The 72,089-nt window shown below is 43.9% G+C and overlaps 4 protein-coding genes and 1 long non-coding RNA gene across 7 annotated transcripts in view; 3 read left to right on the top strand and 2 right to left on the bottom strand.

Annotated features, from left to right (window-relative positions):
* Nucleotides 1-5,776, bottom strand: part of rxrba (retinoid x receptor, beta a) — a 20,001-nt gene extending 14,225 nt beyond the window's left edge. Inside the window, exons 1-5 of one of the 3 annotated variants that reach the window (XM_030346619.1) lie at nt 5,658-5,776; nt 4,869-5,017; nt 4,094-4,329; nt 3,051-3,201; nt 302-481 (exon numbers count right to left, since the gene is read on the bottom strand). In XM_030346619.1, the coding sequence (XP_030202479.1) occupies nt 302-481; nt 3,051-3,201; nt 4,094-4,329; nt 4,869-4,884 (583 nt within the window). In that variant the 5' untranslated portion in view covers nt 4,885-5,017; nt 5,658-5,776. Of the gene's footprint in view, nt 1-301; nt 482-3,050; nt 3,202-4,093; nt 4,330-4,868; nt 5,619-5,657 lie in introns of those variants that run through there. The other 2 variants (XM_030346620.1, XM_030346621.1) reach the window with 2 other exon arrangements.
* On the top strand, nt 5,303-9,089 carry LOC115536032 (transcobalamin-1). Its single transcript, XM_030347687.1, has 4 exons — nt 5,303-5,411; nt 7,734-7,878; nt 8,590-8,726; nt 8,807-9,089. The coding sequence occupies exons 1-4, from the start codon at nt 5,303-5,305 to the stop codon at nt 8,866-8,868; spliced, it is 453 nt and encodes a 150-aa protein (XP_030203547.1). The 3' UTR covers nt 8,869-9,089.
* Nucleotides 9,090-10,408: 1,319 nt separating this feature from the next.
* On the bottom strand, nt 10,409-12,138 carry LOC115535482 (uncharacterized). Its single transcript, XM_030346745.1, has 4 exons — nt 11,957-12,138; nt 11,448-11,589; nt 10,941-11,077; nt 10,409-10,707 (listed from the first exon to the last, which is right to left on the bottom strand). Exons 1-4 carry the CDS (start codon nt 12,018-12,020, stop codon nt 10,646-10,648), a joined length of 405 nt encoding a protein of 134 aa, XP_030202605.1. The 5' UTR covers nt 12,021-12,138; the 3' UTR covers nt 10,409-10,645.
* Nucleotides 12,139-25,366: 13,228 nt separating this feature from the next.
* Nucleotides 25,367-40,797, top strand: LOC115535484 (uncharacterized). Its single transcript, XM_030346746.1, has 4 exons — nt 25,367-25,486; nt 39,849-39,975; nt 40,219-40,352; nt 40,553-40,797. The coding sequence occupies exons 1-4, from the start codon at nt 25,477-25,479 to the stop codon at nt 40,612-40,614; spliced, it is 333 nt and encodes a 110-aa protein (XP_030202606.1). The 5' UTR covers nt 25,367-25,476; the 3' UTR covers nt 40,615-40,797.
* A 10,853-nt stretch (nt 40,798-51,650) lies between these two features.
* On the top strand, nt 51,651-52,932 carry LOC115535502 (uncharacterized). The gene is made up of 3 exons (XR_003974509.1): nt 51,651-52,105; nt 52,321-52,454; nt 52,689-52,932. It is a non-coding gene; the product is annotated as an uncharacterized LOC115535502 (long non-coding RNA).
* Nucleotides 52,933-72,089: the final 19,157 nt, after the last annotated feature.

The raw sequence follows: 72,089 nt of genomic DNA, 5'->3' as shown, positions 1-72,089 counted from the left end.
ATGCCCATGGCCAGGCCCTCTGTGTGTCCCCCTACCCTCTCTCTTCATGCCCATGGCCAGGCCCTCTGTGCGCCCCTACCCTCTCTCTTCATGCCCATGGCCAGGCCCTCTGTGTGTCCCTACCCTCTCTCTTCATGCCCATGGCCAGGCCCTCTGTGTGTCCCTACCCTCTCTCTTCATGCCCATGGCCAGGCCCTCTGTGCGTCCCCCTACCCTCTCTCTTCATGCCCATGGCCAGGCCCTCTGTGTGTCCCTACCCTCTCTCTTCATGCCCATGGCCAGGCCCTCTGTGTGTCCCTACCCTCTCTCTTCATGCCCATGGCCAGGCACTTCTGGTAGCGGCAGTACTGGCAGCGGTTCCTCTGCCTCTTGTCCACCAGACACTCCTTGTTGTCCCTGCAGGTGTAGCTCAGGTCCTTCCTCACCGTGCGCTTGAAGAAGCCCTTGCAGCCCTCGCAGCTGTACACGCCGTAGTGCTTCCCTGGGGGGGGGAGGAAGAGGAGGAGGAGGAGGAGGAGGAGGAGGAGGAGGAGGATGAGGAGGAGGAGGAGGAGGAGGAGGAGGAGGACGAGGACGAGGAGGAAGAGGAGGAGGAGGAGGAGGAAGACGAGGAGGAGGAGGAGGAGGAGGAGGAAGACGAGGACGACGAGGAGGACGAGGAGGAGGAGGAGGAGGAGGAGGAGGAGGAGGAAGACGAGGAGGAGGATGAGGAGGAGGAGGAGGAGGAGGATGAGGACGAGGAGGAGGAGGAGGATGAGGAGGAGGAGGAGGAGGAGGAGGAGCAGCAGGAGGAGGAGGAGGAGGACGAGGACGAGGAGGAAGACGAGGAGGAGGAGGAGGAGGAGGAGGAGGAGGACGACGAGGACGAGGACGACGAGGAGGAGGAGGACGAGGAGGAGCAGCAGGATGAGGACGAGGAGGAGGAGGAGGATGAGGAGGAAGACGAGGAGGAAGACGAGGAGGAGGAGGAGGAGGAGGAGGAGGAGGAGGAGGACGACGAGGACGAGGACGACGAGGAGGAGGAGGACGAGGAGGAGGAGGAGCAGCAGGATGAGGACGAGGAGGAGGAGGAGGATGAGGAGGAGGACGAGGAGGAGGAGGAGGAGGAGGATGAGGAGGAGGAGGAGGAGGAGGAGGAGGACGAGGAGGAGGAGGAGCAGCAGGATGAGGACGAGGAGGAGGAGGAGGAGGAGGAGGAGGAGGAGGAGGAGGAGGAGGAGGAGGAGGAGGACATTAACGTTTACATTAAGAGCATTTAGCTGACGCTTTTATCCAAAAGCGTACATTTGTCAGAAGAAAGAGAAACAACAATATATCTCTGTCGGTGCAGTAAGGATGTTCATAGAACCAAGTGCCAAGCACTAACCATCACTAGGTTAACCCATTCCTCTCGTACAACAGAGATAGCTAGGAAAAGATGCTACACAATGCTAAGTACTAATTTTTAGTGCCCAGACGTACAACATACAATAAGTGCGTACATTAAGTGCCAGGACGTATCGTACAACATACAATAAGGTCACCTTAAGGAGGAGGTGGCGAGGAGAGACGAGGGTAAGATACGACGAACACCTTCAGATCTGCCCTCATAACAAACAGACCACAGCTACCGAACGCTCTAACAGAACAGAGGGGGTACCCTAACAGAAGAGAGGGGGGTACCCTAACAGAACAGAGGGGGTACCCTAACGGAACAGAGGGGGTACCCTAACAGAACAGAGGGGGTACCCTAACGGAACAGAGGGGGTACCCTAACAGAACAGAGGGGGTACCCTAACAGAACAGAGGGGGTACCCTAACGGAACAGAGGGGGGTACCCTAACGGAACAGAGGGTACCCCAACAGAACAGAGGGGGTACCCTAACAGAACAGAGAGGGTACCCTAACAGAACAGAGAGGGTACCCTAACAGAACAGAGGGGGTACCCTAACAGAACAGAGGGGGTACCCTAACAGAACAGAGGGGGTACCCTAACAGAACAGAGGGTACCCTAATGCCGCGTTTCCACTGCAGGGTGCGGAACGGATCGGATCGCAAAGGGGCGGTAGGGAGGGGGCGGTATAGCCCAGCTCAGTTCCGAGGTCGCGTTTCCACCGCCGACAGTACCCTTTGTGGTAGGCCGGATGTCGATCGCCGCGGCAGCTACGTAAACATCGTAAACAACGTCTTCCTCCGCAAGAATGCAGACGAACGTCTCCACCTCCTTGTTCGCCCAAGCAAGCTTTTTACGCGACATGTTAATTGTAAAGAATAATACCTCGAGGCTACTGTTTGTTTGTTTTTATCCCCGCGTCACCCGGAAGTGACGATTCTGTCGACCAATCAACGGAGGGGGGGTGTAGCTAGAATTCCAGGTTACCCTTTCAGGCGTCTGGTCTCGTTTTGGGTACCGCAACGGAGGAGTCCCTAAAATGGGGTCGGAACGGGTACGGCAAAGTCCGGGTCACGCCCACTTTTGGCGGTGGAAACGCGATCCGACCCGCACCTTTGCGATCCGATCCGTTCCGCACCCTGCAGTGGAAATGCGCCATAACAGAACAGAGGGGGTACCCTAACAGAACAGAGGGGGTACCCTAACGGAACAGAGGGGGTACCCTAACGGAACAGAGGGGGTACTCTAACAGAACAGAGAGGGTACCCTAACAGAACAGAGGGGGTACCCTAACAGAACAGAGGGGGTACCCTAACAGAACAGAGGGGGTACTCTAACAGAACAGAGAGGGTACCCTAACGGAACAGAGGGGGTACCCTAACGGAACAGAGGGGGTACCCTAACAGAACAGAGAGGGTACCCTAACAGAACAGAGGGGGTACCCTAACAGAACAGAGGGGGTACCCTAACGGAACAGAGGGGGTACCCTAACAGAACAGAGGGGGTACCCTAACAGAACAGAGGGGGTACCCTAACAGAACAGAGGGGGTACCCTAACAGAACAGAGGGGGTACCCTAACAGAACAGAGGGTACCCTAACGGAGCAGAGGTTCAGGGTCGGTCCCCCGGTAGGGACAGAGGGGGGGTCCCTGGTAGGGACAGAGGGGGGGGGCCTCACCGGAGGAGCGGTCTCCACAGATGGCGCAGAGGCGCTTCTGGGCCAGCATGGGGCCGGGGCTGTGGGGGGACAGCTTCACGCCAAAGGGCGGCTTCACGTCGTCAGAGCTGCTCACCGCGTGAAGCCCGGACAGGGTCACCGTCGAGTTGATCTGAGGGCGAGAGACACAGAGGGAGAGGGAGAGGGAGAGGGAGGGAGGGAGGGAGGGAGGGAGGGAGGGAGGGAGGGAGAGAGAGAGAGAGAGAGAGAGAGAGGGTTTTGAATACCCAGTGTTTTCCACAGCCTTTTACAGCTGAGGCGATCGCCTAAAGCAACACAAGCATGCAAAAAAGACAAAACATATATATATATATATAATACATATACATCTTAAGATCAATTTTCTTTTTTTATATAAATAATTTTAAAGTAAAAAAAAATCACATATTACTTCACTTTATTAATTATCGATTATAATTATTTAATATACTGTCTGTAAAATATATATAGATATCTTAAAAATATATATATTTTTTTCTTTTAAGATAAAAAAAATATTTATATATATTTTTAAGATATATATATATTTTTTTATATAAATATATATATATATATATATCTATATATATATATATATAATATTTTAAAGGTAAAAGGAAAACATCACAGATTAATTCACTTTATTAATGATCGATTATTATTATTATTTAATATACAGAGTCTGTAGTCCCGCCCTGGCCCTTAATGTACGCACTTATTGTACGTCGTACGTCCTGGCACTTAAAAATAGTATTCATCATGGTGTAGCATCTTATTCCAGCTGTCTCTGTTGTGTACGGGGAACGGGTCAACCTAGTGATGGTTAGTGCTTGGCACTTGGTTCTATGAACATCCTTACTGTACCCTCAGAGATATATGAGAGACATGTTTCTCTTTCTTCTGACCAATGTACCTATTGTAAGACGCTTTGGATCACAGCGTCTGCTAAACGCCCTGAGTGTAAATGTGAATTTGTTACCCTCTCCGCGTTGAGAGGGGGCAAGGCCCCCAGGGACCTGGCTCACCTGGGGGCTGCTGATGGGCCCGTAGCCCACCGAGGGCGTGCCGGGCAGGCAGGGCGAGCCCAGGGAGGAGCTGATGACGGAGAAGGGGGAGCCCATGCTGCTGATGGGGCTGTTGACCCCAGGGGAGGGGACCGGGGGCGGGGAGGTCATGGAGGCGGCCGCGGACGGGCCCTGGGGCGGCGACCGGTGGCCCGGCGGGGGGGAGGAGACGGACGAACTGTCGGGGCTTCGGGAATCTGAGAGACACACACAGACACAGAGAGACACACAGAAAGAGAGAGAGAGAGAGAGAGAGAGAGAGAGAGAGAGAGAGAGAGAGAGAGAGAGAGAGAGAGAGAGAGAGAGAGAGAGAGAGAGACGCACACACACACACAAAAAGACACAGACAGAAAGAGGGAGAGGAAGAAGGAGATAGAAAGATAGAGAGACAGACCCACAGAGAGACAGACAGACCACAGAGAGACAGACAGACCCACAGAGAGACAGACAAACCCACAGAGAGAGAGACAGATAGACAGACAGAGAAACACACAGAGTGAGAGACAGACAGAGAGACTGTGATTCTATGGAGACCTAGTGGCCGTTAGCTGCCCACAGTTTGCTGTTTGGCTCATAAACAAAACAACACGTTTGGCAGCTCAGTCAACGTCCAGTAAAATATACATATTAATATCCGGCAGACTAACATGTGGTTTCCTTACATGCATATCAGTAGCATTAAGGCTTATTGGGGGGATTTCGTGAAATGCACTGAAGGGTTACGGGTGCTGCTCACCTCTGCTGTCTCCCATGGTGGACACACTGTTGCCTCACGGCCAGACCAAGCTACCCGTCCGACGTCACTCTTCGGCGGCCCGCCACCAAACTCTAGACCGCGGACTGAGGCCCGGGCCGGGGGAGTTTTGGCTAACCAAAGACGGGGGGCTAAAACGGCAGACACAACGGAGGTGGCGGTGGGGGACAAAGTACACAACAGTCAACAACCGAAACACAAACACACCACTTTCGCTAAACGTGCCACTTACGTAACGCTAGGCACGGCTTGTAAACACCGTTCCGACAACGACCGAGCCTAGCGGACCTACTGCGCGTCTCCACGGCGCAGACCCACGGCGGTCCGCGTCCAGCTTGAGCGCAGACACATGTCTCACGCGCGGACGCACGTCCGCGCTCGAGACATTTGACTTCGCTCGAGCGGGACGCGGACACATGTCTCGAGCGCGGGCAAGACATGTCCGTGATGCGTTCGAGCTGGACACCGACATGTGTCCGCGCTCGAGACATATCCGCGTCCCGCTCGAGCTGGACGCGGACATGTGTCCGGGCTCGAGACATGTCCGCGTCCCGCTCGAACCATCCGCACGTCGCTTTAACTCAACGTCCAGGCTGCTAAGGCTAATACGGGCAGCGATCAGCTCGCATGCATCTCAAAGCAAAAGTAACCCAACGTATGTTGTCTATAACGCCGTTGTTACTGCCGAGCCGCGCTGGCGACGCACCGTTAGACGGACGCGGCTAGAAGTTCGTACACGGATGTATAGGCATGTAAACACTGACTACTAACGTTTTGACGGCCACGATTCTTCGCATGAAATTATGTGGTGACTAGGCCCCGTGTGCGCTTGCGTGTGTGTGTGTGTGTGTGTGTGTGTGTGTGTGTGTGTGTGTGTGTGTGTGTGTGTGTGTGTGTGTGTGTGTGTGTGTGTGTGTGTGTGTGTGTGTGTGTGTGTGTGTGTGTGTGTGTGTGTGAGTGCGTGTGTGTGCGTGTGTGTGTGTGTGTGTGCGTGTGTGTGGCCCCCTCCCTTCCATGCAACTATGAAAACATAATGTGTCTCGGGATTTTTCTGCAATTGCAACATGGGTCTGAGAATGACTTGCCGAGTCGCTGAGAAACAAGGAGGTCAAGGGGTCGCCCCATGTGAGTCACCTCATGTGAATCATCCATTCAAATTCAGGGCATTTAGCAGAAGCTTTTATCCAAAGTGACTTACAATAAGTACACATGTCAGATTAAAGAGGGACAACAATATATCGCTGTCGTAGCATTAAGGATGTTCATAGAAACAAGTGCCAATCATCGCATTAACTTCCTCTATTTAATAATAATTTATCTGACCTATTTATCCAAATTGTCGACAATAACCATAAACACCTGTCTTTAATGCGCGAGAAAGGTTTGAGGGCTAAGCGGACAAAGGCATCGAGAGGGCTTTCCTGACAAGACTCTGTGACTCTGAGTGTTTCTGTAACAGGGGTTGGGTGTGTACCTAGTGTTTGGTTGCATAATATATTTGATTATTTTATATCCTTCTCCTCAGCCCGGTCCCTAATGGTTCATTCCAGTCCCGGTATCAGTGGTTCTCCAATGAGGGGTACGCCTACCCCTAAGGGGTACCTCAGTACTGCAGGGGTAACAAAATAACCTGAGCAAGTTTAAAATCTGAAAGCTAGACAATAGAAAAATCGAAAAAACAGACAATAGGTTGGAACGTAAATCTGTAAACATGGAGAAAGGTCAGTCTGCGAAAAAGTAGTCATAATTTTCCGGAAGAATATATTTGAATGGGATCCACCTCTATCTGCTCTGACCCGCCCCTGGAGGGAGTCACCTCTAACTGCTCTGACCCTCCCCAGGAGGGGATCCCCTCTATCTGCTCTGACCCTCCCCTGGAGGGGGTCACCTCTACCTGCTCTGACCCTCCCCAGGAGGGGGTCACCTCTACCTGCTCTGACCCAGGAGGGGGTCCCCTCTATCTGCTCTCACCCTCCCCTGGCGATGTGATCCTTTTGATGAAGCACAGGCCCATGTTTCTCACTAAATTGTGTGTATTTGCACCCTTTTAATGTTCAGGTTTACGCTGCCAACTAAAATAAACATAAAGTATATAAAAAAAGTATTCATGTAAATGTTTTGGTTTTTTTGTGCCGTTGAAGGCGGTACTCCGTTGAAATTATATCGTAGAGGGGCCATGATATTGAGGAGAGGTTTGAGAATCACAGCCCTGACGGCCCTGACTGAAGAAGCCTACAAGGAGAAAGCTGGAGCTCACATCCCGTCGAGCGATGGTTAAGTCGGTTAACTGTTAAACCTGCAATCATATTACTCTGAATACAAATATTATTATCCGTCTGACCTTGAAGTCTGATGTGTGTTGCTGATAGTCACATGACCTAAAGAACAGTATCAGGGGCGGGGGGAGTGTGGTACACTGTGTGGTACCTGGCTCAGGTGGGTATTACGGAGATTGGCGCAGGTGTAGAAGTCGTCCCTCAGAATGGCCTCCTCAGCTCTGCTCTCGTTTCTCCTGCTGCTCTCTCTCTCAGGGATCCTCGCCCAAAGTAAGCCCGGAAACGACTCCACACACATTCAGACCTCACTCCCCACACCCGTTGGGTTCAATGTGACGATAGGTCATACATGTTTTGTCTTTACCTGTCTTTGTCTTAAGTACCTGAATATTGACTGTGACACACTGTTTAGGACTTGAAGATGTAAAGTACTGTTTTCTAAAGGGTTGCCATGTTTTGAGTTGAGTAGAGAATAATGGTACTTTGTTTGCAAACAAAGTAGCCACTCATTGTCCACAACATGGCGCCCTTCTGTGAGTTTGGTCTTTAAAGAACCACCAATTGTGACCAGATGGAGGCCAGCTGCCCTTCAACCTGGTGGTGGTGAACAACCAACCCAACAGCAAACCAATGATGTACTCCGCACATGCCCCGCCCGGAGGTGTTCTGATCGGGGCCATGACCAAGCTCGCCAAGGCAACCAACTCACACTTTAGGTAAGTCACGATTGATTGGTTGAACATGTTTGTGTTCGTATTGAGCATCACTCCAAAGTCTAAGCCAGAGAAATTCAGGATGGATTAATTAATGCCCAATAACAAACTCCCTGAGGGGATCAGTCGAGCTTGATTGATTGATGGATTTAGTTTGACCATTCTTGACACAAAAATATGAAACAACAACCTGTGCCATACATTATATCAATAAAGATAGTCAGGGATGACACAGTAAAGCCGTAAGGCTTATTTCCAATGTGGTCCTTATAGGGCAGGAGACAGGGACAAGTGGCAGCATATCATACATACATCAGACATGTATCATTCATACATGCATACATACATACATCATTCATAAGACACATAAAAACATAAATTACTGTTTCAAATACACATGACAAATACAAATTGCCAACAGTCTAAGATTGGTGTCCAAACCATTTTTTAGACACCAACACATCTCCACATCACCTGTGTCCCACATCCTTTTAACAGACAAGTGGTTTGGTTTAATGAAAGCAGGCTGGTTTTTCTCCCCTGTGGTATGTTTGTTCAGAGCAAAGATATTGAGTGAAAGGTTTACATAAAGTCTTTGTGACGGACAACGCAAATGAGCCTGACTGCAGTGGTTTGGAAGGTGTTTCATGAAAGCAGTCCCCTGCTTTTAGCCCCGCCTGTCCTATGTAATTCACTAAGTGTGTTTCCTTGCAGCTTCACCTCCTCAAAGAACGTTGACTACGGAGCGTTCCTGGTGAGCGTCAACGGTTTGTCTGGGAACGACCAAGACCGGACATACTGGGAGCTGCTGATTAAGGGAGCAAACAAAGTCCTTATCACAGCTGATGTTGGTAGGTGTGTGCGTGTGTGTATAAGGTTTATCTTTTATCTTGCCATGAAACATAAACCTTGAATCATGTGTGTGTTGCAGGCATCAGCTGTTACATTCCTCAAGCCAATGAGACGGTTATACTGAATTATACAAAGTGGTAGACAGAGATCACCTCTCTGGATTACTAGCAGCCTATTCCATGCAGAAAACAGGATCCTGGAAACAATAATCAATAATCAGTTGATTCACTTGATGCCTATTATCAAGACAACTGGCCTCTGGCACAAATCGTGCCTTAGTTTGGATTAACAAAGACTACTGCAGAGGGAAGCACCTGAAAGATTCTCTCAAAGTCATCATGAATAAAACAAATTTTCCTCCACGCCTTTGCAGATTATTTTGAATGTTATTTGCTTGTGTTGTGTTACGTTATTTGTCTGTTCCATGGAAAGCTGCCACATGTAAATACTACCAACAAAAAATTAATCAATCAAATCCATCAACCAAAATGGTCAGAGGTATAACGAAGTACGAAGGTAAAACTTTAAGATACAAATGAATGACCTGTGGCTGCTTGATTGAGACAAGGTCGACTTTGTTAATGTCTCTCTCTCCCTCCCTCCCTCCCTCCCTCCCTCCCCCTCCCCTCTCTCTCTCTACCTCCCTCCCTCCCCCCTCCCTCTCTCCATGTCGGACATCGCCGCCCTGTGTCATTTTGTGCTCTTTGCTGATTGGCCGTTCTCCTACCTGGAGACGATAACAGACTGTTGTGAGCAGAAGTATCAAGGGGGTTCAATCAAAACGGTGACGGCAAGCGGGAGGGTGAGTGCCCAACGTAATGTCCTCCTGGTCTGGGGTCAGTTTCCTGCAGTGTTGCAAGATTGGACCGGAAGTCTGGCCAAATCTGACAACACTGGTCTCCTGTGAGGCCTTCTGGGGTGAACTGGAGGCTGGGAGGACGACCAAAGGAACAGATGTGAGACACGGTGGGCAGCACACACAGCAGCTCGCCCTCTCCCAGTGTCTCCACCCTCATACTGGGTTCCTCCTCAGGGCTACTGGCCGCTTACCGTACTAGGGGGAATTGGCCACCATCCTTCCTCGAGGGGGGAGGTTCTCTCTGCCTCTCTCTCTCTGGTTGCCTCACGGCCGGCAGGGGGGTTCCCATTGGTTCCATCGGTAACCAGGTAGAGGCTGTGCTTAATAACACAGGTTGTCAACAACTTGTCCCAGTGTCTTTTTTGGAGGGCCGTTGTCCAAGGTACTGATCTCCAGTCCCCCCTGTGGAGGACCTTCAGTGAAGACGTGGGGAACCTCAGGGTTTCATGCCTTGAATCACACGTCATTAAGGCTACTGGAACAGCATTCTATCCCCTTCGAGGTATCAATGCTACCTCAATGTAGCTTCCTGCTGTGTGGCTCGATGATATCATCTATTGCTGGTGTTTTGAAACACTATAATGCAGCAGGTCAGTTCTGTTGTGTGTTATAAGTATAACTTCAATGAGTAATACTTTGCTTATCTAACAAGTATCACTCAGTATAGGATTTCAGGAGGTGTATATTGTGTTTGATATGTTTTTATTCATATTACGATGAATGTATTGTACCCCTCTTGACATTCAGTGTTATAAATGTATTTGTTGTATTTATTTGATCGTATTATAATTGTTCAGAGGCAGGATGTAGACCAGAGGCAGGTTGAGGTTTATACACTAGAAGTTTTTAATCCAAAAACTTATTATGGAACAAAAAAACAAGCAACGCCATTTTGAGATGTGAATTGTCCGGGTTCCAAAGCCTGGGCCTTATTTACAAAGCTGCCATCTTGGTTCCAAACAGGAGCATGAATACTGCTGAAGTTAGAACCAAGATGGCCGCCAGGGGCATAAGGTCCATACTCTCCCAGTGAGAGCGATCCAAAGAAGGGACCTCTGTCTAATAAGTGGTGTAGTTCAGCATCACCTTCTCCTTGGCCTGAGGAATGTAACAGCTGATCCCTGCAACACACACAACATTCAAGTCTTATAATTCATAGGAAGTTGGAAGATCCTATATCATAGATGCACACTCTCACACACACACACACACACACACACACACACACACACACACACACACACACACACACACACACACACACACACACACACACACACACACACACACACACACACACACACACACAGACACACACACACACACACACACACCAACACACACACAAACCTACCAACATCAGGTCTGATAATGGTGTTGGTGTCTTTCTGAACCAGCAGCTCCCAGTATGTCCGGTCTTGGTCGTTCCCAAACAAACCGTTGACGCTCACCAGGAACGCTCCGTAGTCGACGTTCTTTGAGGAGGTGAAGCTGCAAGGAAACAAATTTAGTGGACAACATAGGACAGATGGGGCTAAAGGTAGGGGACTGAAGCACCTTCCAAACCACTGCAGTCAGGGAAGAGTTTGGCTTATTTGCATTGTCTCTCACAATCCTTGACTTGAACTGGACCCAAAGCATGCTCAACTTCTTTGCGGAAAAAACACCAAAAAATGTGCATAAGTGTGCTTTAATATCATCTCTAAGTTAGATCCTTTTTTTTTATGGATTTCCAAAGATAGTGTGTTGCAAGTCTGACCAGACGAAAGCCGTTATTGGGCATTCCTCCATCCTCTTAGTCTCTGGTGAGGACTTGGACTGACTCTAAAGCATACAAAGAGAACAGAGAAACATGACTTACTTGAAGTCTGGGTTGGAGTTGTTGAGTCTGTCCATAGCCCCAAACAGAACCCCTCTGAAGGGAGTTTGGGCAGAGAACACCTGACTGTTTCTGTCCGGTTGGTTGTATTTCACCTCCAGGTGGAAGTACACCTGATCTGCAGCTGGTCACAGTGGGTGGTTCTTAAAGACTAAATTCACCAAAGAAAGGTGCCATGTTGTGGACAAAGAATGGCTACTTTGTTTTGTGTTCAGTGTGGTTTTAAAACCACGTACCACGATATTCTACTCAACTCAAAACATGTCGCCCCTTTAGAAAGCAGTACTCGACTGGTCAAATCCTAAACATTGTATCGCAGTCAATATTCTGGTACTTTAGACTATCACACTTAAGGACAAAAGTTAGTATAGTTATTAAAACTAAAAATTGGTTTGCTCTCGCTAATAGCAAACTAAAATGACCTATTGTCACATTGAACCCAACGGATGTGGGATGAGAGAGGTGTGTATGTGTGTGGAGGTCGTTCTTACTTTGGGCGAGGAACCCTGAGAGAGAAAGCAGCAGGAGAGACGAGAGCAGAGCTGAGGAGACCATTCTGACGGATGACTTCAAATACCACTCTCAGACCCACCTGTACCAATCTTATACCCGACTGTGACCAATAACCCGCCCCTCCCTGCAGCTTGCACCACTTCCTTATAATGTTCTGTAGGTCATGTGTCTATTATCAATTTGCAACACACATCAAGCTTCCCCCCGCGTAGCTTGCCACACCTCAGAGACTGTTCGGAAGCCAAGTGATATCCTCTGACATCCGAGCCCCGCAACAGATACACCGACCTGCACAACCAGAAATATGCCATGAACGTCTTCTTACTGAAACACCTCTTGTTCAGCTTTTCCTGGACTTCCTCATCTTCTTAAAAGTATGGTTGAAAAGGTAGTATTTCGATGTTAGGGATGTTTTGCGAAGAGTAAAAACCAAAATATCCCTGCAGTACTGATGTACCCCTAGGGGTAGGCGTACCCCTACCCCTAGGGGTAGTGGTACCCCGTTGGAGTACCACTGATACCGGGACTGGAAGGAACCATTTGGGACATGGCGGAGGAGAGTGATATAAAATAATAAAATGTCTTATGCAAACAAAACACTAGGTACACTCCCAACTTCTGAGTGTTGTCAGGAAAGCCCTCTCCTGTCAGTCCGTTGACTGACGGTGCAGTGGGCACGAGGCGTGGCTACATGCCCACTGCACCATCAGTCAACGGACGTGGGAAGGCGTGGCTGACTGATGGGGGAGTAGTCTTTGCAGAGGCATCCGTCAGCCAATCAAATCGCTTCACCGGGTTCTTCCCGCTTCTTCCTGCTTGTTGCGAGGCAAGATTGCCGATTTCCCGCTTTCCAGTATCGTCTGAGCCCGAGTCGCGTCACAGTGCTTAAATTTGCATACGTGATCTGATTGGATGACAGATCCGTCGCTGCCGAAAAAGTTGAACATTTTTCAACTTCTTGACGGAGCCGAAGGCTCCAACGGTACGGACGGATCCACAATGCATTGCCCGTCCGTCCCCATTCAAACGCCCCGTGCCCACTACCTCCTTCAGTCAACGGAGGTGGGAAGGCGTTGCTGACTGATGGGGGAGTAGTCTTTGCAGAGGCATCCGTCAGCCAATCAAATCGCTTCGCCGGGTTCTTCCCGCTACTTCCTGCTTGTTGCGATGCAAGATGACCCGCTTTCCCGCTTTCCAGTATCGTCAGAGCCCGAGTCGCGTCACAGTGCTTAAATTTGCAGACGCGATCTGATTGGATGACGGATCCGTCGCTGCCGAAAAAGTTGAACATTTTTCAACTTCTTGACTGAGCCGAAGGCTCCAACGGAACGGACGGATCCACAATGCATTGCGCGTCCGTCCCCATTAAAGTCAATGGGGATCACGCAACGGACGGAGGTAGTGGGCACGGGGCGTTTCTGGGGATCAGTCAACGGACGGAGGTAGTGGGCACGGGGCGAAGGCTAGCCTACTTATCGCTTGAAAATGTATCATTAAGACCAAGGTTTCAGTATCGATCAATTGTTTTTTAAAAACGCATCTGAAGTATAATGTCACAGTATACATCCATTAATTAAACAAAACTAGTTTGAGATTGATATCCCCTTGTCTGTAATTGTCGCGCCGCGTCCTGCTACGCGGTCCACTACCTCCATCTAGTGGCTACTTGACGTCAGTGGTCCTTCTCCTGACACACCAGCCTACAATCACCAATCACCATTCCCTACTTCAGCCGGGGATCTCCTACCAGCCGGCGCCAGTTCGTCGTTACGTCTACCTAGTTAGTATCGGTCCTACAAGCATTCTTGAACATCTGTCTCTAGCCTGACCCCTTGGTAACCATCTCTCCTCCTCTCTAGTACTCCCCCTGCCACCGAACCCCTGCCTGCCTGACTACCCGCCTGTCGTCGAGTCCTTGCCTGCCTGACTGCCTGCCCGTTACCGGATGCCTACCAATAAATCCCGTTCCCTTTACCCCGTCTCTGCCTTCCTGTGTCCAGCACTTGGGTCCCCACGTTCTGTTCCATAACACTTAATCATCAAAATCATATAAACATTTGTTTTGTACAAGCGTGCAAGAGAGGTAGGGCCATAAAAAATAAAAAATGCAGTACAGGGAACAAAATACGGTGAGTGAATGTGAAAAAGAAATCTCCAGGGTGCAACTAAGTACAAAACAATTTGCCATTTCCTATTTATTTTATCAGTTTCATTGTGGAGAAACTGTGTTCCCAAGCGGCTTTGCTTACAGCAGGCATCTCCAAACAGCGGACGCGGACCGGGTCCCGACCAAGTGACGGTCCTATACGGACCCATGACCCATTTAAATAATGCAGGTTTTTTTGTGTAGTTTTTTTATAATGTTTTTAATGTTTTTTTTATATTTCACTATGCAAAGCATGCTTATGTTAATAAACACATTCCTCACTGAAATACAAATTGAAAGGCAGAATAGTCCGTAGTGCAGCATAAAAACAGCAAAAAGTAAAGATCTTCACATAGCAAAGATCATGCACTCACCGAACTCCCCCCCCCCCCTCCCTCCGTCTGTCATGGCATGTGCGTAATAGCGTCACTCAAAAAATAATAATCAAATCGTTTGTTTACCGTAAGAACAATTTGGAATGAGAAAATGGCTTGCTAGAAAATTAGGATGGTTGACCACGAAAACAGACATTTTAAAGATGCCTGCATTGACCGATACATGTTCATTCTCCCGCAAGGCAGGACTAAACCTTTGTTGTGTCTTTTATGTGTTGAAACTTATATTTATTTAAACTTATATAGGAATATTAGGCGGCATTACGAATCCAAACACAGATCATTCGAGGAAAAGGAGCAAGGTACGTTTTATTACTCTGTTTTCTGGGAATAATTGACATAAGCAGAAACCAAAAACCAGCCGTTTTTTCGTTTTTTCGTTTTGTCCAAAAAAACGAAAATCAAAATTTAAGTTTGTTTATTCGTTTTTTGGTTCTTCTTAACAAAACGAATTTACCACTCAATATCTGGTTTCCGCCGGTGGGCGGGTCCTCTTATTGGCTAGTGTGCTTCGTTGCCCTGTGCTCTTCAAAATAAAAGTTCTTCTGTTTGATAATGTCGACAAAAATATTACTGTATTATAGACACTAGCAGACACAGAGGACCAAACCACCCACAGTCAAGACTGACAAGAAGTCACTGCACTGAAGTCAAGATGACTTCAGTGCAGTTGATGTTTAGCCACAGTTAATACATGCAGAGTAGACCTGAGGGCTTTACTACGACATCATTGTCCGGCTCTGAACTCTGCGCTCTGTGCGCGTTCACATCAAAGGAGCTGCGATCGCGGGCTGCTGATTTCCTCACAGCCAGCAGCTCACGTGTTTTCTGCGTTTGTGTTATTAAACAGTTACTTTATGTAACTTTTAATGATATTGTCATAACCACAGGCGAGGTAGTGAGCGAAGTAAGCTTGATAGCAGGTTTATTGGATTCCACAATCGGACAGGCAGGCACAGCTCCATCGGAAAACTACAACAACCAAAACTCCCGCCCGGAAGGAAACCCCCTGAACCCCCTCTCAGAAGGCCCGCCCCCTCCTCCCGAACCCTGTGATGCTACAATATCATCTTGTTAGAAACACGTTTTTCTGAGAGCCAGCCCAGTCGCCAAAAGCATACGTTGACAGTGTACGTTTTAGTGAACACTGGATTACGTCGCATTTCAACATAAAATAGCGTGTTAAGCACACACACACACACGCACACACACACACACACACAATGCATTTCGCTGCTAAAACAACAACTTGGGCTGCTTCTGGGTGGATTTTGAACAGGATGTGGGCAGGACGCAGGGTTGCCAGGTCCTGCCTGCAAAAAACGTCCTGCCCACATCCCGTTCAAAATGTTGAACGATGTTGATTTAACAAGGCAGGGTTATTTGAAACAATTTATTAAATAAATATTTGCGAGAGGTCATTCCATCTCCTGAGTTTGCTTCCCAATTATGTCTAGTGTAGCCTACACCCCTACTGTCCACAAGTACCCCCCCCCCCCCCCCTTCCCCATATGGATTTGGATCATTGTTGCCACGTCCCAGTGGTGGTGGTGGTATCATATATATGAAAGAGGGCATTCAATTATGATCAATTAGGAGGCCAAAGCCCTAAAGGAAGTGATGCAATAGGTGACAACATTTAAGCAAGCTGTACCTTGGCGTCTCTTATATATCAAAGGGGGTCTCAAAGGATGCATAGACGCTTTAACCTGTGGCTCCAGCCATACAGGAAGTGACTCAGCAAGTGCTCCATCTCGTTGCACCTCACCCAGCGGCTCGCTCGCTCGCTGAAGTTCTTCCCAGACCTACACCCTAGCCATCCAACATGCATATCTGAGAATCAGGCCTCTCTTTAATAATAACAAAAAGTTATGAGAGAAATACACATTAACTTTTTGTTATCTCATAAGCGGCGTGGTGCCGGCTCCTTTTGACCTTTTGACCCCAGACTTCAAAAACTTGGCCACAGGCCAGCTGTGTCTACACACCTTAAGCCACAAATGTACAGCTCCATCACACAAAAAATGGGGACTAGAAACTAACCTCTGTCTTATGTACATTTACTGTACTGTTGGAGGTCACGCCCCTTCTCCGGCCTTTTCGAGATAGCTAGAGATGCTAAAATGTTTACACACATTTCCCGGGGCCCCGAGAACGACATATCCGAGATTTGGAGTTCTAGCCCTTAGAGAAAAAAAGTTTTCCCAAATGGATTTTGGGAAAACATTTGGACAAAGCCCCTCAGAAGTGTTGCTTGCAAGAATGGTTCAGAATGTGGTGGAAATGAGTGAGATAAGAAGGTCCTACCCCCCTGAAATTTGAATACCTTATTCTAGGGCCTACCTGGGACCCCACACCGAAACTTGACCCGGTCGGACCCCGAGTGCAGGAAGGGGGGGCCTGCCCTCGGGGTCCGACCGAGGGCAGGACTTTCATAATCTTCGCTCGGTGAATGTGAAGGATGTTTGGTTGGATAGTTATGACGAAGAATCATAATGTGAATGGGAATATTCTATAAATGTCTTGATATCATCTTTCTTCTCAACACTTCTGCTGCAGCCGCTTAAAGTCTCACTGCGAGAACCTTAAAATATGAATCAATCCATTAGAAGTATGAAAATATCTTCCCGGTGGCGTAACGGGGCAAACAAGGTGTCCTTTGACATCTACGTTTCGAGGCGATTGCAACAGTGCCACACATGATCATATTTGAATATGTTTCGGGGCAGTAATTAGCTGTCGATTTTGGAGGCCTTTATCAATAATGACTAGCTATAGATTTGCTTCCCGATGGGGATTTTTGACAAATTACATGTTATTTAGCATCTACACGTTAAGCTGAGTCCAATGAGATCAAGCTCGCCCTCTTGCCACACCGAGATCATGCCCCAGACCATAGGTGTACCATGTCAAATACATGTTACCATTTGCTAGAGTGTCATGCTTGGTGTCATTGGACTCAGCTCAACGTGTTAATTGAATAAGGCCTCCAATTTCGACAGCTAATTACTACCATTAAACATGTTCGAATATGCTCATGTGTGGCACCGTTGCAATCGCCTGGAAGCGTAGATGCTGACGGACACCTTGTTCGCCCTCTTACGCCACCGGGAAGATATTTACATACTTCTGATTGACTAATGAATTGATTCAGCTATTCCCCCAGAAGTCTGGGGTCAAAAGGAGCCGGCACCACGCCGCTTATGAGATAACAAAAAGTTAATGTGTATTTCTCTCATAACTTTTTGTTATTGTTAAAGAGAGGCCTCATTCTCAGATATGCATGTTGGATGGCTAGGGTGTGGGTCTGGGAAGAACTTCAGCGAGCGAGCGAGCCGCTGGGACGTGGCAACAATGATCCAAATCCATATGGGGAAGGGGGGGGGGGGGGGGGGGTACTTGTGGACAGTAGGGGTGTAGGCTACACTAGACATAATGGGAAGCAAACTCAGGAGATGGAATGACCTCTCGCAAATATTTATTGAATAAATTGTTTCAAATAACCCTGCCTCGTTAAATCAACATCGTTCAACATTTTGAACGGGATGTGGGCAGGACGTTTTTTGCAGGCAGGACCTGGCAACCCTGCGTCCTGCCCTCATCCTGTTCAAAATCCACCCAGAAGCAGCCCAAGTTGTTGTTTTAGCAGCGAAATTCATTGTGTGTGTGTGTGTGCGTGTGTGTGTGTGCTTAACACGCTATTTTATGTTGAAATGCGACGTAATCCAGTGTTCACTAAAACGTACACTGTCAACGTATGCTTTTGGCGACTGGGCTGGCTCTCAGAAAAACGTGTTTCTAACAAGATGATATTGTAGCATCACAGGGTTCGGGAGGAGGGGGCGGGCCTTCTGAGAGGGGGTTCCGGGGGTTTCCTTCCGGGCGGGAGTTTTGGTTGTTGTAGTTTTCCGGTGGAGCTGTGCCTGCCTGTCCGATTGTGGAATCCAATAAACCTGCTATCAAGCTTACTTCGCTCACTACCTCGCCTGTGGTTATGATAACACAAACGCAGAAAACACGTGAGCTGCTGGCTGTGAGGAAATCAGCAGCCCGCGATCGCAGCTCCTTTGATGTGAACGCGCACAGAGCGCAGAGTTCAGAGCCGGACAATGATGTCGTAGTAAAGCCCTCAGGTCTACTCTGCATGTATTAACTGTGGCTAAACATCAACTGCACTGAAGTCATCATAACTTCAGAAGTTCTAATTTTCAAATGATTATGAATACTATTATTGTTATTTGAAGCCGTGTCAGTCTTGACTGTGGGTGGTTTGGTCCTCTGTGTCTGCTAGTGTCTATAATACAGTAATATTTTTGTCGACATTATCAAACGGAAGAACTTTTATTTTGAAGAGCACAGGGCAACGAAGCACACTAGCCAATAAGAGGACCCGCCCACCGGCGGAAACCAGGGGCCGTATTCACAAAGCATTTTATCTTACCGCTAGGAGTGCTCCTAACTCGCGCTAAAAGGAGTTTTTTCTTAAAAGTTATTCACAAAGCCGCTGAGACCTACTCTTACTAAGGATAAATCACAAAGAGTGAACTAAGAGTGACGCGCCGTTGCTATGGATTACGTCAATTCTCGTGCACGAGTTTTGTGATTGGTTGTTCAGACGAGCCCACTGAATCACCGAAAAACAAGGAAATAGCCTAGGCTAGAAATGAATTCCTATTAAGTAGTTATAGTGCGGTTAGCAGAATACACGCATGATGACAATTTTGTGCAGACCACGATAATGACGTTGTAGCCTGCACGTTCAAGAGAGAGAGAAAGCAAACAATAAAAATACGTAAAATCTATAAGAAAATAAATGTTACGAACTACCCAAGTGTTGACTGATTTGTGCCAAGGTGTTTACCTAAAATGTGTTTTCAAAGTGATCCCTAAATGCCTGTCCACTCGGTTCCACACGGCCAAATTCCTTGTAATGTTGATCGCCATCATCATCATCATCATCATCATCATCTGGCTGTGGAATGTTCCTCCGCTTGCAGAGGTTGTGTAGAATGGCACATACAGTGATTACTGTGCTTGCCCTCTCTGGGGTGAGGCGTATTTCGCCGTGGAGGACATGAAACCGACGTTTCATCTGCCCAATTCCTCTCTCCACAACATTTCGTGTATGTTTGTGTGCTCTAGCAAAGAGCCAATACGATGTGTTTTACGCATAGGACTAAGCGTAATCTGCGTAATCACTTACATGTTACACTTTAACTGTGCTCCCGGTTGTGGATTGAGGTAGGGTGTCTAGAGCCAAGTCTTGCATGGATAGTCACTGTCACCCAGCAAGTGACACCCAACTGGTAGGCCTACATCTCAAAAAGCTGCCTCAGACCGCTCACCATTAAAATGCGCGAATCATGGGTAGCTGAAGATCCAGGCCACTTTGCAACAACATCCAGTAGGCTATGTTAAAATTTGCATCAAAAACAACCTGCGTGTTGATGGAATGCACTTTCTTCCTATTGACGAACACGTTCTCGTCTTTTGATGGTGCAATTATTTTTATTTTTTATAAATTATATAGGCCTATATTTTTTTATAATTTATAATTTTTATAACATTTTATTTCGGGACTAATCGGATTATTCCTGTTAGTCGGGGATGTTATTGCATCGCGCATTAACTCCACAATAAGTTGAATACCCTAACATTTCGTCTCGCAGGCATTTTAAGATTCTTTGTGAATAGGTCTTACTGAGTTAGGAGTCCTCTTGAGGACTTTTAAGCTCTCCTAGACTTGGGTGCTACTTTTAGTCCTAAAATACTTTGTGAATTGCTCTTAGTGAAAAAAGTTAGGAGTCCTAAATTTAAGAGCGACACGCCCATTATTTTTAGGAGTTACTCCTAAATTCGCCAGTTAGGACCTACTTTTAGCCCTAAGATCCTTTGTGAATACGGCCCCAGATATTGAGTGGTAAATTCGTTTTGTTAAGAAGAACCAAAAAACGAATAAACAAACTTAAATTTTGATTTTCGTTTTTTTGGACAAAACGAAAAAACGAAAAAACGGCTGGTTTTTGGTTTCTGCTTATGTCAATTATTCCCAGAAAACAGAGTAATAAAACGTACCTTGCTCCTTTTCCTCGAATGATCTGTGTTTGGATTCGTAATGCCGCCTAATATTCCTATATAAGTTTAAATAAATATAAGTTTCAACACATAAAAGACACAACAAAGGTTTAGTTCTGCCTTGCGGGAGAATGAACATGTATCGGTCAGTGCAGGCATCTTTAAAATGTCTGTTTTCGTGGTCAACCATCCTAATTTTCTAGCAAGCCATTTTCTCATTCCAAATTGCTCTTACGGTAAACAAACGATTTGATTATTATTTTTTGAGTGACGCTATTACGCACATGCCGTGACAGACGGAGGGAGGGGGGGGGGAGTAGTCTTTGCAGAGGCATCCGTCAGCCAATCAAATCGCTTTGCCGGGTTCTTCCCGCTACTTCCTGCTTGTTGCGATGCAAGATGACCCGCTTTCCCGCTTTCCAGTATCGTCAGAGCCCGAGTCGCGTCACAGTGCTTAAATTTGCAGACGCGATCTGATTGGATGACGGATCCGTCGCTGCCGAAAAAGTTGAAGATTTTTTAAACTTCTTGACTGAGCCGAAGGCTCCAACGGAACGGACGGATCCACAATGCATTGCGCGTCCGTCCCCATTAAAGTCAATGGGGATCACGCAACGGACGGAGGTAGTGGGCACGGGGCGTTTCTGGGGATCAGTCAACGGACGGAGGTAGTGGGCACGGGGCGAAGGCTAGCCTACTTATCGCTTGAAAATGTATCATTAAGACCAAGGTTTCAGTATCGATCAATTGTTTTTTAAAAACGCATCTAAAGTATAATGTCACAGTATACATCCATTAATTAAACAAAACTAGTTTGAGATTGATATCCCCTTGTCTGTAATTGTCGCGCCGCGTCCTGCTACGCGGTCCACTACCTCCATCTAGTGGCTACTTGACGTCAGTGGTCCTTCTCCTGACACACCAGCCTACAATCACCAATCACCATTCCCTACTTGAGCCGGGGATCTCCTACCAGCCGGCGCCAGTTCGTCGTTACGTCTACCTAGTTAGTATCGGTCCTACAAGCATTCTTGAACATCTGTCTCTAGCCTGACCCCTTGATAACCATCTCTCCTCCTCTCGAGTACTCCCCCTGCCACCGAACCCCTGCCTGCCTGACTACCCGCCTGTCGTCGAGTCCTTGCCTGCCTGACTGCCTGCCCGTTACCGGATGCCTACCAATAAATCCCGTTCCCTTTACCCCGTCTCTGCCTTCCTGTGTCCAGCACTTGGGTCCCCACGTTCTGTTCCATAACACTTAATCATCAAAATCATATAAACATTTGTTTTGTACAAGCGTGCAAGAGAGGTAGGGCCATGAAAAATAAAAAATGCAGTACAGGGAACAAAATACGGTGAGTGAATGTGAAAAAGAAATCTCCAGGGTGCAACTAAGTACAAAACAATGTGCCATTTCCTATTTATTTTATCAGTTTCATTGTGGAGAAACTGTGTTCCCAAGCGGCTTTGCTTACAGCAGGCATCTCCAAACAGCGGACGCGGACCGGGTCCCGACCAAGTGACGGTCCTATACGGACCCATGACCCATTTAAATAATGCAGGTTTTTTTGTGTAGTTTTTTTCTAATGTTTTTAATGTTTTTTTTATATTTCACTATGCAAAGCATGCTTATGTTAATAAAGACATTTCTCACTGAAATACAAATTGAAAGGCAGAATAGTCCGCAGTGCAGCATAAAAACAGCAAAAAGTAAAGATCTTCACATAGCAAAGATCATGCACTCACCGAACTCCCCCCCCCCTCCCTCCGTCTGTCACGGCATGTGCGTAATAGCGTCACTCAAAAAATAATAATCAAATCGTTTGTTTACCGTAAGAGCAATTTGGAATGGGAAAATGGCTTGCTAGAAAATTAGGATGGTTGACCACGAAAACAGACATTTCAAAGATGCCTGCACTGACCGATACATGTTCATTCTCCCGCAAGGCAGAACTAAACCTTTGTTGTGTCTTTTATGTGTTGAAACTTATATTTATTTAAACTTATATAGGAATATTAGGCGGCATTACGAATCCAAACACAGATCATTCGAGGAAAAGTATCCCAGAAGTTAGAAGTAAGAGCGCGGAAAATATCCGAGCAGAGAGCTCAGTATGAGAGGTCTCACACGAGTTTCACACACTCATTTTCAGGCCAGCAACGTGCAAATTAATGCTCACTTAAGATTGCATGGATTTTGGGGCCACATAAAAAACTTTCAGTGACGCGACTGTTGTGAAGGTGTGCTTGAACGCCGCTGCCGAGACGATACTTGAAGGTAAACAAAGGGTTGAACTGAGTGAAAAAATAAAGCAAATCCCAATGTCATGTGTAACGACAATTACGGAGATGCTGTCAAAGACAACCTGACAAACTTAATTTTATCATCGGTGTGAGGAACTAAAGTAACACGGTTATGTGCAAGAACAACAAGTCACTTACGAAATGAAATCGGTTTGCCTAGCTTTGACTCTTGCAACAGGAGAAATCATGGCTCCTTTCTGCAAGAGTATAATAATTGTTTTATTTCGTCAGCACGGGGGGGCCACAGGGTGGGCCAAGGACATGTCTGCAGGGGCACTGGCCCCTGTAGGCCCCCGTGTAGAACCGCCATTGATCACATGATGTGTCTTTTGTCCAAATCTATGTTAATGTTTGTAGATGAAAGAAAAAAAAAATAAAGATGAAGAAACATTAATTACATTAATACTAATAAACAACCCGACAGAATACAGATACACAAACACACATGCACACATTCTCACTCAGAAGCTATACAGCTAACCGGACATACAGCGACCAAGTCCAAATGACATAATCTTTACACATGGAGGAGCGGAGAACAGAGTTACGTTAGAAATTATACACGTAAATGGAGATCATAATGAGAACATTAATAAATGACACCTATAGTTTTAAAACCTTTTGACTGCAAGAAGAGATGATGAATCAACGTAAGTTATTTCACATCCATTGCAATGTCATCCGGGCTGGATGACTTTGGCAAATGCTGGTCAAAAAACCACAATATGTTCACACCTGTTGGTACGCTTAGAGCACTACGACACACACACACGCACACACACACACACACACACACACACACACACACACACACACACACACACACACACACACACACACACACACACACACACACACACACACACACACACACACACACACAAACATTCAAGATTCAAGTATTTATTTGTCACATGCTTAATTTGAGAAACAAAAAACTGTGTAATGGGGATTGCGACGGCAACTCCCCAACAAGTTTAATAATAATTGAAAAGTAAGAAGATTGGATTAAATAAATAACATAAAAAGTTTATGAAGAGTGGGAATTATGCATTCATTGTACGTATGGCTTGGGGGAAAAAACTTCTTCTCAGTCTTTCTGTTCTGGCCTTTTGAGAACGAAGCCTCTTTCCAGAGGGCAACCATTGAAACATTATATGGCCTGGGTGATGACAGTCCTTTAAAATTGTATTTGCCCTTGACACTGCCTGCAATCCTATCTCTTTTCAAGCTAAGTACGCAAACACAGATCATCATGTATATTTATATAATTATGAATAGTTATTTATATTGTTATCCATAGTTATTATTAATGTAGTAATTAATAGCTAGCATTAATATGGTTCAGTTTATATTCTATAAATTGCCTACATATTACAGTATTTGATTATTTTCTTAAAAGTAAGATTCTGTGTTGATGTCTATGTCTGTTTGTGTGTGTGTGTGTGTGTGTGTGTGTGTGTGTGTGTGTGTGTGTGTGTGTGTGTGTGTGTGTGTGTGTGTGTGTGTGTGTTTGCGTGCGTGCGTGCGTATTTTGGAAAGAATAATGTTTCATGGGAGGGTGTGTGTGTGTTATAGGGGTTGCAAACTACTTCAACATTCCTCATTGCTGCTTTGAAAGGTCTTGACACACCATTCCACTATAGAAACTATTATATGATATGTGTTCTGTCCTTCTATGTTAATTTTTGTAGGTAGTGAATAATGATCGTAGAGAATAAGCAGTAAGCAAGATTCTTCACCAATACTTACCCTTCATGCAGCAGTTGTCCAATCAACACGGACTTCAGCATCACACACCAATCAGAGTCATTTAAGCCCCATGGAAACATATATTGACGTGACATCTTCACAATAAAAGTGGAGCCGCCAAAAAAAAGGCAACAAAAATACAGAAAAAATAATGAAGCAGAGGAAGAAATAATAATTACATTAAAAACAAGACAAAAAACAGACAAATAGACGGACTGATTGACCGACAAAAGTTAAATAAACACACATACAAACATTGTCACTCAGAAGCTACACAGCTAACTGGACAGACAGCGACCCTGTCAAAAAGACATAATATTTACACATGAAGGATGGGAGAACAGAGTTATGTTTATAATTTTATCATTTTGAGAACATCAATGAATAAGACCTTTATGTTTATAATATGGTAAACCTCTCGACCCTGGGTTTTATTTAATTTAATTGTTCAGCGTTAGGATGCAGACTCAAAGGCAGGTCGAGGTTTAAACACTTTTGACTTCAAGAAAAGATGAAGAAATAACGTAGGATATTTCACAAACATAGCAGAGTCATCAGGGCTGGATGACTAAGAAAGTAAGGATCAAGAAAGATGTATATTTGTGTAATGGTGTTGTAATTATTACTTAATATGCCGAGTTACTGGGCATATTGCAAAGTACACTGGCACATTGCCTATAACTAGTCTGGGGTGGGTTATCCTCTTGCCCTCACAACGTCTTCCCTGAGGTTTTTCTATAAAAGCAGGGGCACCAAGAGCAGTAACCTCACCAACGACTCCCATCGCTGCAGAAGGACTCAACCAGTGAAGATCAACCTTCTAGACATGGCTGCAGGTAGGAGATACATCACCTTTCACCTTTAGGGTAAGGGTTAGCCATCGGGTTTTGGACAAACATTAAGAGTTTACTCATTTCTCAAACTATAGCTGGATTAGGCTTTATATGTCCACTACTTGTTCCTAATGCTTTTCCTTGTGCTGTTGAAGTGAGCTTTAAACTGGTGGTGGAGACTGCTGATGGCAACAAGAAAGCTGAATACAAACCTGCTTCGCACTGCCACCAGAAACTCGGTTGGGCGTTGAATGAATTTGAAGATTCAGTCTCAGACTTCAGGTTTGTTGTGTAGTCAAAATGTGTTGGACTCTTTTATGTCCTCAATCCTCATTTATCAATCATCTGGTGCATGGAAACGGAGCAAGTCCTGCATCCCATTTTACTTCCGCTACATAATCTGAAAGATTTTACATAATTAAAGATTTTTATAATTCTTTATTTCATAAGTCCAGATGTTCATTATGAATCAAAGTAATTTACCTGTTTACCTGTCTATTTCTGTGTCCTCATTACAGTTTCAAAACTGCAGGCAAATTTGGATTGCCACCTTATTTGGCCCAGGTGACTTTTGGTAATAACACTCTTAACAAAACTGACACCGGCTTCTGGCAAATTCTGGTGCAAAACCACAACATGATAACACCTGCTGGTAAGCTGAGAGAACTAAGACAGACACACGCACACGCACAAGCGCACATGCACACGCACACACACACACACACACACACACACACACACACACACACACACACACACACACACACACACACACACACACACACACACACACCTTGAAACATATATCTGTCAGTTTGGTAACTTTATATTGGCTGCTGATATTTAGATGTGTTTCATCTGGTTTCTCAGGACTCTTCAACTACACTGTCCAGGACAGTGACGTGGTCATCCTGCGTTACATTGCCAAGTGATACTGACTGTGGCGCCATCTTCCTGCAGGGTCCTGGATTACACTGAGTGCTGCTCGACACTCCTTAATATGATGATTATTTAGTCTGAATTATATTAAATGTAACAAATATGTTGAATTGAACATAGATAGTAATTAATTGGAAGTGAAAATATAATGGAATAAAGGACTGCAATTATCTCATTTGTGTCATTCCACTGTATTGGCACAGACTCACAGTAACCAGCCCACGCTGCCTGCCATCATATCTCTTTTGATTCTGAGTACACAAAAGCAGATCATCACGTATATTTATATAGTTATGAATAGTTATTGATATGGTTCTTTCTAGTTATCATTAACATAGTTATTAATATTAATAATTAATAGTTCCGTTTATATTATAGTAACTGCACACATATTATTTCAATTTTTTCTTAAAAAGCCAAATGAAACCGGACAGTACATTTATTTGAATGCATACATTTTTTACTATACAGTACAGGTTCATTTACATTTAAAAAATTGTGCAAACAATTTATGTATACAGAGAAATGTCATATAATGCACATAAATATTGGATATTTAAGGGTGTTTTTGTGTATCTATGTCTTAAAAAATATAATATGTCTTTTGTCCTTCTATGCTAATGTTTGTAAATAGCGAAAAAATAAATTGGCAGAAAGGGGAACGAGCAGCATGCAAGAGTCACCAATACTTAGCCTTCATGCAGCAATTGGCCAATCATGCATCAATCAGAGTCATTAAAGAGACCGCCCCATGGAAACACCATTTGAAAAACCCGGCTTCCCATTCCTTAGCTATCTTCTAGAGTCTAAGTCAGTGATGTTTATTTTGTAAAAATGGTTGTTAATTGAGCCGCCCCAGAACAGACGAAGAAAATACTGAATAAATTAGAAAGACCAAAAAAATAAAGATGAAAAAAATACTAATTACTTTGATACTTATAAGCAACCATTCTTACTCAGATGCTACACAGCTACCTGGACAAACAGCGCCCAGTCCACATGACATCATGTTTACCCATGGAGGACCGGAGAACAGAGCTATGTTAGAAATATACACATGAATTTAGATCATAATCAGAACATTAATGAATAAGACCTTTATGTTTATAATATGGTAAACTTTTTGACCTTGTGTTTTACTTAATTTAATTGTCCAGCGTTAGGAGGCAGTCCCAAAGGCCCGTTAAGGTTTAAACATTTTTGACTGTAAAAAGAGATGATGAATCAGCGTTGGATGTTTCACAGACAACAAGGTCATCCGGGATGGATGACTTTCCAAGTTGTGGACCAAGAAAGATGTAAATTTGTGTTATGGTGTTGTAATAATTACTCCATATGTATTGCTCAGTAACTGATCTGGGGTGGTTATCCTCTTTCCCTCACAACGTCTTCCCTGAGGTTGACTTTAAAAGTAGGGGCCCCAAGAGCAGTAACCTCACCAACGATTCCCATCTCTGCAGAAGAACACAACCAGTGAAGATCAACCTTCTAGACATGGCTCAAGGTAGGAGATACAAAACCTCTCACTTTTAGGGTAAGGGTTAGCCATTGGATGTTGGACAAACATTAAGATTCCAGCCAGATGACGAGGTCCTCCCGCGCTTCATAACCATCAAACTGTGACTGTGGCGCCATCTTCCTGCCGATTCCTGAATTACACTGAGGGCTGCTCGACAATCTTGCAATATTTGTTACTTTAACAAATTTGTTGATTTGATATGGAAATTAGATATAAAATTGGCATGGAAGTGGCACCTATAAGGATTGCAATTAACAAATGAATAGTGTTGCACTTTGTTCACACACACACACACACACACACACACACACACACACACACACACACACACACACACACACACACACACACACACACACACACACACACACACACACACACAAACACCCGGAAACATGTTTTAGTGCAATGGAAAATTTCACTAAAACAGGCGGACAGAAAAAGAGAGACAGTCAGACAGACAGAAAGACAAATAAGTATTTTTGCATTCTTTCGGCAGATTTCAGCCTGTTTATTCGGGGACGCAGCCTGCAGCGAGACAAGTTGAATGGTCAGAGGTAAAACAGAATACAAAGATAAACCTAAGTGCTATGAATGAATGAAGGTGATATTTAACAACATGGGGGGACTTAATTGAAGTGTGGATTAGAGTTGTTGAGTCTGGCCTTGGCCCCAAACAGAACCCCCCTGAAGGCAGCTTGGGCAGAGAAAACCTCACAGTTTCTGTTGGTTTGACTGCACTTCACCTCCAGGTGGAAGGACAACTGACTAACAGTCGGTGGTTCTTTAAAGACCAAACTCACCAAAGAACGGCGCCATGTTGTGGACTCAATGAATTGTTTTGTGTTCAGTGAGGTTTCTAAACCGTATCAATATGCAGGCCAGATCAACACATTGGCATTCTCAGCACATGCCTTTTGCCTTCAGGCCACTAGGGGGTGTGGACAGGGGATTCATGAACATCAACTTTCTCATCAACTTATTATGAGATCGATGAAGCGTAATAAAGGTACATTCATATCGTATGCATGCATAATAATATTGCTTTCATAATATGAAAAGCTTGGTCATGGCCCCGATCAGAAGGCCTCCCGGCGGAGCGTGTGCAGAGTACATCAGTGGTTCTCTGTTGGGTTGGTCGTCCACCACCACCAGGTTGAAGGGCAGCTGGCCTCCATTTGGTCACAGTGGGTGGTTCTTTAAAGACCAAACTCGCCACAGAGCCGCGCCATGTTGTGGACAAAGAAGGGTAACTTTGTTTTGTGTTCAGTGAGGTTTCCAAACCGAGGGGCGCTAACCCGCCCCTCCCTTCGGCTTGCGACACTTCCTGATACTGTTCTGGAAGCCGTGAGACTATAATCAATACGCTTCACGCATCAAGCTTCCCTACTTGTAGCTCGCCCCACCTCAGAGGCTAATCTGGAAGCCAAGTGATATCCTCTGTCATCCGAGACCCGAACAGATATACCGACCTGCACCACCGGGAATATGACATGTACGCCGTCTTACTGAAACTCCTCTGTTATGTCTTCTTCACTAAATGATGGCCAACCCCGTTCGGCTTTATCTGGACTTCCTCATCTTCTTCAAAGTATTGTTGAATAAAGGTAGCATGTCGATGTGACAGATCTTCTGCATAGACTAAAACCTAAATATCGCAGCTAACCTTTACCTCCAAAAATAGACCAATAATTCAACTGATTTGGGGTATATTCATCTTCCCCAGGGGAGAGAGGAATGACTGGGAGACAGTGTGGCATGAGAGAACCCTCCAACCTGGTTCATAGCCCCGTACACAACTCTGGAATTCATCATTTACGTGTTTTTTTATAAACTAGTGATGTGAGTTTTCTGAAAAAACTACACGTGATAGAATCTGAGCCAAGACCTGTTCTCGGCTTTCAATATGAAGGTGTTCCACTTTGGAGTGGTGGAGGACTCTGCGTTTCTCCTCATGGACTTAAATATTCTGGGCAACTTTGGACAAGTATTAGCCGGTACCAATAGATAACCCTCAGAACCTTCTCCACAGGATGTCCTCAAGACTCTATGATCTCCCCAGGCCTGTTCACCCTCTACACCAACGACGAAAGAAGTGAGAATCCTGACATGGTGTTTATCAAATACTCTGACGAAACAGTCACCGTGGATACCACCAACTCAGCGCAGCAACTGCAGTCTGTGGTGGACGACTTCTCTCTCTGGTGCAGGGATAACCATCCCACCTTGAACATCCCTAAAACCAATGGGAGGGTCATCAATACCAGGTGCTCCTCCACCAGCCCCCCTGCTCTTCAGGTAGATGGGCAGATAATCGAGAGACTGGAAGAATACCAATGCCTCGGTTCCATCATTGATCACAAGTTCACCTTCAGAAGTCATACAGACCGCATCTCCAAGAAATGTCAACAACACCTGGACATTCTCCGGAGGCTACGACGGCTACAAGTCGACGTGTCAACACTGCAGTCACTTTACAACTGCTTCATTAAACCCACCCTCACCTTCAGCATCCTGGCATGGTTGGGTTCCCTGAGAGAGGTGAACAAATGTCCCCTCAACGGGATCATGAAGATGAGCGGGAAGATCATTGGACAGCCACAGACTACTCTCACAGCCATGCACGAAAAACAGGCCATCAGGAAAACTAGACGGATCATGTCGGACCCCACCCATAACCTCATCAACCAGTACCATCTGCTACCTTCTGGAAGGAGACTTCGGTCCCTGCCCCTAAGAACCAAACGAGCCATGTCCACCTTTGGTCCAGCATCCATCAGGCTGGTGAATAAACAGTAAGCCCTCCCCATCCCAGCCAACCCAACATCACTTCAGACTTCAACCTATTTACTTTCCCCCAACTAACAATCAATTCTCCATACCCACACCTCCAACCCTACCTACGCCTCCACCCATACTCACAGGGTTTTTATAGCTTTTAATTGATTTATTCTCGTACGTGATTACTAACTATTGATTGTTGAAGTATGTCTTGTTTGTATGTGCCTGACCACAAATGAAGTTCCCTCACAGGAAGAATAAAGTTCTTTGAATTTGAATTAAACCCTGACTCTTAAGGCCCTCTGATCCCCCTCTGTATGAGCGCACTGCACTGATGGACGACTCTCTGCGGTGGGTTTTGTAATAAGACACAGAATAACTGTGTAACAATAGCGTGGTTTCATTGTGAAGCATTTCCTTTTGCTAACCCAGCAAGTTGGCAAGAATACAATGGGGAGTTTGTTCTGAAAAGGAGTCAAATCGTGCTGTTGATCATTCCAGCTCACTTTTGTATTTCTGACTCTCTTGGTAACAGACTTTCAATGTTATCTAAGTTCTTCTTGATTCCAAATCAGGAAGACATGTCTGAATGACGCACGATGTTTCACACACCTGACGACCAACAGGTGTCAGGTGTGGAACCTGTTGCTTGTGTTTTTCTGATTGATCAGAATAGACAAGGTGTCCTTTGCCAACCAAAGACCACCTGGCCCAGAACTCCATAGACTACAAAGAGTATGCTGACATAATACACACTCAAATTCATTTCTTCATAACTACCAACCAGATGTCTGAAGTAAAGTGTTCATTTTTGAAAGGGTTTCAATCGTGGAATCTTTGAGATTATGAAGAGAAGGTAAACCTGGACGGGGTGACTAGGTCTGTTTCCATGCACCAGATCATTGATGAATGAAGATTGAGGAAGTACAACACATTTTGACTGCATGCCTGAAGGGTGACGCTGTTGTCGAAAAGTAAACCAATGCCCACTGGAGGACCTGCTGTTGGTTTGCAGAAGGTCTGAAGCTCAGCCTCACAGGTCCATCAGCAGTCTTCACTACGAGTTCAACGATCATCTCAACAGGACAAGGACAAGCATTGGGAACATGTAGTAGACTTATATAGTCTAGTGCAGCCACAGTATCAGTAATGCAGATCTTAATGCTGCTCAAAATCGAAAGCAGGCCTTTACAGATTAAACTTCCATTTTATTACCTGCTCTGGGGGGTCATGCTCCAGTTACGGAAATATTTTATCAGCTGTCAATCAACCCCAATTCTTCGTGATTCCAAAGTAATAAGAGTCGTCAGACCAGTGTATGTTTTTCAGATCTCTTAGCAGAGCCGTCCTGATTGGTGCATTCCTGGACAAGGTGAGTTCACAGGTTTTGTATAAAACAGGGGCCCCAAGAGCAGTAACCCCACCAACGATTCCCATCGCTGCCGAAGAACACAACCAGTGATCAACCTTCAAGACATGGCTCAAGGTAGGAGATACACAACCTCCCACTTTTAAGGTTTGGGTTAGCCATCGGACATTGGACTAACATAAGGGTCTTTTCATTACTCATCCATATCTAGACTTGGTTTTATACGTCTACTACTTGCTCCTTATGTTTTCCTTGTGCTGTTGAAGTGAACTTTAAACTGGCGGTGACTGCTGATGGCAATACTGTTGAATTCAAACCTTCTACGGACTGCAACCAGCAACTTGTGTGGGCGTTGAATGATTTGAAAGATTCCGTCTCAAACTTCAGGTAGGTTGTGTAGCCAAAATGTGCCCTTTTTAGGTCTTCAATTCTCATTCATCAATCATCTGGTGCATGGAAACTGAGTCCTGCATCCCAGTTTACTTCCTCTACATAATCTGAAAGATTCAACGATTTAAAATACTACTTCATTTCATAAATCCAGATGGTCATTATGTATTAATCTAATTTACCTGTTGTCTATTTCTGTGTCCTTGTTACAGTTTCGAAACTGGAGGCAGATTTGGATTGCCACCCTATTTGACCCGGGTGACTTTTGGTAATAATATTAAGACCAAAACTGAGAACAGCTTCTGGCAAATTCTGGTAAAAAACCACAACATGATCACACCTGTTGGTAAGCTGAGAGCACTACAACACGTACACACACACACACACACACACACACATACACACACGCACACGCACACGCACACGCACACACACACACACACACACACACACACACACACACACACACACACACACAAACATATATCCATACATATGGTAACATTTTATTGGCTGCTGATATTTAGATGTGCTTAATCTGGTTTCTCAGGACTCTACAACTACGTTGTCCAGGACAGTGACGTGATCATCCTGCGCTACATGGCCGTGTGATCCTGACTGTGGCGCCATCTTCCTGCAGGGTCCTGAATTACACTGAGTGCTGCTCGACACTCAAAAAATTATGATTATTTAGTCTGAATTATATTAAATGTAACAAATATGTTGAATTGAACATAGATAGTAATTAATTGGAAGTGAAAAATATAATGGAATAAAGGACTGCAATTATGTCATTTGTATCATTCCACTGTATTGGCACAGACTCACAGTAACCAGCCCACACTGCCTGCCATCATATCTCTTTTGATTCTGAGTACACAAAAGCAGATCATCACGTATATTTATATAGTTATGAATAGATCATGCACTCACCGAACTCCCCCCCCCCCCTCCCTCCGTCTGTCACGGCATGTGCGTAATAGCGTCACTCAAAAAATAATAATCAAATCGTTTGTTTACCGTAAGAGCAATTTGGAATGAGAAAATGGCTTGCTAGAAAATTAGGATAGTTGACCAAGAAAACAGACATTTTAAAGATGACTGCACTGACCGATACACGTTCATTCTCCCGCAAGGCAGAACTAAACCTTTGTTGTGTCTTTTATGTGTTGAAACTTATATTTATTTAAACTTAGATGGGAATATTAAGCGGCATTACGAATCCAAACACAGATCATTCGAGGAATAGTATTCCTAGAAGTTAGAAGTAAGAGCGCGGAAAATATCCGAGCAGAGAGCTCAGTATGAGTGGTCTACGCGAGTTTCACACGAGTTTCACACAATCATTTTCAGGCCAGCACGTGCAAATTAATGCTCACTTAAGATTGCATGGATTTTGGGGCCACATAAAAAACCTTTCAGTGACGCGACTGTTGTGAAGGTGTGCTTGAACGCCGCTGCCGCGACGATACTTGAAGGTAAACAAAGGGATGAACTGTGTGAAAAAATAAAGCAAATCCCAATGTGAGCTGCAACGACAATTAAGGAGATGCTGTCAAAGAGGGGGATTGATCTAAAAACGGTTGTCTCGGTCACTACAGATGGGGTACCTGTTTTGCTTACTTGAGAGGCCTGGTGTCCCTGTTTGCTTACTTGAAATGTAGGCCCAATGCACTTTGTCTCATTTGAAGTGTAGGCATAGTATAGCTGTTCTGCTTACTTGACATGTAGGCCTTATGCACGTTTTATGTTTACTTGAAATGCAGGCCTAATGTACCTGTTTTGTTTACTTGAAATGTTTATGTGTTTTACTTTGTCTTACTTGTTTTTCATGGTTAAAAGTAAGCTATTTGGAAATTGAAAATGAATACATCTGAAATTATAAGGAAATATCTTGTGTCGATTGTATTTGACAAAAGTAGGCTATTAGGACGTGGTAGGTTAGAGCTTCGGACCTTTCTTGGAATGAATTTTTAGTAACTGGACCTTGTTAAATTGTAGTTGAAGACCCCTGGCTTACAGTAAGGGTTCTACTGTTATTTCCTCATATCATGATAGCTGCTATTAGAAGAAAAAAAATGTAGGGGCATGCATTCGATTTCGTTGAATAACCAACCAACCCTCGTTAACATGGGCAGATAGCCTACTACTCTTTACTCAAATGCATTTGTTATCCCAATATATATATATATGTTGTTAACATCACAACATCGTGTGGCTTGGACATATCAAGGATATTGACATTTGGATACTCGCTTCAGCTTCGATGAGTTTGCTTGGATATGATTAAGTTTCTAAATATATCGAGACCAGACATTGACAAACTTCATTTTATCATCAGTGTGAGGAACTAAAGTAACACAGTTATGTGCAAGAACAATTATTCACTTACGAAATTAAATCGGTTTGCCTAGCTTTGACTCTTGCAACAGGAGAAATCGTGGCTCCCTTCTGCAAGAGTAGTCGTTGAGCTCTCGTTTACCGAGCAGCAGCATGTTGTTTGGGTGCGCCGCTCAAATGTACCCGTCTAAAATCAATAAATTCATGATTGTTTTATTTCGTCAGCACGGGGGGGCCACAGGGTGGGCCAAGGACATGTCTGCAGGGGCACTGGCCCCTGTAGGCCCCAATGTAGAACCGCCATTGATCACATGATGTGTCTTTTGTCCAAATCTATGTTAATGTTTGTAGATGAAAGAAAAAATAAATAAAGATGAAGAAACATTAATTACATTAATACTAATAAACAACCCGACACAATGCAGATACACAAACACACATGCACACATTCTCACTCAGAAGCTATACAGCTAACTGGACAAACAGCGACCAAGTCCAAATGACATAATCTTTACACATGGAGGGGCGGAGAACAGAGTTACGTTAGAAATTATACACGTAAATAGAAATCATAATGAGAACATTAATAAATGACACCTTTAGTTTTAAAAACTTTTGCCTGCAAGAAGAGATGATGAATCAACGTAAGATATTTCACATCCATTGCAATGTCATCCGGGCTGGATGACTTTGGCAAATGCTGGTCAAAAACCACAATATGTTCACACCTGTTGGTACGCTTAGAGCACTACCACACAAATACACACACACACACACACACACACACACACACACACACACACACACACACACACACACACACACACACACACACACACACACACACACACACACACACACAAACATTCAAGATTCAAGTATTTATTTGTCACATGCTTAATTTGAGAAACAAAGAGCAGTTTAATGGGGATTGCGACTGCAACTCCTAGCTGTGCAAAGTTTAATAATTGAAACTTAAGAAGATTGGATTAAATAAATAAAATAAAAACTTTATGAAGAGTGGGAATTATGCATTAATTGTGCGGATGGCTTGGGGGAAAAAATTTTTTCTAAGACTTTCTGTTCTGGCCTTTTGAGAACAAAGCCTCTTTCCAGAGGGCAACCATTGAAACATTATATGGCCTGGGTGAGGACAGTCCTTTGAAATTGTATTTGCCCTTGACAGGCAACGCCTAGTGTAGATGCCCTGAAGTCCAGGGAGTGCAGTGTTGCTGATTTTCTCGCCACACCTGATGACTCTATGCAAGGTGGTGTAGTCTATTTTATTGTAGTGGGTATACTGTGAGTATTCCCTCCCAGCCTCGTACAAACCCGTCCCAACGGTACGTGTCGTGTGTGGCGCTTATGGGGTGTCGCACCACACTCACCAACGCAGGGGTCTACAACCCGCTGACCTTTAACGATTATCAACAATCATGGAAAGCTGAGTAGGTTTATCAGTTTTAATAACAGTATGAACAAATAGAAGACAAAAATTACAAGTTGTGCTTTGTATATCTATAGTAGCAATAGCACATGCTAAACAAGGACAAAATCTACGCAAAATAATTTAATGAACTGTTTACAACCATGGCTATGAGAAGGAGATGACAGGAGACTAATGTTTCACTCTTTCAATTGCTCTAATTTGAGCTCTTACTGTTGTTATCTAACATACCATACAGTCACTGAATTGTGTAAAAGTGTGAAATTACTGCACCTTAAAAATTACCATGAATTAGCTTTACTCTCATTTGCATAGTGATTAACATTATGAATTTCAATTGTGTATACCAACTGTATGTTGGCTGACATTTACCTAACTTTTTTTCCCTCCACTCTAACCAAGGATGCCTGTTTTTAAATTCCCTAGCCTGACACCCAGTCCGAAAGGCTAGCCAGGGGTTCTCATCTAAAAGTAACAAGGAGATATAAAGTGGGATTAAAACATTGTCTTCTGTTGACTACTTGTTATGTGGTTTACACATTAATATGGGAGGACTGGACACACACACAAACACGCACACACACGCGAGAAGGAGGGGCTCGGCCCGCCAACTAACGTGCAGAGATGCAGGGGCAGCTTCGCGCTTCGTAACAGAGACAGGGCAGAGCGCGAGCGCGCAGGGGGAATTTTATGAATGTGTGAATGTAGGAGCTAACTTCCCCTGCTTAAAGTATTTTATTGCAGTTATACCCAACCGATATTTGCGAAAAATAAACACAGAAGTGAAAGATCTGTCACAAGACGATTGATACGTATCCGTGCATATTTTTAAGTGGGTATGCGCAAATCCTGGTGCGTTCCTAGTGGGTATACGGCGTATACCTGCGTATCACGTAGACTACACCACTGGGCCTTCTTATCCTGAGAGTTGCTATTTCCGTACCAGGTTGTGATATTTCAAGAAATAACAGACACTATTGTTGCTGAGTAGAATGTTTTCTGCAGCTCTCTGGATATTCTGAATTTGTTCAGCTTTCTAAGATGGTACAGACGCTGTCTTGCTTTTTTTCACCAGGTGCGAGATGTGTGATGTCCGTGAAAGGTCCTTAGAGATGACTACTCCCAGATATTTAAAGTGGCTCACTGCCTCCACCAGGGCACCCTGGATGTTCAGTGGTGTGTGATGTAGCCTCTGCTTGTCCCTTCTGAAGTCAACCACCAATTCCTTTGTTTTGGCAATGTTCAGTTCAGGCAGTTGTCATTGCACCTTGATGTCAGCATCTTAAATTAATTTAGGTAGGCTGTCATATCGTTGTTGGAGATGAGTCCAATCACTACTGTAACATCCGCAAATTTGACTTGTATTTGGCTTTACAATCATGGGTGTATAGGGAATAAAGCAGGGGGCTTAGAACACATCCTTGGGGGGCACCAATGTTGAGAGTGACAGTATTCGACGTCGAGCTCCCAATCTTCACCGCCTGTGGCCTGTCCGTCAAAAAGCTGAGAACCCAGGAGCAGAGAGATGTATTAAGACCTAGATGTTTGAGTTTGGTGACTAAAATATTCGGCACAATGGTGTTAAAGGCCGAGCTATAGTCAATGAACAGCAGGCGTGCGTAATTCCCATTCCCTTCGTCCAGGTGGGAGAGAGTGGTGTGGAGGACATGGGATATGGCATCATCAGTACTTCTAATGGGTCGATAGGCAAACTGAAGAGGGTCTAATGAGCCAGGTGTTGATGAACATATAAAATCTTTTACCAATCTCTTAAAACATTTTATCACCACTGACGTCAAGGCTATAGGGCGGTGATCATTGAACCATCTTCCATGATCATCACTTAGTCTGAAAATATCAAATGTAACAAATATTTTGAATTCAACATAGAAATTATTTAGAAATAATACATATAATGGAATAAATAATGCAGTGATCTCATTGGTATCATTCCACTGCTTTGGCACCGACTCACTCACAGTGACCAGCCCCCACTGCCCGCCATCCTATCTCTGTTCAATCTAAGTACACAAACACAGATCATCATGTATATTTATATAATTATGAATAGTTATTTATATTGTTATCCATAGTTATTATTAATTTAGTAATTAATAGCTAGCATTAATATAGTTCAGTTTATATTCTATAAATTGCCTACATATTATTTGATTCTTTTCTTAAAAGTAAGATTCTGTGTTGATGTCTTATGTCTGTTTGTGTGTGTGTGTGTGTGTGTGTGTGTGTGTGTGTGTGTGTGTGTGTGTGTGTGTGTGTGTGTGTGTGTGTGTGTGTGTGTGTGTGTGTTTGCGTGCGTGCGTGTTTTGGAAAGAATAATGTTTCATGGGAGGGTGTGTGTGTGTTATAGCGGTTGCAACCTACTTCAACTTTACTATTCCTCATTGCTGCTTTGAAAGGTCTTGCCACACCATTCCACTATAGAAACTATTACATGATATGTGTTCTGTCCTTCTATGTTAATTTTTGTAGGTAGTGAATAAAGATCGTAGAGAATAAGCAGTAAGCAAGAGTCTTCACCAATACTTACCCTTCATGCAGCAGTTGTCCAATCAACACGGACTTCAGCATCACACACCAATCAGAGTCATTTAAGCCCCATGGAAACATATATTGACGTGACATCTTCACAATAAAAGCCCCATGGAAACATATATTGACGTGACATCTTCACAATAAAAGTGGAGCCGCCAAAAAAAAGGCAACAAAAATACAGAAAAAAATAATGAAGCAGAGGAAGAAATAATAATTACATTAAAAACAAGACAAAAAACAGACAAATAGACGGACTGATTGACCGACAAAATTTAAATAAACACACATACAAACATTGTCACTCAGAAGCTACACAGCTAACTGGACAGACAGCGACCCTGTCAAAAATACATAATATTTACACATGAAGGATGGGAGAACAGAGTTATGTTTTTCATTTTATCATTTTGAGAACATCAATGAATAAGACCTTTATGTTTATAATACGGTAAACCTCTCGACCCTGGGTTTTATTTCATTTAATTGTTCAGCGTTAGGATGCAGACTCAAAGGCAGGTTGAGGTTTAAACACTTTTGACTGCAAGAAAAGATGAAGAAACAACGTAGGATATTTCACAAACATAGCAGAGTCATCAGGGCTGGATGACTAAGAAAGTAAGGATGAAGAAAGATGTATATCTGTGTAATGGTGTTGTAAAAATTACTTAATATGCCGAGTTACTGGGCATATTGCAAAGTACCCTGGCACATTGCCTAGTAACTAGTCTGGGGTGGTTATCCTCTTGCCCTCACAACGTCTTCCCTGAGGGTTTTCTATAAAAGCAGGGGCACCAAGAGCAGTAACCTCACCAACGACTCCCATCGCTGCAGAAGAACACAACCAGTGAAGATCAACCTTCTAGACATGGCTGCAGGTAGGAGATACATCACCTTTCACTTTTAGGGTAAGGGTTAGCCATCGGGTTTTGGACAAACATCAAGACTTTACTCATTTCTCAAACTATAGCTGGATTAGGCTTTATATGTCCACTACTTGTTCCTAATGCTTTTCCTTGTGCTGTTGAAGTGAGCTTTAAACTGGTGGTGGAGACTGCTAATGGCAACAAGAAAGCTGAATACAAACCTGCTTCGCACTGCCACCAGAAACTCGGTTGGGCGTTGAATGAATTTGAAGATTCAGTCTCAGACTTCAGGTTTGTTGTGTAGTCAAAATGTGTTGGCCCCTTTTATGTCCTCAATCCTCATTTATCAATCATCTGGTGCATGGAAACGGAGCAAGTCCTGCATCCCATTTTACTTCCGCTACATAATCTGAAAGATTTTACAATTCTTTCTGATTTGTAAAAGATTTTTATAATTCTTCATTTCATAAGTCCAGATGTTCATTATGAATCAAAGTAATTTACCTGTTGTCTATTTCTGTGTCCTCATTACAGTTTCAAAACTGCAGGCAAATTTGGATTGCCACCTTATTTGACCCAGGTGACTTTTGGTAATGACACTATTACCAAAACTGACACCGGCTTCTGGCAAATTCTGGTGCAAAACCACAACATGACAACACCTGCTGGTAAGCTGAGAGAACTAAGACAGAAACACACACACGCACAAGCGCACATGCACACGCACACACACACACACACACACACACACACACACACACACACACACACACACACACACACACACACACCTTGAAACATATATCTGTCAGTTTGGTAACTTTATATTGGCTGCTGATATTTAGATGTGTTTCATCTGGTTTCTCAGGACTCTTCAACTACACTGTCCAGGACAGTGACGTGATCATCCTGCGTTACATGGCCAAGTGATACTGACTGTGGCGCCATCTTCCTGCAGGGTCCTGGATTACACTGAGTGCTGCTCGACACTCCTTAATATGATGATTATTTAGTCTGAATTATATTAAATGTAACAAATATGTTGAATTGAACATAGATAGTGATTAATTGGAAGTGAAAAATATAATGGAATAAAGGACTGCAATTATCTCATTTGTGTCATTCCACTGTATTGGCACAGACTCACAGTAACCAGCCCACGCTGCCTGCCATCATATCTCTTTTGATTCTGAGTACACAAAAGCAGATCATCACGTATATTTATATAGTTATGAATAGTTATTGATATGGTTCTTTCTAGTTATCATTAACATAGTTATTAATATTAATAATTAATAGTTCCGTTTATATTATAGTAACTGCACACATATTATTTCAATTTTTTCTTAAAAAGCCAAATGAAACCGGACAGTACATTTACTTGAATGCATACATTTTTTTACTATACTGTACAGGTTCATTTACATTTAAAAAATTGTGCAAACAATTTATGTATACAGAGAAATGTCATATAATGCACATAAATATTGGATATTTAAGGGTGTTTTTGTGTGTCTATGTCTTAAAAAATATAATATGTCTTTTGTCCTTCTATGCTAATGTTTGTAAATAGCGAAAAAATAAATTGGCAGAAAGGGGAACGAGCAGCATGCAAGAGTCACCAATACTTAGCCTTCATGCAGCAATTGGCCAATCATGCATCAATCAGAGTCATTAAAGAGACCGCCCCATGGAAACACCATTTGAAAAACCCGGCTTCCCATTCCTTAGCTATCTTCTAGAGTCTAAGTCAGTGATGTTTATTTTGTAAAAATGGTTGTTAATTGAGCCGCCCCAGAACAGACGAAGAAAATACTGAATAAATTAGAAAGACCAAAAAAATAAAGATGAAAAAAATACTAATTACTTTGATACTTATAAGCAACCATTCTTACTCAGATGCTACACAGCTACCTGGACAAACAGCGCCCAGTCCACATGACATCATGTTTACCCATGGAGGACCGGAGAACAGAGCTATGTTAGAAATATACACATAAATTTAGATCATAATCAGAACATTAATGAATAAGACCTTTATGTTTATAATATGGTAAACTTTTTGACCTTGTGTTTTACTTAATTTAATTGTCCAGCGTTAGGAAGCAGTCCCAAAGGCCCGTTAAGGTTTAAACATTTTTGACTGTAAGAAGAGATGATGAATCAGCGTTGGATGTTTCACAGACAACAAGGTCATCCGGGATGGATGACTTTCCAAGTTGTGGACCAAGAAAGATGTAAATTTGTGTTATGGTGTTGTAATAATTACTCCATATGTATTGCTCAGTAACTGATCTGGGGTGGTTATCCTCTTTCCCTCACAACGTCTTCCCTGAGGTTGACTTTAAAAGTAGGGGCCCCAAGAGCAGTAACCTCACCAACGATTCCCATCTCTGCAGAAGAACACAACCAGTGAAGATCAACCTTCTAGACATGGCTCAAGGTAGGAGATACAAAACCTCTCACTTTTAGGGTAAGGGTTAGCCATTGGATGTTGGACAAACATTAAGATTCCAGCCAGATGACGAGGTCCTCCCGCGCTTCATAACCATCAAACTGTGACTGTGGCGCCATCTTCCTGCCGATTCCTGAATTACACTGAGGGCTGCTCGACAATCTTGCAATATTTGTTACTTTAACAAATTTGTTGATTTGATATGGAAATTAGATATAAAATTGGCATGGAAGTGGCACCTATAAGGATTGCAATTAACAAATGAATAGTGTTGCACTTTGTTCACACACACACACACACACACACACACGCACACACACACACACACACACCTGTTTATTCGGGGACGCAGCCTGCAGCGAGACAAATTGAATGGTCAGAGGTAAAACAGAATACAAAGATAAACCTAAGTGCTATGAATGAATGAAGGTGATATTTAACAACATGGGGGGACTTAATTGAAGTGTGGATTAGAGTTGTTGAGTCTGGCCTTGGCCCCAAACAGAACCCCCCTGAAGGCAGCTTGGGCAGAGAAAACCTCACAGTTTCTGTTGGTTTGACTGCACTTCACCTCCAGGTGGAAGGACAACTGACTAACAGTCGGTGGTTCTTTAAAGACCAAACTCACCAAAGAACGGCGCCATGTTGTGGACTCAATGAATTGTTTTGTGTTCAGTGAGGTGTCTAAACCGTATCAATATGCAGGCCAGATCAACACATTGGCATTCTCAGCACATGCCTTTTGCCTTCAGGCCACTAGGGGGCGTGGACAGGGGGTTCAAGAACATCAACTTTCTCATCAACTTATTATGAGATCGATGAAGTGTAATAAAGGTACATTCATATCGTATGCATGCATAATAATATTGCTTTCATAATATGAAAAGCTTGGTCATGGCCCCGATCAGAAGGCCTCCCGGCGGAGCGTGTGCGGAGTACATCAGTGGTTCTCTGTTGGGTTGGTCGTCCACCACCACCAGGTTGAAGGGCAGCTGGCCTCCATTTGGTCACAGTGGGTGGTTCTTTAAAGACCAAACTCGCCACAGAGCCGCGCCATGTTGTGGACAAAGAAGGGTAACTTTGTTTTGTGTTGAGTGTGGTTTCCAAACCGAGGGGCGCTAACCCGCCCCTCCCTTCGGCTTGCGACACTTCCTGATACTGTTCCGGAAGCCATGAGACTATAATCAATACGCTTCACGCATCAAGCTTCCCTACTTGTAGCTCGCCCCACCTCAGAGGCTAATCTGGAAGCCAAGTGATATCCTCTGTCATCCGAGACCCGAACAGATATACCGACCTGCACCACCGGGAATATGACATGTACGCCGTCTTACTGAAACTCCTCTGTTATGTCTTCTTCACTAAATGATGGCCAACCCCGTTCGGCTTTATCTGGACTTCCTCATCTTCTTCAAAGTATTGTTGAATAAAGGTAGCATGTCGATGTGACAGATCTTCTTCATAGACTAAAACCTAAATATCGCAGCTAACCTTTACCTCCAAAAATAGACCAATAATTCAACTGATTTGGGGTATATTCATCTTCCCCAGGGGAGAGAGGAATGACTGGGAGACAGTGTGGCGTGAGAGAACCCTCCAACCTGGTTCATTGCCCCGTACACAACTCTGGAATTCATCATTTACGTGTTTTTTTATAAACTAGTGATGTGAGTTTTCTGAAAAAACTACACGTGATAGAATCTGAGCCAAGACCTGTTCTCGGCTTTCAATATGAAGGTGTTCCCCTTTGGAGTGGTGGAGGACTCCGCTTTTCTCCTCATGGACTTAAATATTCTGGGCAACTTTGGACAAGTATTAGCCGGTACCAATAGATAACCCTCAGAACCTTCTCCACAGGATGTCCTCAAGACTCTATGATCTCCCCAGTCCTGTTCACCCTCTACACAAACGACGAAAGAAGTGAGAATCCTGATATGGTGTTTATCAAATACTCTGACGAAACAGTCATCGTGGATACCACCAACTCAGCGCAGCAACTGCAGTCTGTGGTGGACGACTTCTCTCTCTGGTGCAGGGATAACCATCTCACCTTGAACATCCCTAAAACCAATGGGAGGGTCATCAACTCCAGGTGCTCCTCCACCAGCCCCCCTGCTCTTCAGGTAGATGGGCAGATAATCGAGAGACTGGGAGAATACCAATGCCTCGGTTCCATCATTGATCACAAGTTCACCTTCAGAAGTCATACAGACCGCATCTCCAAGAAATGTCTACAACACCTGGACTTTCTCCGGAGGCTACGACGGCTACAAGTCGACATGTCAATACTGCAGTCACTTTACAACTGCTTCCTTAAACCCACCCTCACCTTCAGCATCCTGGCATGGTTGGGTTCCCTGAGAGAGGTGAACAAATGTCCCCTCAACGGGATCATGAAGATGAGCGGGAAGATCATTGGACAGCCACAGACTACTCTCACAGCCATGCACGAAAAACAGGCCATCAGGAAAACTAGACGGATCATGTCGGACCCCACCCATAACCTCATCAACCAGTACCATCTGCTACCTTCTGGAAGGAGACTTCGGTCCCTGCCCCTAAGAACCAAACCAGCCATGTCCACCTTTGGTCCAGCATCCATCAGGCTGGTGAATAAACAGTAAGCCCTCCCCATCCCAGCCAACCCAACATCACTTCAGACTTCAACCTATTTACTTTCCCCCAAACTAACAATCTACTCTCCCTTCCCACACCTCCAACCCTACCTACGCCTCCACCCATACCCACAGGGTTTTTATTGCTTTTAAGAATTGATTTATTCTCGTGCGTGATTACTAACTTTTGATTGTTGAAGTATGTCTTGTTTGTATGTGCCTGACCACAAATGAAGTTCCCTCACAGGAAGAATAAAGTTCTTTGAATTTGAATTAAACCCTGACTCTTAATGCCCTCTGATCCCCCTCTGTATGAGCGCACTGCACTGATGGACGGCTCTCTGCGGTGGGTTTTGTAATAAGACACAGAATAACAGTGTGTAACAATAGCGTGGTTTCATTGTGAAGTATTTCCTTTTGCTAACCCAGCAAGTTGGCAAGAATACAATGGGGAGTTTGTTCTGAAAAGGAGTCAAATCGTGCTGTTGATCATTCCAGCTCACTTTTGTATTTCTGACTCTCTTGGTAACAGACTTTCAATGTTATCTAAGTTCTTCTTGATTCCAAATCAGGAAGACATGTCTGAATGACGCACGATGTTTCACACACCTGACGACCAACAGGTGTCAGGTGTGGAACCTGTTGCTTGTGTTTTTCTGATTGGTCAGAATAGACAAGGTGTCCTTTGCCAACCAAAGACCACCTGGCCCAGAACTCCATAGACTACAAAGAGTATGCTGACATAATACACACTCAAATTAATTTCTTCATAACTACCAACCAGATGTCTGAAGTAAAGTGTTCATTTTTTAAAGGGTTTCAATCGTGGAATCTTTGAGATTATCAAGAGAAGGTAAACCTGGACGGGGTGACTAGGTCTGTTTCCATGCACCAGATCATTGATGAATGAAGATTGAGGAAGTACAACACATTTTGACTGCATGCCTGAAGGGTGACGCTGTTGTCGAAAAGTAAACCAATGCCCACTGGAGGACCTGCTGTTGGTTTGCAGAAGGTCTGAAACTCACCTTCACAGGTCCATCAGCAGTCTTCACTACGAGTTCAACGATCATCTCAACAGGACAAGGACAAGCATTGGGAACATGTAGTAGACTTATATAGTCTAGTGCAGCCACAGTATCAGTAATGCAGATCTTAATGCTGCTCAAAATCATAATGACACATAGTGAGCAGTGATGTTCGCTAAAGATCCTAAGCGAAAGCAGGCCTTTACAGATTAAACTTCCATTTTATTACCTGCTCTGGGGGGTCATGCTCCAGTTACGGAAATATGTTATCAGCTGTCAATCAACCCCAATTCTTCGTGATTCCAAAGTAATAAGAGTCGTCAGACCGGTGTATGTTTTTCAGATCTCTTAGCAGAGCCGTCCTGAGTGGTGCATTCCTGGACAAGGTGAGTCCACAGGTTTTGTATAAAAGCAGGGGCCCCAAGAGCAGTAACCCCACCAACGATTCCCATCGCTGCCGAAGAACACAACCAGTGATCAACCTTCAAGACATGGCTCAAGGTAGGAGATACACAACCTCCCACTTTTAAGGTTTGGGTTAGCCATCGGACTTTGGACTAACATAAGGGTCTTTTCATTACTCATCCATATCTAGACTTGGTTTTATACGTCTACTACTTGCTCCTTATGCTTTTCCTTGTGCTGTTGAAGTGAACTTTAAACTGACGGTGACTGCTGATGGAAATACTGTTGAATACAAACCTTCTACGGACTGCAACCAGCAACTCGTGTGGGCATTGAATGATTTGAAAGATTCCGTCTCAAACTTCAGGTAGGTTGTGTAGCCAAAATGTGCCCTTTTTAGGTCCTCAATTCTCATTCATCAATCATCTGGTGCATGGAAACTGAGTCCTGCATCCCAGTTTACTTCCTCTACATAATCTGAAAGATTCAACGATTTAAAATACTACTTCATTTCATAAATCCAGATGGTCATTATGTATTAATCTAATTTACCTGTTGTCTATTTCTGTGTCCTTGTTACAGTTTCGAAACTGGAGGCAGATTTGGATTGCCACCCTATTTGACCCGGGTGACTTTTGGTAATAATATTAAGACCAAAACTGAGAACAGCTTCTGGCAAATTCTGGTAAAAAACCACAACATGATCACACCTGTTGGTAAGCTGAGAGCACTACAACACGTACACACACACACACACACACACGCACACGCACACACACACACACACACACACACACACACACACACACACACACACACACACACACACACACACACAAACATATATCCATACATATGGTAACATTTTATTGGCTGCTGATATTTAGATGTGCTTCATCTGGTTTCTCAGGACTCTACAACTACGTTGTCCAGGACAGTGACGTGATCATCCTGCGCTACATGGCCGTGTGATCCTGACTGTGGCGCCATCTTCCTGCAGGGTCCTGAATTACACTGAGTGCTGCTCGACACTCAAAACATGATGATTATTTAGTCTGAATTATATTAAATGTAACAAATATGTTGAATTGAACATAGATAGTAATTAATTGGAAGTGAAAAATATAATGGAATAAAGGACTGCAATTATGTCATTTGTATCATTCCACTGTATTGGCACAGACTCACAGTAACCAGCCCACGCTGCCTGCCATCATATCTCTTTTGATTCTGAGTACACAAAAGCAGATCATCACGTATATTTATAAAGTTATGAATAGTTATTGATATGGTTCTCTCTAGTTATCAATAACATAGTTATTAATATTAATAATTAATAGTTACGTTTATATTGTAGTAACTGCATACATATTATTATTATTTTTTCTTAGAATGCCAGATTTATAAATGAAACAGGACAGTACATTACATTTATTTGAATGGATACATTTTTTACTATACAGTACAGGTTCATTTCCATTTTTAAATTGTGCAAAGAATTTAGATATACAGAGAAAGGTCATGTAATGCACATAAATATTGGATATTTAAGGGTGTTTTTGTGTGTGTCTATGTCTTTTGTGCGTGTTTGTGTGTGCGTGTGTGTGCGTGTGTGCACGTGCGTGCGCGTGGGTGCGTGTGTGCGTGTGTGTGTGTGTGTTTTGGAAAGAATAAGTGTATGTTTTTGCGAGTGTGTTTTATCGGAGGGTGTGTGTGTGATATAGGGGAAGTGTGTGTTCCACAAACACATGGGTGTTGCAACTTACTTCAACTTTACTCTTCCTCATTGCTGCTTTGAAAGGTCTTGGAAAACCATTCCACTATAAAAAATATAACATGATATGTCTTTTGTCCTTTTATGCTAATGTTTGGAAATAGCAAAAAAATTAATTGGCAGAAAGGGAACGAGCAGCATGCAAGTGTACCCACCAATACTTAGCCTTCATGCAGCAATTGGCCAATCATGCATCAATCAGAGTCATTTAAGAGACCGCCCCATCGAAACACCATTTGAAAAACCCGGCTAAGTCAGTGATGTTTATTTTGTAAAAATGGTTATTAATTGAGCCGCCCCAGAACAGACAAAGAAGGCAGCTTGGGCAGAGAAAACCTCACAGTTTCTGTTGGTTTGACTGCACTTCACCTCCAGGTGGAAGGACAACTGACTAACAGTCGGTGGTTCTTTAAAGACCAAACTCACCACAGAATGGCGCCATGTTGTGGACTCAATGAATTGTTTTGTGTTCAGTGAGGTTTCTAAACCGTATCAATATGCAGGCCAGAACAACACATTGGCATTCTCAGCACATGCCTTTTGCCTTCAGGCCACTAGGGGGCGTGGACAGGGAGTTCAAGAGCATCGACTTCCTAATCAACTTATTATGAGGTCAATGAAGTGTACAAATGTACATTAATAATGTCTCCCGGCGGAGCGTGTGCGGAGTACATCAGTGGTTCTCTGTTGGGTTGGTCGTCCACCACCACCAGGTTGAAGGGCAGTTGGCCTCTATCTGGTCACAGTGGGTGGTTCTTTAAAGACCAAACTCGCCACAGAGCGGCGCCATGTTGTGGACAAAGAAGGGTAACTTTGTTTTGTGTTCAGTGCGGTTTCCAAACCGAGGGGCGCTAACCCGCCTCTCCCTTCGGCTTGCGACACTTCCTGATACTGTTCTGGAAGCCGTGAGACTATAATCAATACGCTTCACGCATCAAGCTTCCCTACGTGTAGCTCGCCACAGCTCAGAGGCTGATCTGGAAGCCAAGTGATATCCTCTGTTAGCCGAGACCCGAACATATACACCGACCTGCACCACCGGGAATATGACATGTACGCCGTCTTACTGAAACTCCTCTGTTATGTCTTCTTCACTAAATGATGGCCAACCCCGTTCGGCTTTATCTGGACTTCCTCATCTTCTTCAAAGTATTGTTGAATAAAGGTAGCATGTCGATGTGACAGATCTTCTGCATAGACTAAAACCTAAATATCGCAGCTAACCTTTACCTCCAAAAATAGACCAATAATTCAACTGATTTGGGGTACATTCATCTTCCCCAGGGGAGAGAGGAATGACTGGGAGACAGTGTGGCGTGAGAGAACCCTCCAACCTGGTTCATTGCCCCGTACACAACTCTGGAATTTATAATACACGTGTTTTTTATAAACTAGTGATGTGAGTTTTCTGAAAAAACTACATGGGATAGAATCTGAGCCAAGACCTGTTCTCGGCTTTCTATATGAAGGTGTTCCCCTTTGGAGTGGTGGAGGACTCTGCTTTTCTCCTCATGGACTTAAATATTCTGGGCAACTTTGGACAAGTATTAGCCGGTACCAATAGATAACCCTCAGAACCTTCTCCACAGAATGTCCTCAAGACTCTGTGATCTCCCCAGTCCTGTTCACCCTCTTCTCCAACGACGAAAGAAGTGAGAATCCTGACAAGGTGCTTATCAAATACTCTGACGAAACAGTCATCGTGGATACCACCAACTCAGCGCAGCAACTGCAGTCTGCGGTGGACGACTTCTCTCTCTGGTGCAGGGATAACAATCCCACCTTGAACATCCCTAAAACCAATGGGAGGGTCATCAATACCAGGTGCTCCTCCACCAGCCCCCCTGCTCTTCAGGTAGATGGGCAGATAATCGAGAGACTGGGAGAATACCAATGCCTCGGTTCCATCATTGATCACAAGTTCACCTTCAGAAGTAAGACAGACCGCATCTCCAAGAAATGTCAACAACACCTGGACTTTCTTCGGAGGCTACGACGGCTACAAGTCGACGTGTCAATACTGCAGTCACTTTACAACTGCTTCCTTAAACCCACCCTCACCTTCAGCATCCTGGCATGGTTGGGTTTCCTGAGAGAGGTGAACAAATGTCCCCTCAACGGGATCATGAAGATGAGCAGGAAGATCATTGGACAGCCACAGACTACTCTCACAGCCATGCACGAAAAACAGGCCATCAGGAAAAGCAGACGGATCATGTCGGACCCTGCCCATAACCTCAACAACCAGTACCATCTGCTACCTTCAGGAAGGAGACTTCGGTCCCTGCCCCTAAGAACCAAACGAGCCATGTCCACCTTTGGTCCAGCATCCATCAGGCTGGTGAATAAACAGTAAGCCCTCCCCATCCCACCCAACCCAACATCACTTCAGACTTCAACCTATTTACTTTCCCCAAACTAACAATCAATTCTCCATACCCACACCTCCAACCCTACCTACGCCTCCACCCATACTAGCAGGGTTTTTATAGCTTTTAAGAATTGATTTATTCTCGTACGTGATTACTATCTATTGATTGTTGAAGTATGTCTTGTTTGTATGTGCCTGACCACAAATGAAGTTCCCTCACAGGAAGAATAAAGTTCTTTGAATTTGAATTAAACCCTGACTCTTAAGGCCCTCTGATCCCCCTCTGTATGAGCACACTGCACTGATGGACGACTCTCTGCGGTGGGTTTTGTAATAAGACACAGAATAACTGTGTAACAATAGTGTGGTTTCATTGTGAAGCATTTCCTTTTGCTAACCCAGCAAGTTGGCAAGAATACAATGGGGAGTTTGTTCTGAAAATGTGTCAAATCGTTCTGTTGAACATTCCAGCTCACTTTTGTGTTCCTGATTCTCTTGGTAATAGACTTTCAATGTTATCTAAGTTCTTCTTGATTCCAAATCAGGAAGACATGTCTGAATACGTAAGATGTTCCACACACCTGACGACCAACAGGTGTCAGGTGTGGAACCTGTTGCTTGTGTTTTTCTGATTGGTCAGAATAGACAAGGTGTCCTTTGCCAACCAAAGACCACCTGGCCCAGAACTCCATAGACTACAAAGAGTATGCTGACATAATACACACTCAAATTAATTTCTTCATAACAACCAACCAGATGTCTGAAGTAAAGTGTTCATTTTTTAAAGGGTTTCAATCGTGGAATCTTTCAGATTACCAAGAGAAGGTAAACCTGGACGGGGTGACTAGGTCTGTTTCCATGCACCAGATCATTGATGAATGAAGATTGAGGAAGAACAACACATTTTGACTGCATGCCTGAAGGGTGACGCTGTTGTCGAAAAGTAAACCAATGCCCACTGGAGGACCTGCTGTTGGTTTGCAGAAGGTCTGAAGCTCAGCCTCACAGGTCCATCAGCAGTCTTCACTACGAGTTCAATCATCACCTAAAAAGGACAAGGACAAGCATTGGGAACATGTAGTAGACACATATAGTCTAGTGCAGCCACAGTATCAGTAATGCAGATCCTAATGCTGCTCAATATCATAATGACACATAGTGAGCAGTGAGGTTCTCTAAAGATCCTAAGCGAAAGCAGGCCTTTTCAGATTAAACTTCCATTTTAATACCTGCTCTGGGGGGTCATGCTCCAGTTACGGAAATATGTTATCAGCTGTCAATCAACCCACAATTCTTCGTGATTCCAAAGTAATAAGAGTCGTCAGACCAGTGTATGTTTTTCAGATCTCTTGGCAGAGCCATCCTGATTGGTGCATTCCTGGACAAGGTGAGTCCACAGGTTTTGTATAAAAGCAGGGGCCCCAAGAGCAGTAACCCCACCAACGATTCCCATCGCTGCCGAAGAACACAACCAGTGATCAACCTTCAAGACATGGCTCAAGGTAGGAGATACACAACCTCCCACTTTTAAGGTTTGGGTTAGCCATCGGACTTTGGACTAACATAAGGGTCTTTTCATTACTCATCCATATCTAGACTTGGTTTTATACGTCTACTACTTGCTCCTTATGCTTTTCCTTGTGCTGTTGAAGTGAACTTTAAACTGACGGTGACTGCTGATGGCAATACTGTTGAATACAAACCTTCTACGGACTGCAACCAGCAACTTGTGTGGGCGTTGAATGATTTGAAAGATTCCGTCTCAAACTTCAGGTAGGTTGTGTAGCCAAAATGTGCCCTTTTTAGGTCCTCAATTCTCATTCATCAATCATCTGGTGCATGGAAACTGAGTCCTGCATCCCAGTTTACTTCCTCTACATAATCTGAAAGATTCAACGATTTAAAATACTACTTCATTTCATAAATCCAGATGGTCATTATGTATTAATCTAATTTACCTGTTGTCTATTTCTGTGTCCTTGTTACAGTTTCGAAACTGGAGGCAGATTTGGATTGCCACCCTATTTGACCCGGGTGACTTTTGGTAATAATATTAAGACCAAAACTGAGAACAGCTTCTGGCAAATTCTGGTAAAAAACCACAACATGATCACACCTGTTGGTAAGCTGAGAGCACTACAACACGTACACACACACACACGCACACACACACACACACACACACACACACACACACACACACACACACACACACACACACACACACACACACACACACACACACACACACACACACACACACACACACACACACACACACACAAACATATATCCATACATATGGTAACATTTTATTGGCTGCTGATATTTAGATGTGCTTCATCTGGTTTCTCAGGACTCTACAACTACGTTGTCCAGGACAGTGACGTGATCATCCTGCGCTACATGGCCGTGTGATCCTGACTGTGGCGCCATCTTCCTGCAGGGTCCTGAATTACACTGAGTGCTGCTCGACACTCAAAACATGATGATTATTTAGTCTGAATTATATTAAATGTAACAAATATGTTGAATTGAACATAGATAGTAATTAATTGGAAGTGAAAAATATAATGGAATAAAGGACTGCAATTATCTCATTTGTGTCATTCCACTGTATTGGCACAGACTCTCAGTAACCAGCCCACGCTGCCTGCCATCATATCTCTTTTGATTCTGAGTACACAAAAGCAGATCATCACGTATATTTATAAAGTTATGAATAGTTATTGATATGGTTCTCTCTAGTTATCAATAACAGAGTTATTAATATTAATAATTAATAGTTAAGTTTATATTGTAGTAACTGCATAAAAATTATTATTATTTTTTCTTAGAAAGCCAGATTTATAAATGAAACAGGACAGTACATTACATTTATTTGAATGGATACATTTTTTACTATACAGTACAGGTTCATTTCCATTTTTAAATTGTGCAAAGAATTTATATATACAGAGAAAGGTCATGTAATGCACATAAATATTGGATATTTAAGGGTGTTTTTGTGTGTGTCTATGTCTTTTGTGTGTGTTTGTGTGTGCGTGTGTGTGCGTGTGTGTGCATGCGTGCGCGTGCGTGCGAGTGTGTGTGTGTGTGTGTTTTGGAAAGAATAAGTGTATGTTTTTGCGAGTGTGTTTTATCGGAGGGTGTGTGTGTGATATAGGGGAAGTGTGTGTTCCACAAACACATGGGTGTTGCAACTTACTTCAACTTTACTCTTCCTCATTGCTGCTTTGAAAGGTCTTGGAAAACCATTCCACTGTAAAAAATATAATATGATATGTCTTTTGTCCTTTTATGCTAATGTTTGGAAATAGCAAAAAAATTAATTGGCAGAAAGGGAACGAGCAGCATGCAAGTGTACCCACCAATACTTAGCCTTCATGCAGCAATTGGCCAATCATGCATCAATCAGAGTCATTTAAGAGACCGCCCCATCGAAACACCATTTGAAAAACCCGGCTAAGTCAGTGATGTTTATTTTGTAAAAATGGTTATTAATTGAGCCGCCCCAGAACAGACAAAGAAGGCAGCTTGGGCAGAGAAAACCTCAGTTTCTGTTGGTTTGACTGCACTTCACCTCCAGGTGGAAGGACAACTGACTAACAGTCGGTGGTTCTTTAAAGACCAAACTCACCACAGAACGGCGCCATGTTGTGGACTCAATGAATTGTTTTGTGTTCAGTGAGGTTTCTAAACGGTACCAATATGCAGGCCAGAACAACACATTGGCATTCTCAGCACATGCCTTTTGCCTTCAGGCCACTAGGGGGCGTGGACAGGGAGTTCAAGAGCATCGACTTCCTAATCAACTTATTATGAGGTCAATGAAGTGTACAAATGTACATTAATAATGTCTCCCGGCGGAGCGTGTGCGGAGTACATCAGTGGTTCTCTGTTGGATTGGTCGTCCACCACCACCAGGTTGAAGGGCAGCTGGCCTCCATTTGGTCACAGTGGGTGGTTCTTTAAAGACCAAACTCGCCACAGAGCGGCGCCATGTTGTGGACAAAGAAGGGTAACTTTGTTTTGTGTTCAGTGTGGTTTCCAAACCGAGGGGCGCTAACCCGCCTCTCCCTTCGGCTTGCGACACTTCCTGATACTGTTCTGGAAGCCGTGAGACTATAATCAATACGCTTCACGCATCAAGCTTCCCTACGTGTAGCTCGCCACAGCTCAGAGGCTGATCTGGAAGCCAAGTGATATCCTCTGTTAGCCGAGACCCGAACATATACACCGACCTGCACCACCGGGAATATGACATGTACGCCGTCTTACTGAAACTCCTCTGTTATGTCTTCTTCACTAAATGATGACCAACCCCGTTCGGCTTTATCTGGACTTCCTCATCTTCTTCAAAGTATTGTTGAATAAAGGTAGCATGTCGATGTGACAGATCTTCTACATAGACTAAAACCTAAATATCGCAGCTAGCATTTACCTCCAAAAATTGACCAATAATTCAACTGATTTGGGGTATATTCATCTTCCCCAGGGGAGAGAGGAATGACTGGGAGACAGTTTGGCATGAGAGAACCCTCCAACCTGGTTCATAGCCCCGTACACAACTCTGGAATTTATAATTTACGTGTTTTTTTATAAACTAGTGATGTGAGTTTTCTGAAAAAACGACGTGTGATAGAATCTGAGCCAAACCTCGGCTTTCTATATGAAGGTGTTCCCCTTTGGAGTGGTGGAGGACTCTGCTTTTCTCCTCATGGACTTAAATATTCTGGGCAACTTTGGACAAGTATTAGCCGGTACCAATAGATAACCCTCAGAACCTTCTCCACAGGATGTCCTCAAGACTCTATGATCTCCCCAGTCCTGTTCACCCTCTACACCAACGACGAAAGAAGTGAGAATCCTGACATGGTGTTTATCAAATACTCTGACGAAACAGTCACCGTGGATACCACCAACTCAGCGCAGCAACTGCAGTCTGTGGTGGACGACTTCTCTCTCTGGTGCAGGGATAACCATCTCACCTTGAACATCTCTAAAACCAATGGGATGGTCATCAACTCCAGGGGCTCCTCCACCAGCCCCCCTGCTCTTCAGGTAGATGGGCAGATAATCGAGAGACTGGGAGAATACCAATGCCTCGGTTCCATCATTGATCACAAGTTCACCTTCAGAAGTCATACAGACCGCATCTCCAAGAAATGTCTACAACACCTGGACTTTCTCCGGAGGCTACGACGGCTACAAGTCGACATGTCAATACTGCAGTCACTTTACAACTGCTTCCTTAAACCCACCCTCACCTTCAGCATCCTGGCATGGTTGGGTTCCCTGAGAGAGGTGAACAAATGTCCCCTCAACGGGATCATAAAGATGAGCGGGAAGATCATTGGACAGCCACAGACTACTCTCACAGCCATGCACGAAAAACAGGCCATCAGGAAAACTAGACGGATCATGTCGGACCCCACCCATAACCTCATCAACCAGTACCATCTGCTACCTTCTGGAAGGAGACTTCGGTCCCTGCCCCTAAGAACCAAACCAGCCATGTCCACCTTTGGTCCAGCATCCATCAGGCTGGTGAATAAACAGTAAGCCCTCCCCATCCCACCCAACCCAACATCACTTCAGACTTCAACCTATTTACTTTCCCCCAAACTAACAATCTACTCTCCCTTCCCACACCTCCAACCCTACCTACACCTCCACCCATACCCACAGGGTTTTTATTGCTTTTAAGAATTGATTTATTCTCGTACGTGATTACTAACTATTGATTGTTGAAGTATGTCTTGTTTGTATGTGCCTGACCACAAATGAAGTTCCCTCACAGGAAGAATAAAGTTCTTTGAATTTGAATTAAACCCTGACTCTTAAGGCCCTCTGATCCCCCTCTGTATGAGCGCACTGCACTGATGGACGGCTCTCTGCTGTGGGTTTTGTAATAAGACACAGAATAACAGTGTGTAACAATAGCGTGGTTTCATTGTGAAGCATTTCCTTTTGCTAACCCAGCAAGTTGGCAAGAATACAATGGGGAGTTTGTTCTGAAAAGGAGTCAAATCGTGCTGTTGATCATTCCAGCTCACTTTTGTATTTCTGACTCTCTTGGTAACAGACTTTCAATGTTATCTAAGTTCTTCTTGATTCCAAATCAGGAAGACATGTCTGAATGACGCACGATGTTTCACACACCTGACGACCAACAGGTGTCAGGTGTGGAACCTGTTGCTTGTGTTTTTCTGATTGGTCAGAATAGACAAGGTGTCCTTTGCCAACCAAAGACCACCTGGCCCAGAACTCCATAGACTACAAAGAGTATGCTGACATAATACACACTCAAATTAATTTCTTCATAACTACCAACCAGATGTCTGAAGTAAAGTGTTAATTTTTGAAAGGGTTTCAATCGTGGAATCTTTCAGATTACCAAGAGATGGTAAACCTGGACGGGGTGACTAGGTCTGTTTCAATGCACCAGATCATTGATGAATGAAGATTGAGGAAGTACAACACATTTTGACTGCATGCCTGAAGGGTGACGCTGTTGTCGAAAAGTAAACCAATGCCACATGGAGGACCTGCTGTTGGTTTGCAGAAGGTCTGAAGCTCAGCCTCACAGGTCCATCAGCAGTCTTCACTACGAGTTCAACGATCATCTCAACAGGACAAGGACATGCATTGGGAACATGTAGTAGACATATATAGTCTAGTGCAGCCACAGTATCAGTAATGCAGATCCTAATGCTGCTAAAAATCATAATGACACATAGTGAGCAGTGATGTTCTCTAAAGATCCTAAGCGAAAGCAGGCCTTTTCAGATTAAACTTCCATTTTATTTCCTGCTCTGGGGGGTCATGCTCCAGTTACGGAAATATGTTATCAGCTGTCAATCAACCCCAATTCTTCCTGATTCCAAACTAATTACAGATGACAGACCAGTGTATGTTTTTCACATCCCTTGGAAGAGACGTCCTGATTGGTGCATTCCTAGACAAGGTGAGTCCAAAAGTTGGGTATAAAGCAGGGGCCCCAAGAGCATTAACCTAACCAACAAGTCCCATCTCTGCAGAAGAACACAACCAGTGAAGATCAACTTTCTAGACATGGCTCAAGGTAGGAGATACACCACCTCTCACTTTTAAGGTTTGGGTTAGCCATCAGATTTTGGACAAACACAAGAGTTTACTTATTACTCAAACTATAGCTGGACTAGGCTATATATGTCCACTACTTGTTCCTTATGCTTTTCATTGTGCGTTTGAAGTATACTTTAAACTGGTGGTGGAGACTGCTGATGGCAAAAAGAGACGCGAATACAAGCCTTCTTCGGACAGCAACCAGACTCTCAGGGCGGCGTTGACTGAATTTGAAGAATCTGTCTCAAACTTCAGGTAGGTTGTGTAGTCAGAATGTTTTTGCCCCTTTTAGGTCCACAACATCATTCAACCATCATCGAGTGCAGGACAACGGAGCCAGTCCTGCATCCCATTCCTCTACAACATCTGAAAGATTAAATGATTAAATGATAACAGATATTCATTATGATTGAAAGTAATTTATCTGTTGTCTATTTCTGTGTCCTCATTACAGCTTCAAAACTGGAGGCAGATTTGGATTGCCAACTTATTTGACCCGAGTGACTTTCGGTGATAATATTGTGACCAAAACTGAGAACAGCTTCTGGCAAATTCTGCTCAAAAACCACAACATGATCACACCTGTTGGTAAGCTGAGAGCACTACGACACACACACACACACACACACACACACACACACACACACACACACACACACACACACACACACACACACACACACACACACACACACACACACACACACACACACATCTATACATATGGTAAATTTTTATTGGCTGTTGATATTTAGATGTGTTTAATCTGGTTTCTCAGCACTAGACAACTACGTTGTCCAGGACAGTGACGTGATCATCCTGCGCTACATGGCCTTGTGATCCTGACTGTGGCGCCATCTTCCTGCAGGGTCCTGAATTACACTGAGTGCTGATCGACTCTCCTTAAACATGATGATCATCTAGTCTGAAGATATCAAATGAGATTTGGAAGTGAAACATATGAATTGGAATAAAGGATGGAAATTATCTAATGCGTATCATTCCACTGTTTTCACACACACTCACTCACAGTAACCAGCCCTCACTGCCTGTGTGACCTGTGTGTGTGTGTGTGTGTTTTTGAAAGAAAAAGTGTGTGTTTTTGTGTGTGTGTTTTATGGGAGTGTGTGCGTGTGTTACGTGTCCCACAAACAAATTGGTGTTGCAACTTACTTCAGCTTTATTTTTGCTCACAATTGCTTTGAAAGGCCTTGCCAGACCATTCCATTATAGGAACTATCAGGTGATATGTCTTTTGTCCTTCTACGTTAATGTCAAAATGTGTTAGCCCCTTTTAGGTACTCATTCCTCATTCATCAATCATTTGACAGTTTACTTCTTCTACATATAAAGAAAGATTATGTATTGATTATATAATCTGAATTAGAATATTTTAACCCGTCTGAATAAACTATACTTTATAACAGAACTCATGTTGGTCAATAGGAATTACTGTAAAGTAGGCCTAATTTACCTGTTGTCTATTACTGCGTCCTCTTTGCAGGTTTACAAGTGAAAGCAAATTTGGTTTGCCAACCTATTTGACCCAGGTTACTTTTGGTGGATCTAAGTAAAAACAATGCAAGTAAAAACAAATAACCAATTCTGGCAAATTGTGGTCAATAAAAATGGCACCGTCACACCTGTTGGTAAGATAAAAAGAACAAAGGATTCACAAATACATACACATTTAAACAGATATCTACCAATATAGCAATGATTGGCTCCTGATTTTTAGTTGTGTTTCATATGGTTTCTCAGGACTCGATAACTACTTGATCCAGGCAGATGACGAGGTCTTCCTGCGCTTCACAACCATCAAACTGTGACTGTGGCGCCATCTTCCTGCAGATTACTGAATTACGACAATCTTGCAATATTTGTCGCTCACTTTACAGTTTTTCTCAGTCGCTTTGGTTCATTTCTCAGATCAGAATTGAAATTCTCAAAACTACCTGTTCAATCTTCACATCAGTGTGTCACTTGTGCACATGAAAAAAACAGTTTCTCATTTATTTGAACACGTTGCAAATGCTTTGGTACATCCATGCACATGATTATGTACAATTCTCTGCTCTTTCCTACATTATCAATTGCTTATGTCATGTTGATCAAAATGTATTGTAATGGTCTCTATGGAATAGTCTCACCCCCACAACATTTAGGTATTAGTTCATTGCATTTTTTTGTTATTTTTTCTAAATCTGTCCTGAATTGGTCAATTGCTACCAGGTGAATCTTGACTTTCTCTAAAGAAGGGAAATGTGTGAAGTGTTAGATCAACCAACGATCTACCAGTTTACTGGAATAGCTCAAAGGTGAATCTCCTGAACCATGAACTGGCAAGTATATATATAGCTGGAGCACAACACAATGTTACATTGTCTGAGAATTTGTGACCCAACAGACAGGAACGTCAGGAATTGTAGGATGACTGCACTGTAATTCCTACAGCAATGCATGTACAGTTTTACCCTTAGGAGATGTTCACATTTCTAGCAATGACATGTTCTGTCAACAAATTACAGTACAAACAGTCAAAGCGTAAATGTGAATCGTGTCCAGTCTCTTGCAATCAATCTCCCACATACACTAAGGTGTAACTTACAATTTACAATAATTGTCTTGAAAACTTTAGCCATAGTTTACATCAGAACATCCCTCCAGAGTACACTTTTATGTTTACAACATGACTAAGCAATTTGACTGTCTTATCCGTAGACAATGACGCAAGGACTTGTCATTCTGATGGCGCTGACATGTTCATTGAAACAGATAGTTACCTTTGATGCCCCACCTCACACGAACTTGCCGGTTGCGGGCCAGTTCGGAGCTAGGGCCAGGGCTTTGGTTTCACACCGCCAAATAACCGGCTCCGGCCCCTAAAAACCGGTTCAACTCTGGCCCCGCTTTAGAGCTGGGCTAGAACTAGAACCACTTTTACGCCGGGGGCAGGGGGCGGAGTTATCCGTACCTTCATAAACAGGAAGACCAACGAAGACCGGCATTTTTTAAAACACCGAAGTAAACAATGGACGTGAATCCGTGTATGGTTCTTTTTTGTTTTTTCTGATTTTGTTTTAAATCGGAATATTCAAAGAACGAACCATACACGGATTGAATCGAAGACGAAATTGTTGTTGTTGTGTTTGAAACTGGCGCGAGGGTTCTTCTGCGCGCCTAACCTGACGCTTGATCATTGTGTGGTGGTTCAACGCGTCAACGCGCCAACGCAGCCAGATGAGTCCATGTCCATGCAAGTGAAGGGAGCGTTCCCTCTTCGTCATAACTATCAAACCAAACATCCTTCACATTCACCGAGCGAACATTATGAAAGTAAAAGGCACATTTCTCGCTAAAAATGTTTCCATATACGCATTTAATGGCGTAACTATGTTACTATTTCCACCCAGAATAAAGAAAGATGTCGGCCGTATGCTTCTGTCCAAGCTCACTAGCGGAGACGTTTGCAGTGACGTCATGACGTTGCTCACGCCGGCTCCATGGCTGGCTCTGGCCGGTGTGAAACCAACCGGTTCTTAACTGGGGTAAAGGCCTATTTAGGGTCGTTTTAGACGCAGAGACGTAAGCACGTAATTTACACAAGGGACTTGTTTTAGACAAGTTTTGATTTACGGTTCCCGTAAGCTTCCTTAAGGACTGCGCGTGTTGCAAGGGGATTCTCCGCCAGAACAGTAGGGGGAGCAACGAACAAATCTGTGGGCGTGGAAGTGGAAATCGCTGGCTTGTTTATATTTATAATCATAGCCTCGGAAACGTATTCTCAGCAGGGGGTGCTGGAAAAAAAACCTCAGCCTGGACTAGACTCGCAACTCGCTACATTGATAAAAAAAGATATATAGCAGCGCAGCTCAATTACACCAGTGCATGCGCGCACAGTCGACAATCGATCGTTGTGTTTACACCATGGTTCACATCTAGCTGCTCACAGAACAAGTTTAGCGCGCCACCGCTCCCCTCACACTTTTTCATATAACTTTTTTTCAGCACTAGGTCATATGAGCATTAAATAAATGCTGCGTCTCAAAATGCCTTGGACAGCAGCGACGATGACCCGCTTTGACACGGGCCGAAACAGTGCGGAGCGACCACAGCCAGAGCGAACACAGCGGGGCAGAGGAGTGTCAGGAATAGTCTTTTGTGTACACATCAGTACGGCCTATTTGCACTACTGTTTAGTGGCAATGCAGTGTTTTATTCTATGCCTTTTCATTTTCGTATATTATTTCAATGAATACAATTTATTTATTTATAAAAACAAGATCTGGTCTTCAAATCTTTTTTCCAAACATAGGTCGGGTTTGTGTTTATATTCGGACCAATACGGTACAGCGGGCGCCCACATGACGTTAAGCATTTCCTGGTGCATAATGTGACGCTTCAGAACCTAAAATCCCGTTTCTCCCCGTTGACACAACACATAACCGGCGTTTTCAGAAATCTCCACTTTGGCCGGAGTTTTTAGAAATAATCGTTTTCTGTGATAAGACAGGGCCTCAGACAGGGGATGCGGCAGCACCCCCAGCACCCCTACTTCCCGCGGTACTGTTTATAATTATCATAATTCGTTCTTGTGTTTTCTTCTTCTCCTTCTTCAAAATTCTTCATTCGCTTCTGTCACGGCCTTTTAAAAATGGCGCTATTATGCTGTAAAACCGGAAATGTGAGACTCCTGAAAGGATGTGGTTAGCTGGCCAATCACAGTCTTTGCGAGCTGCGTAGGGCCGTAGTGTTTTAGTCGCATAGTCAGGAATTTGGGCCGACGCACTTAAGCCATGGACTTAAGCACGTAAGGGGGGATATTTTACCGCGCAAGGGGGGGTTATGTATCTTACGTGCTTACGCGTTACGTCTAAAACAGAGCATATATCGGCCTTAAGGCTGGAACCAGTTTGGAACTGGCCCTAGCACCAGCCCGGAACTGGCTCTCGGTTCTTTTTGGTGTGAAAGCGGCACCAGAGATGAACTAAGGATTTTGAGCAAGAGACTGGCCTTTGCAGGTAATCCATGGTGGTTTGGTATTTGAACGCATTGTTTTGGGAAATGCACTTACTGCTTTGCAAATTTAAATTCTGATCTGAGAAATGTACCAAAGCAACTGAGAAAAACTAACAAATGAGTTGATTTGATATGGAAATTTGTTTAAAGAAACGACATGGAGGTCGAACCTATAATGAAATAAAGGGTTGAATTTCTCATATGAGTATCATTCAATTTTGTTCAGACACAAACAGACAGACAAACAGACCCACACAAAACGTGTTTTAGTTATTTAAGAAATGTCTCTTATAGACATAAATACAAAAGGAGACAGACAGACACAGTCAAGCAGACATACACATGCATATAGGCAGACAGACGGACAGACAGACAGACAGACAGACAGACAGACAGACAGACAGACAGACAGACAGACAGACAGACAGACAGACAGACAGACAGACAGAGAGAAATACAGACGGACAGATCGAGGGAGAAACAGGCAGGCAAAGAGACAGAGAGACAGAAAGAAGGACAGACGGACGGACAGAGGGACAGACAGGCAGTCAGACAGATGTTGGAGGCAGTGCAGTGCTTCAATACTCTTGTGGTGCGTTGACTCTAAAGTTCAAAGAATTCAATGGTCAAAACATTTGACAGAACACACAAAATAGAGGCTTTTGTAATACCTACAGCTAGTACATTTTCAGAGCTCTCATTTCATCAACCAGTTTCCAGTTAAACACGATCAGTATAAAATGAGCCATAGTTATTTAACAATTATAACAATACTGATTATATGAAGGAGGACGTCACCGGCTCTAGCCCAAGGTGGATATCACAAAGGCTAACCATTGCGGACATGGCGGAGCCTAAACAACCTCAATATTTAACCTAGACAGACAATGTTAAGCTTAAACGGTTACGGTATTTCTTATTACACTGGCGCTAAAATTATTAATCGATTGGAAATACGATAGTTTTACATCAGGGTTTGTCTATGGGGACCCCGTTTATATGGCTAGAGGCTAGCTGCTTGCTACATATGCAGTATACTAGAAGCTAAATCTGAGACTACAGAGTACAATGGTATGAACCTCATCATTTTGTAAACTTATTTCGAGCTAGATGTGAAAGAATAACATCAATAGCACACTTTTCCTGGTTGCTACAAGTGATGACACAAACGACAACACACATTCACACACACACACACACACACACACACATTCACAAACACTTGAGAAAAAATAGTTTTCAACTATTTTACATTATTCAAATGGTGTGCATGTTGAAATGGTTGTTCAAATCCCTTCACTTGATTCAAGCCATTCTTCACGTCTTAATCTATGTGGCTTTACTAAAACATATTTTCAACCTCACTTTGCACTACAGCATTTATTTTTAAACAAAACAGGACAATAATATTACATTGATTTGAATTCATTAATTTTGTGTGTGTATGTTTTTTGTGTATTGAGAGACAATGTTTGTGTGTTTGTGTTATAGAAGAGTGTTTGTGTGCGTGTGCGTGTGCGTGCGTGCGTGTGTGTGTGCGTGTCCCATACAGCCTGTGCACTAACCCTTCATCCCCTGCGGTTAGCGACATGATGATAGAGTTCTGTGAGTCATGTGACTTTCAGCAGCACACATCAGGCTTCAAGGTCGGACATGTTGCTCGTCCAGTGAAGTGGGTGAATTACACATTCTGCAATCCGACCAACTCAATCCAACACAAGCAACTAGAAATGTAAGATATGAATACCAATTGATATCGGATATCAGACTGTTCTCAGTTTTCGTTGTCACTACATTGCTGTGTTTAGTCCTGTTGTCCAGTTTGGTCGTCCTCACAACCTCCAGTTCACCCCTGAAGGCCTCACAGGAAACCAGTGTTGCCAGATTGGGCCAGACTGCCGGCCCAATCTGGCCCAATGGGCACTGGTTTACTTTGCAACAACAGCTTCGCCCTTCAGGAATGCATTCAAATTGGGTTTTACATCCGCAATCCTCATTCATCAATCATCTGGTGCATGGAAACCGTCTCTTTATAATCTGAAAGATTGAACGATTGAAACCCTTTAAAAAAGGCCACTTTACCTCAAAAATCTGCATGGTTGTTATGAAGGAAAATTATTTGAGCGGGTATTATGTCAGCATCTTCTTTGTAGTCTATGGAGTTATGGCCCAGGTGGTTTTTGGTTGGCAAAGGACACTTGGGCAAACCTGACCAATCAGAAAGACACAAGCAACAGGTTCCACACTTGACAGCAGTCGATTGTCAGGTCTGTGAAACATTTTACACCATTCATGACACATGTCTTCCTGATTTGGAATGAAGAAGAATTTAGATTACATTAGACGTCTGTTACAAAGAGAGTCAGAAACACAATGGGAAACTGGAAAGTTCTCAAAAGGATGATTTTACACCTTTGCAGAACAGACTCCCCGTTGTATTCTTGCCAACTTGCTGGGTTAGCTGAAGCAAGTACAAGGTAAAGCTGAATGCGAGGAGGCACCGTAAGAGGGCGTTGATATCATATTTCTGGAGGTCAGTGTACCTGTTGTGGTGTTTGGATGTCAAAGGATATCACTTCGCTTCCTGAACAGTGTCTGAGGTGTGGTGAGCCACGCGGGGGGAAACTTGATGCGTTTTGCATATTGACAATAGACACATGGCTTCCAGAACAGTATGAGGAAGTGTTGCAAGCCGCAGGGAGGGGCGGGTCAGCGGGCACAGTCGGGTATAAGGTTGGCACAGGTGGGTCTGTAAGTGGTACTTGAAGTCGTCCGTCAGAATGGCCTCTTCAGCTCTGCTCTTGTCTCTCCTGCTGCTCTGTCTCTCAGGGATCCTCGCTCAAAGTAAGAACGACCTCCACACACATACACACCTCTCTCATCCCACACCCGTTTGGTTCAACGTGACAATAGGTCATATTTGTTTGCTTTAAGCAAGAGCAAACCACTTTTTAGTTGTATTAACTTTTGTCCTTAAGTGTGTTAGTCTAAAGTACCAGAATATTGACTGTGATAATGTTTAATGTTTATTCAAGTACTGTTTTCTGAAGGGGCGTTTTGAGTTGAGTAGAGCATTGTGGTACGTGGTTTTGAAACCTCACTGAACACAAATTCTTCGTCATTCTTTGTCCACAACATGGCTCCGTTCTGTGGTGAGTTTGGTTTTTAAAGAACCACCAACTGTGACCAGCTACAGGTCAGCTGTCCTTCCTCCTGGAGGTGAAATACAACCAACCGGACAGAAACAGTCACGTGTTCTCTGCCCAAACTCCCTTCAGAGGGGTTCTGTTTGGGGCCATGACCAGGCTGAACGACTCTAGCCCAGATTTCAAGTAAGTCATGTTTCTCTGTTACTCTTTGCATGTGTAGTGTCAGTCCAAGTCTTCAGCAGAGACTAAGATGATGGAGGATTGCCCAATAACGGCTTTCGTCTGGTCAGACTTGCGACTCACTATTTTTGGAAATAACTTGATGATATTAAAGCACACTTACGCATATTTGTTGGTATTTTTTTCGCAAAGAAGTTAAGCATGCTTTGGGTCCAGTTCAAGTCAAGGTTTGAGACAATGCAAATGAGCCGAACTCTTCCCTGACTGCAGTGGTTTGGAAGGTGCCTCAGTCCCCTACCTTTAGCCCCATCTGTCCTATATTGTCCACTAAATGTTTTTCCTTGCAGCTTCACCTCCTCAACGAACGTCGACTACGGAGAGTTCCTGGTGAGCGTCAACGGTTTGTTTGGGAACGACCAAGACCGGACATACTGGGAGCTGCTGGTTCAGAAAGACACCAACACCATTATCAGACCTGATGTTGGTAGGTTTGTGTGTGTGTGTGTGTGTGTGTGTGTGTGTGTGTGTGTGTGTGTGTGTGTGTGTGTGTGTGTGTGTGTGTGTGTGTGTGTGTGTGTGTGTGTGTGTGTGTGTATCTACGATAAATGATCTTCTAACTTCCTATGAAACATAAAACTTTTACGTTGTTGCAGGGATCAGCTGTTACATTCCTCAGGCCAGGGAGAAGGTGATCCTGAACTACACCACTTATTAGACAGAGGTCCCGTCTTTGGATCGCTCTCACTGGGAGAGTATGGACCTTATGCCCCTGGCGGCCATCTTGGTTCTAACCTCAGCAGTATTTATGCTCCTGTTTGGAACCAAGATGGCAGCTTTGTAAATAAGGCCCAGGCTTTGGAACCCGGACGATCACATCTCAACCTGGCCTTGCTTGTTTTTTTGTTCCATAATAATTTTGCGATTAAAGACTTCTAGTGTATAAACCTCAACCTGCCTCTGGTCCACATCCTGACTCTGAACATTATAATAGGATCAAATAAATACAACAAATGGCTTTATAAAACTGAATGTCGAGAGGGTTACAGTAAATTTATCGTAAAATGAATCAAAACATATCAAACACAATACACGCCTCCTGAAATCCTATGCTAAGTTATACTTGTAATCAGATGATAAACAAAGTATTACTCATTGAAGTTATACTTATAACACACAACAGTACTTGCCTGCTTCATTATAATGTTTCAACACACCACCGAAAGATGACATCACCGAGCACAGCAGGCAGCTACATGGACGTAACATTAATACCTCGAATGGGATAGAACGCTGTTTCAGTAACCTTGAGGACGTGTGATTCAAAGCTGGGCCTTTCACATCAAAAAGAACCAAGAGCCAGTTCCGGGCAGGTGCTAGCATGGAGCCCTGAGGTTCCCCACATCTTCTCCATCTTACGTTCTGTGGAGGGTCGAGACGCCGAAATCCCTCCACAGGGGGGACTGGAGATTATTTAATTTAAATATTACTGATCTTGTTTTACCTCATTTGACCAAATTGTATTTTATCCCTAATACTCAATGCACCGCGGGTCAGAGATGAACGAAATTTCGATTAATCTATTCGTCTTGTGCATTTGTTGTAATTGACAATAAAGCTAACTTTGACTTTGACTTTGACAACGGCCTTTCCCGAAAAGACAAATATTTGGACAAGTTGGCGACACTCGGTTTTATCAAGCACACCATCATGCATCATGATTACCAATGGTCAATCGTCCCCCAGCCTCCAGTTCAACCCAGAAGAACACACAGGAAACCAGTGTTGCCAGATTGGGCCAGATTTCCGGCCCAATATGGCAACACTGCAGGAAACCGACCCAGACCGGGAGGACGTTACGTTGGACAATCATCCTCCTGCTTGCCGTCACCGTTTTGAATGAACCCGCTTGATACTTCTGCTCCCAACAGTCTGTTAATGACGCCAGGTAGGAGAACGGCCAATCAGCAAAGAGCATGAAAAGACGGGGCGGCGATGTCAGACATGGAGAGAGGGAGGGGGAGGGAGGCAGGGAGGGAGGGAGAGAGAGAAAGATCCATACATTTTTATCATTATAAAATCGCTATTGTAATATAAATAAATATATAAATAAATATCAGTCCAAACCAGTCTCCCCATGGCCCATTTTTTCTCATCTAATTTTCTCCCGAAGTGACGTCAAATGACGCGTTTGACGTCATTTCGGGAGAAACCTCTTGTCCCGCTAGAAGGGCCGAGGACTACAACACACTTTTGGTGGCAAATTTGCCGCAAATTTTTCCACCAATAAGGAATGAGAGGGGGCGGGAGCTTGCGTACTGAGGGCGAATGAGGGGGACGGGAGACCGGAAACAGGTGGGCGGGGCAGCGAGCGCAATGCACTGTGGTAGTTGGAGGTTTTCTTACTTTGAGCCAGAGAGACCATGAAAACACTCTTTCTGCCTTTTTTCAGGCTGGGATGAACCATTAAAGGCTTTTATTTTGAAGGTAATTTTAAACCGGAGGTTCTGTTTATGCCATTGGATGGAGGCTTTTTCCTTTTACAATGAATGACGTTGTTGGTTTTTAGGCATTTTGTTGACTTGTATCACTCAAAGTCGCCCAGGGATGTGCAGACAGACCACTCGCTTATGATGCTACAATGCAAACGATAATACGCAACGAGAAAATGTCTGCATCCGGTACGTCATGAACTAGGGCGTGTCTAGGCTCCCATGATGCGGAATCAAATCCCTCCTTGATGCTGCCCTGCGCCATTGAGCAGTTTTCATAGGAATGAATGGGCGCCATTTTTTTATCCGCTGTCCTTTCTTTAATAGGTCCACGCATTTAAGTTTTTATGTTTTGATTGAGCCACTCATTTCTTCTTCTCTCCCACCTGTGATGACTGAACACCTGCGACAGGTGCTGATGGTGCACCCTTTAAATAGGTGACGGAGTGCATGACGGGGAGAAGGCGGATGAGCAGATACAGTGATTAGCCATTCTGTTTGTGAAACACCTTGATATCGATACTTGCTTTGCTTCCTTGTTTTGTTATATTTTACTCACAATAAATGACGGCCAATTGACCGTCTTGGACAGTCAAGCTCTCACTATTTTTTTGGACACAAATTGTGCGTCAAACAATGCCATCACCTGCTTTCTCCGTGTGGCAAAAGGATAAAAACCTTGGAACTTGGGGTTATAGGAAAAACCCGACCACGGTTTTTCGCCACTACTAAGTGTTTGATGAACGTTTGGAGGACATGTCGGAATCGTCAGCACGAGCATCCCAGACCAACAGCTGACCGACAAAAGACAGGAACAAGCACAGAAAACATGGATGAGAGGAAGAGGTCCGAACTGGAGGATGACTCTCTGGCAAGTTTAAGAATGTAATGCTATAGAAATGGTAGCTGGTTCTAGCTAGCTAGCATCTGACAGGAACACATGTGCCTGCATGGACCATGAAAATGTGAAACTCCTGTCTGAAAAACTGCAGCAGAAAGGTCTTCTGAAAACATCCAGTGTTTCTGAGCTGCTGTCTGCAATTGTTTGCAATCCAGACAACAAGGCCTGTATGTACAGAAGCTGTGCAAAATGCTGCTATAATGAGGTTGAAGTTTCACAACCCCAGACAGAGGAGATGGTGGTTTGGTCTCAGTGGGTGAGAAAACCGGTCACAGAGGAGCAAAGGACATTCATGATTTGTGAAGGAGACACAAAATGGTACATCATCTGAAATGTTGGAGCTTTTCAACCGAAAGCTTGATGGCCTTGCAAAGCACCATTTTAATTGGCTCCACAAGGCCAAAGAGTGCAGGGCATTAAAAGACAGCCTTAGAGATGATGAGATAGTTGTGCATGTTGATTTTGCAGAAGATTTCGGCTGCAAACTCAACAGGGAAGGGCAGGCTTTCAACTTTGGAGGAAACAGAAGGCAGGCCACTGTACACTCCTGTGTTGCCTACTCCTCAGATGGAGTGCAATCCTTTGCCACTATCTCTGGGTCCCTCCGGCATGATGAGAGAGCTGTTTGGGCCCACCTTGAGCCTGTGATTAAAGATGTTCTTGACAATCTGAACCCACGTCCAACTACTCTCCACGTGATGATCGACGGACCGGTCACTCAGTACCGTAGTAAAAATAACTTTTACCTGCTGAGCACCATCCCCTTCCTTTCAGGATTCAAGCAGGTCACTTGGAACTTCTCTGAGAAGTCGAACGGTAAAGGTGCAGCAGATGGGGTTGGGGGTGCTGTCAAAAGGATAGCTGACTCTTCTGTCAACATGGGAGTAGACATTCAAACCCCAGAGGAGTTCTACAGATTTTTGAAGGAGAGACAGGCATCAAGTAAAATTCAGTTTTTCTGGGTGTGTGAGGAGGAGATCAGGCAGTATGATGAGTCGGTCCCTGAAGTTGTGCCCCTGGTAAAGGGAACTATGGGCATACACCAGATCCTGTCAACTGAACCAGGGACAATTCTGCATCGAGAGCTGTCCTGTTTCTGTAGCAGGCCTGACATCTGCCAATGCTACAAAATCACCATGATAATCTTTTGAACGAGCAGTGCCGAGGCAAGTGTGAATGTTCAACAGGGTCTTACTGGAAAATTTGTCTTAGTAAGGTATGAGGAACAGCCATTTGTGGGACAGGTTCATCAGGAGTTTGATGAGGAGCTAGAGGTCAGCTGCATGCAGCAGTTAGGCTCAAAGAATGCTTTCACTTGGCCCCATCCTGCAGATGTTACCTTTTATTACCACACTGATGTTCTAAAGATAATATCCGAACCAGAGCCACTTAATTCAAGGCACACGCGCCTTAACAATGCAAACTGGGACTGCTTTAGTAGGGCCGCCTAAAATGAATCAATTCCATTCATTGGAGCCTATTCAGTTTCTACCAAATTAAGTGTAATTCTTGTCATGTAATGTTGCTCAAACAACGTGTTTCTGATCAGTTTAGTACGGTTTACTTAAATGGAATAAGCAGTTTTTATCCGTACCAATTAGTGCTTCGTTCAAGCCTATCCAGTTTCTAATGAATATTAAGTGTTATTTTGTCATGTAATGTTGCCCAAACAATGTTGTTTCTGATCTGTTTAGTACGATTTTCTTAATTAGAATGATGCAAAGTTTTTATCTTTACCAATTAATACTTGAATAGACCCAAGACACCTGAGATTCTTTCATTCTGTGAAATAAAAATGAAATTATTCAACATATGTGTTGCTATTGTGAATCGTGTCACACGGCGCAACCGCATCATCAGGTGGTGCAACCAGGTAAAATGGTAACCAGGTAAACCAAGAAATGGGAGATTGAAGTGAACAAATGTTTGGATATTGTGATGTAAATAATCATTCTATGCAACAATATACTTTTTAAATGTGTAAAGTATTTATTCACATTTTAAATCTAAAGTTTGATGTTGGGAACCCAAGATACCCGCTCCCTACAATTAATGCTGCTATCCATTTGGATGTACGAAGTGGTAAAGTCGCAAATCTCCCAGCTTTCTTGCAGCATTTCACTGAGGCACGCCCCCCTTTGATCGTAGTATCTCGTCGCTTTCAAAGTAGAGCGAGCAGAGCTGTACAACTTGTAAAGAAGATGGCTGCGCCCATAGTTAATGGGGGTTGAGATGTATTTTCTTTGTATTTGTACCACGTTGGAGGTTTTAATGTCGTTTACCAATTTATGCATTGCACGCTCATGCTTTGTGTGGGTGTGAGTGTGTGTGTGTGTGTGTGTGTGTGTGTGTGTGTGTGAGTGTGTGTGTGTGTGTGTGACGTGTGTGTGTGTGTGATGTGTGTGTGTGTGTGTGTGTGTGTGTGTGTCTATGTGTATGTGTGTGTATTGTAATCAAGTGCTTTGCGTGCAATTCAATGTAAGTTGTGTTTTCAAGCTGGTTTGCTAAAGAGGCAATGTTGCTATAGGTGACTAGCCTGCTACTACTCCCCCTCGTGGCTCGACAGAAACACAAATGACAAACTGGAAGGCTGGAGCAAGGGAAATGCGTCACGTTCTCGCTGAAGCTGGTCGTTCGTCCCAGCGTACCATCCAAATGGATAGCAGCATGAGAATCCATAAGTTACTTTTAATACCCAGCTCAACTACAAAATAATAATGTGTTTGGCACTGTAGACACTTTCAGGTATACCTACTAAAATAATTACTTAGAAAATAAAAGTTTTTTTTCAAGAAACTTTTGGTTGTACCACCTGACATTTCTTTGTTGGTGAAATTGCAAATACAGTCTAAAACTGTATTTAAACCTTGTAAATGTTGTGCAACCATTAAGACTTGTTTAAACACACT

The sequence above is a fragment of the Gadus morhua genome, chromosome 22, assembly GCF_902167405.1.
Source record: "Gadus morhua chromosome 22, gadMor3.0, whole genome shotgun sequence".
In the NCBI taxonomy this organism is placed as follows: Eukaryota; Metazoa; Chordata; class Actinopteri; order Gadiformes; family Gadidae; genus Gadus; species Gadus morhua.
This window is presented reverse-complemented; position numbering and strand designations above follow the sequence as displayed.

What these genes read in the sequence shown, in the direction of transcription:
- LOC115535484 (XM_030346746.1), top strand. An exon ending in GATTCAGTCTCAGACTTCAG is followed by an intron (nt 39,976 to 40,218) that starts GTTTGTTGTGTA and finishes TCCTCATTACAG; the next exon opens with TTTCAAAACTGCAGGCAAAT. An exon ending in CAACATGACAACACCTGCTG is followed by an intron (nt 40,353 to 40,552) that starts GTAAGCTGAGAG and finishes CTGGTTTCTCAG; the next exon opens with GACTCTTCAACTACACTGTC.
- LOC115535482 (XM_030346745.1), bottom strand. Translation starts at nt 12,020, where the DNA reads ATGGTCTCCTCAGCTCTGCTCTCGTCTCTCCTGCTGCTTTCTCTCTCA. An exon ending in CTCAGGGTTCCTCGCCCAAA is followed by an intron (nt 11,590 to 11,956) that starts GTAAGAACGACC and finishes CACTGTGACCAG; the next exon opens with CTGCAGATCAGGTGTACTTC. An exon ending in AACTCCAACCCAGACTTCAA is followed by an intron (nt 11,078 to 11,447) that starts GTAAGTCATGTT and finishes GTTTCCTTGCAG; the next exon opens with CTTCACCTCCTCAAAGAACG.
- LOC115536032 (XM_030347687.1), top strand. Translation starts at nt 5,303, where the DNA reads ATGTCTCGAGCGCGGGCAAGACATGTCCGTGATGCGTTCGAGCTGGAC. An exon ending in CGAGCTGGACGCGGACATGT is followed by an intron (nt 5,412 to 7,733) that starts GTCCGGGCTCGA and finishes AATTGTGACCAG; the next exon opens with ATGGAGGCCAGCTGCCCTTC. An exon ending in GCAACCAACTCACACTTTAG is followed by an intron (nt 7,879 to 8,589) that starts GTAAGTCACGAT and finishes GTTTCCTTGCAG; the next exon opens with CTTCACCTCCTCAAAGAACG.